This window comes from Quercus lobata, chromosome 6 (genome assembly GCF_001633185.2).
Source record: "Quercus lobata isolate SW786 chromosome 6, ValleyOak3.0 Primary Assembly, whole genome shotgun sequence".
Taxonomy (NCBI): Eukaryota; Viridiplantae; Streptophyta; class Magnoliopsida; order Fagales; family Fagaceae; genus Quercus; species Quercus lobata.
In genome coordinates this window covers 49,770,678-49,842,766 of record NC_044909.1, presented here as the reverse complement: position 1 = coordinate 49,842,766, position 72,089 = coordinate 49,770,678, and the positions used below count along the sequence as shown (strand labels likewise).

Genomic DNA, 72,089 nt, shown 5'->3' with positions numbered 1-72,089 from the left:
ACCCCACCCAATCCTCTGGCTCTCTGGTCCCACTTTATCCCTTTATTTATATAAATAAAACATTGTATTTACATCTAATTACCATAATTATCAAATTTCATATTTAGAAAATAATAATTATAAGACAGCTATATATAATCGTATTTCATTGAGCTTTCTCATGTATTGATTGGGTTACTGACTTACTGGCAAGTAATAATATATATAAAACTCAAATGTTTGAATTTTGATTAATCTCATGATATTGTGCAACATAAACTTTGAAAATCTTACAATTTTACAGGTTATTATTTTAATATATATATATATTTCAATTGAATTTAAATTCTGTATTATATTTAAATCTTCTATTAAAATCTTGACATATCATATTTTATTTAAATTGTAAAATTTACAGTTTCATATAAAACAATCATTATAATTACCTATTAATAACTACTACAATAATCAAATTTCATATTTAGGGTTAGGGAAAGAATTTATATTAGGTTAAATTTTCTAGTGCTTCTACCAACTTTATAGTATAATATAAACTTAATTAAGCATAGTAACTACTCAATATATCATTGTAATAATTTTGTATTACTCTCATTCAAATATATTGAAAATACAATATAACTATTTAAATCATTGTTGAAGGGTTTAAACATTTGAACTTAAAGTCATTTAAAAAAAAAAAAAGTATCTCAAATTCATATCATTATGACCGAATAGAGTAAGAAAAATCTTCAAATCCAACTTATTGACAATCCTATCTAAAAGGAAAAATTGTACAATACTTTGGGAGTATAATGATACTGAAAAACTTCCTCGTCTTATATGAATAATGAGTTTCACTATGAATTTAAATAATATAATTTACTATTATGTGAAATGATGGAATACAACATTATTGTACTCACAAAAGAAGATTATATAATTATTTGTTTATGAGGGTTTAAGGATCAATATATAATATCTTGATAAATTGCAAGTAAGGAAAAGACTAAAATAAATGAAAAATCAACTTAAACTTTACTTAAGTGGGGGGGGGGGTGATTATAGTAACTTTCCTCTTACAAATCTAGCACCATTTACAAAGATAAATTAAAGTTATCATGACTTTTGAGTGTAAATGTGTTTATTGTGTGTTTTAGGGCCAAAATAGGTAACTAGCCATAATTTTTTAACTATGTAGTTAGTAGTTCTGGTTCCTAAACTATATTTTTTACTAGCATCTCGAGTCTAAGAGACTCGATTCAGGGTTTGTAAATCGAGTTTTTGGGACTCGATTTTCATGAGTTGTTCACATCTAATGTGACACTTTTTCCATGTGACATGTACATGGAAATCAAGTCTCTAAGACTCGATTTCTAACCCAAAAATAATATTATTAATGATCCAAAATGCAAAAAAGCAAAAAACGCGGAAAGAAAGAAAAAAAAAAAAGAAAGAAAGAGAAGAAGAAGAAGAAGAAGAAATGGAGAAGAAGAAGAAGAAGAAACAGCTCAAGCTGACCCAGGCCGTGCAAGACCAGGCCGCGCCAGACCCAGGCCGCCGCGCAACCCACGTCGCAGCGCAACCTAGGCCGCGCATGGCCCACCCCTGTTTCTGTTTCTGTTTTTTTTTTTTTTTTTTTTCTTCTCTGATGAACACATATTTCTGTTGTTGTGGTTTTCTTTTCCTGTTTGGTTTTCTTTGTTTTCTTTTTAGATGTAAATCGAGTCTTAGAAACTCGATTTCCATGTAGATGCCATGTGGAAAAAGTGCCACATCAGACGTGAACAACCCATAAAAATCAAGTCCCAAAAACTCGATTTATAGACCCTAAATCAAGTCTCCTAGACTCGAAATGCTAGTAAAAAATATAGTTTGGGAACCAGAATTACTAACTACATAGTTAGAAAATTATGGCTAGTTACCTATTTTGGCCGTGTTTTAGTGTTAGAAGCTCATTCTCTTTCTTGTTTGTGTGTGTATTTGTTTCTTAAAAAAGAAACGAGTAATTGTCCCACGTTGATTAAGAGAGTGTATTGTGTACTACAAGGTAAAACTTATCCCATCTTCCTTTAAGGGTATGTTTGGTTGTGGTGAAAACAAAGAGGATGGAAAATAAGGAGAGGAAAATGGGGTGGAAAATGACATTTTTCACTGTTTGGTTGAGGAAAGAAAACAAGAGAGACAAAAAATAAGGGGGAAATTTTCCCTCCAGACCCACCTTTTTTTATCCTCCCAATTTGGGAGAAAAATGAGAAGGGAAAAGTGCTAAAAGATGCACTTTACACAAATACTTTCAATTTAAGTTACATTTTTTTCTTTTTTCTGGGCAACAACACTGCCAATAACGTTGCCCCTTTTTTTACTTCTTTTTTTCTTTTTTCCTTTTTTGGGCAATCACGTTGCCAATTGTCACTTTTTTTTTTCTTGGGCATTAACATTGCCTCTCTTTTTTTTTTTTTTTTGGGGCTTGGGTGTGATAGTTTATTTTTATTTTTACTAGATGTGATTTTTTTAGGAACATGTTTTTTATTTTTATAAAATTTTTTGGGTGATTTCTCTTTTTTGTATGGTTATTTGTCATTTTTTTTTTTTTAATTGGACATCATTTTTTAATAAGGGTATATGAGTAAATTTATTCAAACTCATTTTTTCCATCCCTCTACTTTTCCACTCCAATCAAACAAAAATGAGAGAAAATAAAATCTTTTCTATCCTCCTACTTTTCCATCATTCCACAATTTTCTATCTTCTCACTTTTCTACCCCTCCAACTAAAAGGATCCTAAAAGTCATTATCACTTTTCAGTAGAGTTTATAGTATATTTTTGTATTAAAACTACATTTCATTTCCTCGTATTTCCTCGTATTTGTTTTTTATTAAAAAAAGAAAAAAAAAAGTAAATAAAGAGTGATGATAACTTACAAAACCTTAAAAAATGATTGTTTCACTTTGGAAAAATGAAAAATATAAACTTTACCCAACCCAAAATCAACACTCTCCATTAATTCCTTTCTAATACAAAGAACATAGAGGGTGATGATAACGAAATCTGAGATGATTATTTATAGGGGCATTGAGTAGGATGTGATTAGATGGAATGGCACCACCTTTCGGTGAGTCAGTTGTCAATAGATTCAATACACACTCAGAGAGAGATGAGATACGAAGTTCATGTCTCCAACCATAGCGCATAGTATAATTAATGATGTCATACACAGTGCTCTATGCCCCTATCTTCATAGAAACCAACCGACCTATGAAATGACAGCGGGACAACCCGCCTAGTTTTTTGCGGCAACAAAACCCTCCCTTAAACCCCATCGCCCCACTTTTAGGTGGGATTTTTTTTTTTTGGACTCCTATTTTCATATCTCTAAAATGAATCCAAATCATTTTTGTAAACCATAAAACATATTTCTAAAAACAAATAAACAAACATAATACACCACAAATCAAGTTTTAGCACTACAACAAACCGGTAGATATAATAATATGATCAAGCAAGTAACAAAACATAAAAACTATGTTATTAAAAATTAAATGTATTATTGAATTTATATTTTCATTGATAAAATTAGATCTCCATTCTCCACAAACCAACTTTTAAAAAAAAAAAATTTTGACCATGTCTTATCTTAGCCGAGGCAAGAAAAAACACTCTCATTTGAGATATCTATTATTTAGTGTAATAATTGCATATAACATCCTTCTAACTGTTTCACATAAAATTATAGCCCATAAATATGGGACTCATTCTCATATAAGAGGAATGCTACATAAAATAGTTGTACATAATAGATAATACCACCTCTGTTTGAGAAGAGATTGAAACATAATGCAACCTGTAGGGATGATAGGCCCAGGAGCCAATATCTATGTTTATATTGAGCCATGGGCCCAATCCAAGGACGTTAAACAATCCGAGGACGGGTAAACACTTTCACAAAGACGGTTAAACAATCCGATTAAACAATCCAAGGATGGTTAAACAATCCGATTAAAATCATCCAGAAGGGTGGTCCGAGGAAGAATTCCTCCTCCGCTGAGTAAGGCGGAGGTTAGAAGATGTGGTCTGACGTCAAGAGTAATGTTTTGGATCATTCTATGGCAGAGGATAAGTATCAAGAAGGAACAGGACAGAGGAAAGTTATGAAATATCTCAAGGGAAAGCTGCTACCACCACATTTAATGCTCTGCAGCTAACTCTCTAACCGCGTTGATGAGGAAGTAATACTTGAACAGTAACTTTCAGTTTTATAGCTACTACCTGAAGACTTTAGTATAAGGCTGATGGGACAAAGATCAACACTAATAATTTGATCTGCACGTGGAAGGTGGAGATGAAAGGTGAAAATAGTATAAAATGGAAGAGATACTTTGAGAAAGGGTATCGTGAAATAGAAAAAGAAAGACTGTAACAATCATAAACTGAACTTGTAATCAAACTTGAGAAAAATATATAAGAACTGATCTACTCAGACTGTACTGAGGACAATTTTTCTTTAGATTAAACCAGACTATCTTTATTTTCTTGTCATCTGAATCCACTTTAGTGATTATTTAATTTATTAAAACCCAGTTTTCCAACCTACTTTCTATAAATTCATTGTATTGGGTTTTTTGGACCTAAATCCGTCCATCCACCCTTTGAGCTAGGGAGTCAAATCTGGTCCTTACACAATCAATATATGCATCCTTTCAAGCATGTATTGGAATGAATACTCAATCCTCTTAGTAGATTTAATAATTTCTCCTACTTGAATGTCCTTTTTACAACATTTATGTAATTATACTGTTTAGATCGACGTTCTTGCCTAGTAGGCTAGTAAGTCAAATAAAGTTGCTTCTGTTGCAAAAAGCTCATAGCATGGTCTTTCAGTTCATGGCATTACAGTGGAATATTGGACCCTATCCGTTGCAATGTACAAGGACAATTATAACAGTTAATGTACCCTTTTGGACCTCTTAGTTAGTGGGCTGCTGAGATGGGGCAAGGAATTGGGACCAGGCTAATCGCTAAGGCCGAGGGCTAATAGTTTACCAAAAGGTCAAAAAAGAATTGTATGGTTATTTGGCAATTTGCTGTAAGTCAATACTGAAAAAAAAAAAAAAGAAAAAAAGAAAAAAAAAAAAAAGCTAGCCATGCCTCGATATTTGGCTGGAGGTAAACAAGAAAAAACAAAGGATTGACTTTTGAGACAAAGTAGGGTTTGTTTTGTCTTTAAATATTTGGTGTTTGATTGCGGTTTAAAATTATTATGAAAGATATTTTCGAGCGTTTGATTTGTACTGAAAATCATAATCTTTTCTTACAAAATATCTAACAAATAATTTTATAACTACCTACAACAAAAAACCCCATAACAAATAGAAATCCCACTGTAGGATTTCTCAATCATAAATCAAAGGAGCATATGCAAGGAAAAAAAAAAAATCAATAACTTTGCATGGCAGATCAAAAGAGGCGGAGCAACAGTGGAATGGGTTGCTTAACATGGGTTGCTGGATTAAGGGTATAAAAGGGTTTATAATAGGTTTTAAGGGACGGACCCAAGATTTTAAGTTAGAGAGCACCGGAATATAAGCAAAAAAAAAAAAACTCCAAATAAGCATTCATATAATATTAACAAATTATAAATACACAAAATTATTATTTCTTAATACATTAAGATGCAATTATTACCAACCAACAAAAAAAAAAAAAAAAAAAAACAACAACAACAACAACAAAATAAAAAACAAAATAATGTTTTTTTTAATACTAGGCTAGCTAGGATTTTTTTTTTAGTTAGAGTATTCACAATAATGATGCTAAAAAATTTAGCTTTTAGCATCTCAAAAAGCTATTTAATCTATTTTTAGAGCACTCCCATAAAAAATTCTAAAAAATTTAACATTTAGGTACTATTTGGGTACCAATTATTGCGTCCACGTTTTTCAGCAAAATGCATTTCAGGCCTTTTTTTTTTTTAAACCAGCGCCTATTGCACTGTTTATGGGACATGAACAATGCAAATAGGCATATCTACAGTAACCCTTTGGTGAACAATAAATTTTTTTTTTTTTATTATTTTCAGTTTTCAGCAAAATAAGCGGTATCCAAACACACCATTACCATCTCAAAAACCAACTTTATAACATATAACACATCACTTTACAATATCTCTTACATCAAAACTTCTATTTTTTTTTTTAACACTTCATTTAAATATTCTTTCTTTATCATTTTTTATTCTTCCTCTCTCTATGTCTCTCTCTTTCTCAACCCAGCACCACCGGCCATCACATCCACCCACCCATACCACAACCACCACATCCACCCACCATCGCCGCCACCAACCAGATCCACCGCAACCACAAACAACAGTAAAGGAAAAAAAAAAAAAAAAAAAAACCCTCCACATCCAAAGCCACTGAATCAACCCAGACCCACAAATCAACTTAGCACCCAAACTTCTCGACCTTCAACCAGTACCTCTCCCTCACGCACCCCGCCGGCAAGATCAATAGCTGCACCACCATCTCGAATGCATCCAATATATCATTGAAATCTCTGTAAATAGTGGAAAAATCCAATCGTCAAATATTCAAATTCCAAATTTACCCTCAATACATATATTAGATTGAGTTAAAATTCGGTGGTAGGGGTATCGATGGGCAAAGAAGACGTCGCGGCAAAGGAAGACGTGGGTGCGGCAGGAGGTGAGACGCTCGATGCCATCGACAAGGGAAGGGTCGAGCCTTTGATAGCCAAACTTATTGATGAGCTTGTCATAGTCGATCTTGCCTCCTTCTTTGGCCAAAACTTCCCATGGATTCACTACCTGTTCATCTCAGACCACCATAGAAGGAGAAAGAGAAAAAGAGAGGAAAGCAAGGGTCTGAGAAGGAGAAAGAGAAAGAGAGAGGGAGAAGAATGGCATGACACACAAGAGAGTGGGAGAGAGAAAAAAAATATTAAAAAACACTAGCATCTTGCTACAGTAAGGTGTCAAAGATGATATTCTACTGTAGTTCAATGCTAAAATTTTTAAGATTTAGCATATTTGATGTAGGTGTGTTTTTATCAGTTGAGGTGCTAAAATGCTAAAAATATGATTTAGCATTTTTAGCACATTTGATGAGAATGTTCTTACTACCTCACTTTACAATACACCCAACATCAAATATTCTATTTTTTTACCACTTATTTTAAAATAATATAAACAACTCATTAAAATAATAAGGAAGAGAGAGAATTTGAGTTTTTCAATTGAAGGAAGAGAGATAATCTTAATAAAATATTGTATTTTATTTTTAACAACTTGCTACAATCAACTGATATCTATACTAGTTTACTGTAGTTACAAAAAAAATAGCTTTAACTTCTTCAATAAGAGCACCAACATTGGTGGAGCCATAATTTTTAGCTTTTAGTAACTTAAAAAACTACTTTATCTATTTTAACACCTCACTTTATAACACTACCATCATGAATGGTTCTATATTTTTTTGCAATTCATTTAAATATTCTTTTTTTTTATTCTTCATCTCTTTCTCTTTATTCTTTGTCTCTCTCTCAAAGATCACAGCCACATAAACCGACAAGAACCCACAAACACATCAACAATCACAGGCCACACAACCAAAACCCACTTCCATAGCCAAAACCCACAGCCAAAATCAGCCACCATCACAACCACAACCCACTGCCACAGCCAAAATCAACCACCACCACCACTACAACCACCAATCCATAAAGACCCACACCCAAAACTAATCACCGCCACCACCACAGCCACCAATCCACAAGACCCACACCCAAAATCAACCACCACCTCTACTACAACCACCAATCCACAAGATCCACACCAAAAACCATCCACCACCACCATAGCCACCAATCCACAAAACCCACACCCAAAATCAACCAACACCACCACCACAACCACTAAACCTGCATAAGAAGAGAGAGAGGAGAATGAACCCAGCCACCAAACCCAAAACCCTGTGGTGAGATGGTATGGGTGAGAGCTCGGGTTGGAAGAAGAAATAAAATTTGAAAAGGAGAAGGATTGAACACACTCACTGTGAAGCTTGGGATGTAGGAAGAAAGAAACAAAATTGAAAGGGAGAAAGACTGACTATGAAGAAAGAGAAAAGAGAAATGGTCAGTAACTTGAGAGAGAGAGAGAGAGAGAGAGAGAGAGAGATGAGCTGAAAAAAAGAAGAAGAAAAAAAAGGAGCAATGGGAAAAAGAACAAAAAAAAATATTAAAAGCAAGTAGCAACTTGCTACAGTAAACTGGTACTAGTACCAGTTTATTGTACCATGTAGCCAAATTTGTTTGCCTATAGCACCACCAATGTAGCACAACATTTTGTAGTTTGTGGTGCTAAAAATAGCATTATAGCAATATGCCTCCACCAATAATGATGCTCTAACACATGGTTTTTTGGTTCTTTGGTGGTAAAACAGTTCTTTTTTTTTTGCTAAAATACAATCACCATTATAAATGCTTTTACTGTTTTTGTTAAGTTTTTGGGTTGGATGGTTGTTAGTTGTACTAAGTTGCCTAGGCTAATTGAGGAAGAAGAGAGCCTAAGGTTTTGGAAGAGGGGGCAACTATACAAAAATGAATAATATCATAAGTAGAAAAAAAAATGGGCTAGGGGGGCTTGGGCCCCCACCTGGGTCCGTCCCTGGTTTTAACCCAACTTTGTGCATCTATATAAATTACTTGTTGCAAGACTTTTAGAGACGATAGAGGTCGTCGTATTAATGTTATGTTGAGAGCAAACCTTCATGAACCTAAGATGTTCTAATTTCCTCTCCCTATGATGTTTATCCACTAATTAGGATAAATCTTTGATTCCTTAAACTTAGAGTTTGTTTTCAACAATGGGTCAATGTTGTTTTTATTTTGAGTTCCAGGTTAGGGATGAGGTTCATTCGTGGAGGAGATTTACGTAGAAGGATTCTAGAAATTCTAGGGCCATCGCAATGAGAAGCTAATGAATGTGCTTGTTAAGGTTACAATAAAAAGTCTTGTTGTGTAAAGATCATCTAAGTAGAATGTTATAATTGTTTATTTTAGTGAATTTTCCACGAGATTTGATTATTGGATTAATTCTTTTGTTTGAAGAGATTTTTATCATGGTTTTCAAACCTGGACTGGACTGGCTGGTTCAACCGAGTTAACCGTGAACCGCTAATGAAACCGGTTTTTTTATATATGAGAATCGAGACCTCTTCCATTGAAGCTCTGTGGCTGATAGCATGACCAATGGACCAGGTAAGCCTCTTGTGTACTAAAAGAAGTATTATTAAATATATATATATATATATATATATATTATATTTACATGATTTATTCTTTCCAAACTTCAATGTCACCTTTCTCTTAATGTATTGAATATTACTAAATTTATTTAAATTGCTAAATTAACTTGTGATTTAAGAATAATACCTTTGCATAGGAATTTGTTATTTATGAATTTATTTTAAAGAGATTTTAATTTAATCAAAATGATTTCTACTTGAGGGATTATTATACAAATTATTTTCATGCTTATTTATGTTGTATTATTTTCTATTAACCTTATAATGAACTATTTTATGTTAAATTTATATCATGAAAATTTATTTGAAAGTTTGTTTTAATTTTTAAGTTATTTTTAGTGAATTTTGCTAATATTTACAAATTTAATACATTTTTTTATATTCTAATTAATTAAAAAATTAATTATAATATCATTACGGTTGGACCTCGATTGAACCTCGATCCAACATTAAAAACCTTAAACCTCTCCCTTTATCGGTTCTTTGAACGGTCTGGGTCTGAAAACCATAATTTTTATGTGTGTGTGTGTCCTATTGCTTTTATTACTATTGCTTTGTTTAATGATATTTATGGCTATTGAAATAATTGTGTTAAATTTTTTATTTGAAATAAATACAACTTAATCCATAAATTCAATTAATCCGCTGCATTGGAGCGTAAATAAAATTTTGTGAACTGTTATCAAAGTTTTAAGAACACATAGCGATCAAATGGAATTTAATTTAAGAGTAATGAAAAGATTCAAACGAGCATATTAGTTGGTCTCCCATTGGTTGCGCCTGGCCTGATTGATATAAAGCCACTAAACCTGTTGGATATTGGATGATTTATGCTGCGTAGAAGTCAATGCCACTTACTTTCTATATTTTTTTGATAATTTTATAGTTACAAACTTACAATGGTGTGTGAGAAATCGAACCGTGGATGTCTCCATGAAAATAACGAGGAATACTAGTTGAGTTATAAGGCTGTTGGTAGTGCCCCTTACTTAATGTCACCTCAAGTCGCTGAGGATATATTTTACTTGTGAAGAATAATATGGAAATATTTTATTTAAATATACTTAAAATAGGAACTAATGAATATTAAGAATATATAAAATAATTGGCAAATTTATTTTTGGTTGAAAGGTGTGCAGTATCAATATTAAGAATATAAATAATCGTTATTTTCTTCTAAAAAAATAAAATAAAATAAGCCTTCATTTGGTGGGAGGATCGAAAATGTAAAAACATGCAAAAGTAGATAGAAAGTACATTACAATTGTTTTCATATATGTATTTGGGGGCAAAATTGTGGTTTTAAAAACTGGAACAAGCAAACAATCGTTTTTGCCCCTAGTTTTTGTTTTTTGTTTTTTTTTTCTCGATTTTGGAGTTTTTAATCGGACCAGATTAATGCCAGTTCTCGATTCAACCGGTTGAATCGGTCAGGCTGGTCTGATTTTTAAAATAATGAGTAGAATGGAGAAGTGATAAGATTTGATGTTAAGTTAATTTATTTAGTTTTTGTAAATAAAAAAAAAGGTTAATTTATTTAGTTGAAAAGAAAGATAAATGGAAATAATAAGTTATGATGGTAACAAATTTTGGTGAAAAAGCAAAAACATCATCTAGGGTTTAACTTAGTTGCAAAAACACCTTATGGGGTTTCAATTTTTCCTTATGACTCCATGGAGTTTCTATATCCACCAAATTGACCCTTGGGACTAACTTTTGTTAACTCTTATGCATGAAAAAATCATACGCCCATCACGTGACTACATTAAAAAGACTTACTAACAAATTCGCTTCAATGGTCAAGTGATGGTCTTGTCAATAAGGGCTAATGGAAGTTAGTCTTAGAGATAAATTTGGTGGATATTTATAAGAAAGAATTGAAACCCTAATTGGTGTTTTTGCGACTAACCCAAATTCCAGGAGTGCTTTTACATTTAAACCAAAATACTTTTTATACTATTTTCATACCACATGAAGTCTTTATTATTATATTATGAATCATATAATTACATATCCTATATATCAGGATTTTTGAATTCGCCAACTCAAAGCATTAGCATTTAGTATGCTAAAACACCCAAAATACTGTAGATCAAATCACTGTAGCAATTCTACTTATTTTTTATTTCCTTTCAACCCTATCTTGTCCGTCTCTCTTTTCAAACCAAACCACTCTCATTTATCTGACTCTTTCAATGTCTCTTTCCCCTTTCAAGCTGTCACATGCGGATCTGAGTTGCGCTGGTTGTGGTAGTGTTTCTAGTGGCAATGATGATGGTGGATTGGCATTGTTGTGGATAGCTTTTAGCTTGGCTACTCAAGTTTGAGGACAACTTTTAGATCACAATTGTTGCGTTTTTTGTGTGTCATTGATTTTAGTTGGGGATTGTTGATTTTGGGTTGGGTTAATTTCAGCTATAGGTTGTTGTGGTGGAGAAATTATAAGATCCACATGGTGGACAAGTGATGTGGTCCACCATTCCACTAAAAAACTTCCACATGTTAAAAATTGTTAGTTAGAAATTTTTTTTTAAACAAAAATTAATTACTAACTCAGCAATTTTAAATAAGTGTAAGTTTTTTAGTGAAATGGTGGATAAATAACGTAGTCCACCAGAGAACTCTATAAATTCTCGTTGTGGTGGGCCATTGATTTTTGGATGGGTTGATGTAGTGGTGGATTGGTTGATTTTGAATTTTAGGTTTTTATTGGATAACGGCAGTTAAAACCAACATTATGAAAAAAAAAAACAAAAAATTAGACACTTTATCTAATCTCCCGTTGTTCCTCAGTAGCTTAGGGTTGTAGTCACAATAACGACAGTGGTGATTAGATTGATTTTGGTTTACGATGGTAGTTGGTTTTGTTTTGTTTATTTTATTTTATTTTATATATGATAAGAGTTCTTTTAAGTTATTTTAATGTATTGTATGGGTGAATAAAACGTGAAATATAAATTGTTATTAAATAATGTGTTAAAATAGTAAAAATAGGTTTTTGGTATGCTCCAACAGCATTTTTTAGCACACCAAATATATATATATATATATATTTATATATATTTTTTCTTTTTTTGAGAGCGGGATCAGCATGTTTTTATTTAAGATGGTGGTAAATCAGCAGCTAATATACAAAACATATCCAATAACATCTCTCGTATATTATTGATTATACCTCAACCATCACCAATAAAAGTTATTTGCAATAATAATAAAAAAAAAATTGCAAAAACTTAAACCGAGTTTTATTTTAATTCCTTCAAACTCAAAAACAAAATCACCAAAAAATTAATCATAACTCATAACTTTCATTAGGCACAATTCACATAATTTTATAATATCAAAAGGTTCTAACATCTAGCTTGAATATTTCTCATTTATATATTAATTATTTTACTGTCTGAGAATTTCTCTCAATTAATTTGAAACATTGTTTGTGAATGAACTATTTCTTTTGTCAATATTGGGGAAAAAAAAAAAACAGGAGGCCCTCTACGTCAGCTTCACCTCAGGCTTAGTACAAGCGTGGCTATTCATTTGGGGCCCTCACAGAGCCAATGAGGAAAGTACACGAGTAAGAATGAGTGGACGTGGGCCCGAGCACAAAGAGGGAGGAAGTTAACGTGTGATGATGATGGTGATGGTGATGGTGATGATGATGATGATGATATGGGTGGTGTCCATGTCCACGTCATAGTGAAGGGCCCCACACGGCCTACCCAAGTGGATTATTTTTTGTACCTGCTCGGCTGCGCCTCTCTTAATTGTACGGATAGCTGATGACCCATCCATCCCCTTGACACTTGACACTGACACAGATTATGATTTTTGATGTTGACCTCTTCTCTAACCTCTCTTTCCCTTTGTTGTATTGCATTCCACTCGAATAACCTTCCTATTATATACACCATTCACATCAAAAAGTTTCACCCAAAAAAAAAAAAAAAAAAAAAAACCCACTACATGTTAAAATTTATTTTTTAACACCTACACTACTGTATCATCTTTGACAATTTGCTATAACTAGATGGTTAAACACAATTTTTTTTTTTTTTTTTTGAATGAAAGTTAGAGAGAAAAAGACTTTCGGTGATAAAAGAAAGAATAAAAGCAGAATATTTTAATAGAGTATTTAATGTTGAATGTATTATAGAGTGAAATGTTAAAGTTAGATAAAGTAGTTTTTTAAGTTGTTAATAACTAAATTTTTTAGCATTTATAATATGAATGCTCTAACATTTTAATATAAATTTAAGTTGTAAATTATGATTGAAAGAGTTTGTTATTTATTATCAAGTTAAGATATTAATGATTTATTTTTGTGCAAATGGCTAATCTAAAAAACGCTTTCAAAACTATAATTAAAAATTGAATTGCTCAAAGGAGGAGGAAAAGGAAGAGAAAAGATGATAAATCTAGAAGGAAAGGGAAATGATGAATTTTCTCTTTTAGGTTTGGATGAAAGAAAGAGAGGAAAAAATAATGAGTTTCTTGTGTTTGATTATTCAAGAGAAGAGAAAGAAAAAAAAATGCATTGTTAGTGATTTGACTCTTTTATACTCTTTTTAATTGTATTTTATGGTAATTTATAGTGAGGGTTCAAAAATAATTTTAGTAGAATTGAAGCTTTATTTTTTTCCTTCCTTTTTGCCCAACTTTGCAAGGAAAAAAATGGTAAAAGGTGAACAATAGTCAATAGTCGTCCTAGGAATGTTCCCTCCACCCAAATCTCCCTTCCCTTTATCTTTCATGCTGACCAAATAATAAAATTCCACCAATCTAATTTCATTCATTCCCTATCTTTCCAATTTCCATTCAACTAAACGTAGTATTAGATCATAGAAATCGAATCTGATGTCCAAACTGTTTCCATTTTTCTTTGTTAGGTATGATTTCATTGAATTTAGTCCATCATAATAACTCAATTAAGTTATAAAACACTAGAGAAAAGAAAGATGGTGACCATCTCTTTTTTCTCGAGCTAGTTTTTTTTTAAATAAAAATTTGTGTACTCAATAACTTAATACGCTAATCACGGTTATTAAAAAGGAAACCTAACCCATATCTATTAGATACAAGGAAAATTATTGTATACTCTTGAAATACTATAAATGCATACAAATAATTTTCCGAGATACAAATAACATGGAAAAAAAAAATAGAAAATATCAACACACATATAAATGCACAAATTTATGCGATTTACCCAAAACTAGGACTACGTGACTACATCTGTGGAATTACTACAATTTTATTAAGGCGGCTTCAATTGTAGTAGCGGGGATTATTAGTGCTTTTATATGTGTGTGTATACATATAACTCTTGTTACTTTGATTACATGTGGAAATTCACAATAAAGGGTCTAGGACATCTATGATATACTCAAATACTAGAAATTAATATTATATTATTTTAATTTTAAATGATATGAAACTATGTATGTCACTATTTTGTTAGATATATAAGAAATAAAATCTAAACCGTGAAATGGAGTATTAAAAAGATCTTATAGGGTTTGTTCACCTTTGAGAATTTTATAACGCTTTTCAGAGTCAATTTACAATGATATTTTGTTTAAGTACCATTGTTCTCTAATCCGATATTAGCATTGGAAAGAAATCTAATGTACGTAGAGCCGTAGAGAGAGGTTTTTCCATCCATCCGTGGTTAAATATCGAGATGCATGGTCTGCTCTGGTGGCTTGTCTAGCCTGAGCCTTGTCTAGCCCAAAGCTGAATAAATCATTGAGATTGTACAGAACTGGATTGTTTTTAACTAAAGCCCATTAGTCTCTTCTACTTTTTTCTTCTTCTTCTTCTTCTTCTTTTTTTATTTTTATTTTTATTATTATTATTTTTTTCCAGAAAATGTTAGCCTTGAAACAAAGGATGGCTTATGGCTATTGCGGCGTACAAACATGCCCTTACATCCCAATTTGAAACATATTACAATACTAAGACGTTTTGGGCCATACAATGTAAATCAAGGAAAAATTAAATCAAAAGCTCCTTATAGGCCTAGCTAGCCGTTTTTGCTTGTCGTGGGCCATATATTTACACCAGAATGTAAGTGTTGGGCCAAGTATTAATTTTGATTATTGGGCTTGTTATGGTTCAAAAAATTCATATTAGACCCTTCCCAAAAGTCAGTCAGTCTCCAAAATTTAGAGTTTACCCAAAATGTACAGTAACCACCTAGCCATTATCTATGCCAGTGGCCCCCTTCTAAAATAATAATAATAATAATTTTACTAACAAAAAAAATCCTTTATTTAAAAAAAAAAATCTCTACTCATTTAAAAAACAAACTTATATATGTTTGTGTTTTGATCTATGAAAATGATTATTATTATTATTATTTTTGTCATCAACAAAATGACTTTACAATTTAGCGTAAATGTTGACTGGATATTTTTTTTTTATACTCAAATAAATTATCAATTATAAGAATTAAATTATCAATATAAGTGTGTTGTGGAATTGGTTATTCTTAGGTTAGCTCTAGATCCTTGAGAGGCATTAGGATTTCTTTATAATTGATTATATTTATTTGCAATTTTTTTTTTAATTTTATCAAAAAGACTTCACAATATTTCACCATTATGAGTATAAAGTATTTCAACGTCTAGACTTTAAAAAATTGTTAAATATTTTGAATTGTGTCAATGGTTATTAAGCACTAGAAGATAAATTGCCAATTAATTAATTTATAGCATGCATATACTTGCACTCACTCTTCTAGTTTTTATATTGCAACTATGGAATCATTATTTCAACTATGAATATTATTCAATTTTTTTAAAAAAAAATATAATCGAAAACAAAATGGTAAATGACATTCTAAAAAACTCTTTAATTTTGTATATTACAAGGGAAATTATTGAAAAATTTAGTATGCAATCAATAATAAATGATTTTAAAGATTTAAGAGAATGTTGAGTTCTTATTTGATAAATACATGTGAGAGTTTAAATGTATTACTGTAATACTCCGCATATCTTTATTTGAGGTTATTTTATATGAATTTATATATATACACACATAATTGATGGGCCATAAGTAATTTTTGTTAGTAATTGCAGCCCACTACCCCACTAAGTCCACATCTTTGATGCATTAAATATAGGGTAGAAGAAGAGATAAATTAGGGTTTTCATAGTAAGAGTTTTATCACTAAGGAGATTAGGAGGTGTATTTTTCCCTCGGAGTTTAGAACACATACAATTAAAGAGGCAGACAATTCTTCCAGGTATGATTTTTAATCTGTTAGAAATAAAGAATTAAAGGATTAGAATTTTATCATAGAAATGTTAATGACGTGTAGATTGTTTAAAAGGGATTTTCCTAGAATATGACTTACACTTTTACGTTAGATTGCCCTCTGCGCACTACTTGTATTCTTGAACAGAGCCATGGAATTACAAGTTATAATCCATGAATATGGCTCATGTTTTCTTTCAGATGGATATATATATATATATATATATATATATATTAAATCCTAGAATTGGCCACCGTGTATATCCATGAACAAGTCATGCATCAAATCATTAGTCATGAGGCTTTCACGTTTTCTTTGGGGTTATATAATTAAATGCTAGGTTTGCCCATAGTGTGTATTCTAGAACAAAGTTATGGTTTTAGAGCCTAATTCATGTTTAAGGTTTTACTTTTTCTTAGGACATATATTAAATCCTAAAGTATTGGCTGCTGCCTCTGAGTTTTGATAAATTCAAGGAAACATATTTTTGGGTAGAGATGCTTTGCATCAGTGTTATCATTTAGTTCAGCAAAATATTTTCCTAGTGAGTCAGTTTGTATAATTCAATAAGTTTTATATTTTGTTGAGAATATTAAGTAATCTCCACAGTTGATTATAGGTCATATTTAAGAGTGCTTTGAGACTTTTTGGAAGTTGTTTTGGCTGGACTTTCAAGGTGATTCAAGTGCTGTAAGTAATTATGCAAAATATGCACAAGTTTTGTTCATTAGATTCTTAGAAGTCAAAGGTTTTCAAAAGTTATGCTTTTAAGCTTACATTTTTAAAAGTTTATCAAAAGCATTTTTTACACATTTGAAAGAGAAATTTCGACTTTTAAATGATGTTTTAAAGAGAAACTTTGAATTTTAAATAATGTTTTGAACATCCGAATCTCATTTAAAAGACGATTTCTAAACCAAACTATTTTTAGAAAAGAATTGAGTTTCAAGATAAATTTTCTAAAAAAGTTCTTGATCTTTAAATTTGTTTAAAACTAAATGATTTCAAATTCATATTCCTATTTTCCATATTGCATTTAAAATGTTTCTTTTAACAAATTGAATTTTCAAACTTACTCAAGAATTGTAAAATATTTATATATACTCCTCAGTTCCTATTCGTTCCCCAAAAGAGTCAAGCATCCTTTGATTTATGTTTCAATTTAATAATGTGATATTTGATTTGCCTCTACATTTGGAATAATTGTTAATATTAAGAAAATTATTCTATTTTATATAAACTTTGCTTTTCTGATATGTGACTCAAAATAAGTGTTTTTAGAACAGATTAGATATATGTGTAAGCCCACTCCTAAGGTTGTATGTGGGAATAAGTATTGATCCCTCACTAGCAGGGGTTAGATGTAGGTATCCGCTCACATTATTGTATGTGAGAATATGTGATATGTGTATATATGACACTATGCTCTGATCAATTATTTGTATGTGTTTTCGAATGGTTTTAAGATTTGACTACATATGTATTAAGTGGTTTATTATATGTTTTGGAAAGAAATTATATTTGATATTATTGAATGAGTTTGTGAAAAATCAAAATACTTGTGCTCTGCTTGACTCTATTCTGTTGTCTATTGTGCATAATTGCTTACTAGAAGTGTGGCTCACCCCATCAATTACAATTTTCAGATTAAAGTTTTATTGGGAAACAAAAACTTTGGATCTTTTTATAAGGTGCAGGGTAGAGCGTGGGAGTTTTTAGGCGACATCAATAATGCTTGAAGCTTTTAAGGATTTTTAGTTATTTTTATTTCACTTAAGATTTTACAGCATTTGGAGATTATTTCTAAATTGTGGATTTTAGTATTGTAAGAGATTTATTAAGAGCATTGTTTATTTGGAGTTTACTGAATTATGTTTAATTTAATTATGCTTATTGAGTTATGTAAGATTAGTAAGTTAGTCATGCATCTAAATTCATGTTCCATGGATTTGGGTCGTGACAATGTTGGTATCAGAGCTGAATTTAAAAAAGACTACAATCAACACTGTCACAACCCAAATCCGTGGAACATGAATTTAGATGCATGAAAAACTTAGTGATCTTGCATAACTCAATAAACATAATTAATTCCATAATAAAATAAAAAACTCAAAATAAACAATGCTCTTAATAAACCTCTTACAATATCTAAAACCCGCAATTTAGAAATAATCTCCAAATACTGTAAAATCTTAAGCTAAATAAAAATAACTAAAAATCCTTTAAGGCTTCAAGCATTATTAACGTTGCCTAGAAACTCCCATGCTCTACCTTGCACCTTATGAAGAGATCCAAAGTTTATGTTTCCCAATTAAACTTTAATCTAAAAATTGTGATTGATGGGGTGAGCCACACATCTAGTAAGCAATTATACACAATACACAATAGAATAGAGTCAAGCAGAGCACGAGTATTTTGATTTTACAAACTCACTCTATGATATCAAATATAGTTTTTTTTTTTTTTTCAAAGCATATAATTAATAACTAACACATATGTGATCAAATCTTAAAATCATTCAAAAACACTTACAAATAATTGATCAAAGCACAGTGTCACATATACATATATCACATATCACATATTCTCACATACAATCATGTCAGTGGATACTAACATCTAACCTCTGTTGGTGAAGGATCAACACTTATTCTCACATACAACCCTGTGAGCGGGTTTACACATATATTTGATCAATTCTAAACACACTTATTTTGAGTCACACATCACAAAAGCAAAGTTATATAAAATAGAATAATTTTCTTAATATTATCAATTATTCCAAATATAGAGACATCGAATATCACAATATTGAATTGAAACATAAATCAAAAGATGCTTGACTCTCTTAAGGAATCAATAAGAACTGAGGAGTTTATGTAAGCATTTTACAATTCTTGAAAAAGTCTGAAAACTCAATTGGTTAAAATAAACGTTTTAAATACCATTTGGGAAAATAGGAATATGACTTTTTTTTTGATAATCGAAAGGGGGGCGGGGGCGACTATATGTGGCTTACCCCTTAGGGCGTGACCTAATAGGGGCACCCCCCGTTAGGGAATGTTGGATTAAACTATAGCTACTGTGACCAGGGTGCTACAGAACTCACCCTAGCACCCCAAGAGAGCCAACGGATGAGGCGCAATGCATGCTAGGAACTCACCCCCCACATGGTACCCACCACGACTCAAATGAGGGACCTTATGCATGCATGCGGGATCTCACCCCACTAGGCCACCCCTCTTGGGGCAGGAATGTGACTTTGAAATCACTTGGTTTTAAACAATTTATAGAACAAGAATCTTTTTAGAAAGCTAACATTGAAACTTAGTTATTTTCTAAAAATAGTTTAGTTTAGAAATCATCTTTTAAATGAGATTCAAATGTTCAAAATGTTATTTATAATTTGAAGTTTCTCTTTAAAACATTATTTAAAAGTTGAAATTTCTCCTTCAATGATGTAAAAATGCTTTTGATAAACTTCAGAAAATGTATGCTTAAAAACATAACTTTTGAAAACTTTTGACTTTTAGAAACCTAATGAACAAAATTGTGCATATTATGCATAATTACTTACAGCACTTGAATCACTCTGAAAATCTAGCCGAAACACCCTCCAAATAGTCTCAAAACTCTCTTAAATCCCCCACAAAATATAAAACTTATCAAATTATACAAACTAACTCACTAGGAAAATACTTTCTTGAACTAAATGATAACACTGATGCAAGGCATCTCTACCCAAAAATATGTTTCTTTGAATTTATCAAAACTCAGAGGCAACAACCAATACTTTAGGATTTAATACATGTCCTAAACAAAAAGTAAAACATTAAACATGAATTAGGCTCTAAAACCATGACTTTGTTCTGGAATACACACTATGGGCAAACTTAGGATTTAATTATATCCCAAAGAAAATGTGAAAGCCTCATGACTAATGATTTGATCCATGACTTGTTCATGGATATACACGGTGGCCAATTCTAGGATTTAATATATATATATATATATATATATATATCCATCCGAAAGAAAACGTGAGCCATATTCATGGATTAGAACTTGTAATTCCATGGCTCTGTTCAAGAATACACGTAGTGAGCAGTGGGCAATCTAACATAAAAGTGTAAGTCATATTTTAGGAAAATCCCTTTTAAACAATCTACACATCATTAACATTTCTACGATAAAATTCTAATCCTTTAATTCTTTGTTTCTAACAGATGGAAAATCATACTTGGAAAAATTGTTTGCCTCTTTAATTGTATTTGTTCTAAACTCTAAGAAAAAAGTACAACTTATAGCATTCTTAGTGATAAGACGTCTCTTACTATGAAAACCCTAATTTATTTCTTCCTCTACTCTATATTTAACGCATCAGAGATGTGGGCTTAGTGGGTTGCAATTACTAACAAAAGGTACTTATGGCCCATCATTTATGTATATATATAAAAAATATATAATAACCTCAAATAAAGATATGCAGGTTATTACAATTACTAATTATTTTGTGCTTTTTATTTATTAATATTGAATAAATACTAATTTTATTTTTCATGTAATAATTTAGTTTTAACCTTTAATTTGTTTTTTTTATTCATAAGGGGTCAAAATTTTTTGCTTGATGTTTTGGCCTCTTAGATAAAATCCTGATTCCTAAGGTCCCTTACTCATTTGTACATACCAAGATTTAATGACTCAAGTGAAGTAAGTATCAAACATTTTTTTTTTTTTTTTGAGATTCAAGTATCAAACATTTTGGTAAATCTTTCTTCATTGTTTTTCATATATATATATATAAAATTTCCTATCACGAGGGGTTCAATCCCTGCCTATACCAAAAACTGATTGGTGTCTTAGTCTGATGATAAAGAGATATTATTAGAAACGGACGCCATAGGTTGAAACTCTCTCAAAATTTCCTATCACGACCTGAGCCCATCCTCCCTATAAAGGTGCCAATGCCCAATGGACCATCTATGCAGTCCGCAAATTAATGTGATATATGGGCAGTAGACATTTGTAATTTTGACTTTTTGAGTTCAATTAATTGTTGAATTTATTTGTTTCTCACAAAACAAAATTTTTTTTGAATTTATTTGGACACAGCCACATGGAGGAGAAATTATAAGGTTTTCATGGTAAACTAGTGACGTGGTCCACCATTCTATTAAAAGACTCCCACCTATTTAAAATTGGTGAGTTAGAAATTTTTTTAAACAAAAACTAATTACTAATTTAATAATTTTAAACAAGTGGGAGTCTTTTAGTGGAATGGTAAACAAGTGACATGATCCACTAGAGGACTGTATAATTTCTCCATATGGAGAATAGGAGACAAAGAGACAGCATTCTACTACAAGATCCACATTTCAAGCCTTTGATTGTATGATAGACATATTAAGCCAAAGTAGAGAAATTACTAAGTTACAATATTTTCACAATACTATCACAAAAAAATAATACCACAGAAATTACTTATTTATTCACAAAAAAACAACACATAACAACCTGACACTTAAGATTTGTTGTAAAAATATTATGGAGATATAATTTCTCTAACTGATAACTAGCAAGTCTTCCACACATGTTGGTCTTCAAGAAGAAAGTTTAGACACAAAAAATTGACACTTGTGAAGATTGTTAGTAGGGTTTTACTAACGTATGCTTTCACCACATGCGTTAATAAATTTTTTTAAAATTTTTTATAAAAAAAAGAAAAATTGATTAACTTTTTGGCTATTTTTTAATTTCTTATATAAAATTTCATAAGTAATAGGTAAAAAAAAAAAATTTGACGTCCTATTTTTTTTTTTTTGGTAAAAGGGAAAATATCATAAAAGCTAGCAAAGAGCTAGAGAGTCAAGGCAATGCCTCTCAGAATACAATCCTTGGCCATCAGCCATTATAAAAGGAACCAGGTCCACAGGGGGTGTGGTATAAGAAACAAAATCTAGCCTTTAAAGGCGACCAACATATGCTAACCAATCTGCACAAGAATTCGCTTCACGGTAAATGTGTTTGATAACAAACCGGGGAAATTGGGAAGCCAGTTGCTTGCGGTCCTCAAAAAGTGGAGAAATAACAGAGTTGTTAAAATCTGGATTGTTCAAGGCATCAACAAGAGATTTTGCATCAAATTCAACAATAACACTTGAAAGATTCAGCTGGTTGCAAAGCATAAGTCCATCTCTGAGAGCCCAAGCTTCAGCTACAAAACTATTGGCTCTGCCCACTTTCCTGGTGTACCCCGCCAACCAATTTCCTTGCTCATCCCTGATCAAACCACCACCTCCAGCAACTCCGGATAAGTCATCAAAGGACCCATCGGTATTTAGCTTCAACCAACCCAAATCTGGTTTTTCCCATCTGATCTGCTTTATGGTCATGCGACGGTTGCCTTTTGGACTATTAATGCAAAGAAAGAATTCAGTAGCCTGCATCTTAATCAGCTTGGTGAGGCACGAGTTGATGCTTTTCTGGTTAAAAACCACTTGATTGCGTTGTTTCCATATCAACCAAAGTGCAAAAGGGAAAACAATACTCCATGGAACTCCATCATCATTGTGGGAATCCTTAGCCTTAGCATTTGATGCAAGCCAATCTCTGATGCTTTGGGAGTAAAAAGTTTGGTTTCCCTGATGTCGCCCTAGCTGCTGCCATATAGGCTTGACAAACCTGCAATCACGAAGAGCATGGCTGATTGTTTCAGGTTCAGCGTGACATAAGGGGTAGTCTTGTGGAATGTGAAGACCCCTCTCAACCAGACAGCCCCTCACCCCAATACTATTATGCATGCACTTCCAAATAAACATTTGGATCTTAGGGAGAGTACTTGATTTCCATATCCACGAGCCCGGGAAGGAATTAGCTTCTAATGGTTGGGTAGCAAGTCTATAAGCACCCTTTGAGCTGAAACCACCTTTGAAGGACCCTTTCCAAGCAAGCTTATCAACACTTCTGGCTGCAATAGGGAACGGAACAGCTTGAATGCTCTCTTTAACCTCAGGGGGTAAAACAAAAGGAATAGTTGACCATAATCATCCATGGGGGGAGATGACATCCTTCACCTTGAAGTTGGAAGAATTTAGGGGAATGGGGCCGTGGAGAATGGACCTTAAAGGACCCAAATCCGACCAACTATCCCTCCAAAAGTCAAGCTGGCTATTATGACCAGGAATCCATTTCATGCCCTCGTTAAACACCACTTCTCCTTTCTTCAAACTTCTCCAAATTGAAGATCTTGGCAGCTTGGACTCATTTCTGGAATTAATGCGTTGTCTGGTCCCATATTTCAACTTAAGCACCTTAGCCCAAAGAGCATTACTCTTCGAGTGGAATCTCCAATTAAGCTTGGCTAAGAGAGCCGTATTTCTACCCTTGGCTGTTTGGAGCCCAAGACCTCCTAGCTCCTTAGGAGTGGTGACTTTCTTCCATTCAACCCAGTGCATTTTCCTAGTACTATCAGTAGACCCCCAAAGGAAATTTCTGTTAACTCTATCAATACCTTTAAGAATCATTTCAGGGAGTTGAGCATTCTGCGTAACATAAGTGGGAATGGTGGATGAAGAAGCTTGAATGAGAACCCTCCTTCCCGCCATGGAAAGTAAACTTACTTTCCAACCAGCCAACTTCTTCTTAACTCTATCCAAAACAAAGCCAAAATCCTGCCCCCTACCCGAATGCTTAAGGGGGAAACCAAGATAATTTCCCAAGTTCGGAGTTGTTCGGAACCCAAGGGTATCAGCTAGACTCACCCTTAGATCAGGGCCGACATTGGGAGAGAAGTACACCCGAGATTTTGCTTCACTCGCCGACTGGCCAGATTTCTTACAAAAGACATCAAGGACCCCCTTAATGGCCTGGCAATTAATCTGATCAGCCTTTGCAAAGAGGATAAGATCATCAGCAAAGAAGATATGAGAGAAGGCAGGGCCACTTCTAGAAACTTTTACCGGAGACCACAACTTGGCAACACACTTTTCCTCAATAAGGTAGCCTAAATACTCCATACAGAGGATAAAAAGGTACGGGGAGAGAGGATCCCCTTGCCTAATACCTTTAGAAGGGAAAAAAGACTCCAAGCAGCCACCATTAAAAAGAAGTGAAGTGGAAACCGACGACACACAACTCATGATGAGATCAATAATGTTTTCCGGAAAATTGAATTGGAGAAGCATTTCTCAAATAAAAGGCCATTCAAGCTTATCATAAGCCTTTTCAAGGTCAATTTTGATGGCCATATAGCCCTTTCCCCCCTTTGCTCTACCCATAGAGTGGATGAGCTCTTGAGCTATAATGATGTTATCCGTGCCCTTTCTACCCGGGATAAAAGTAGCTTGGTAGGGAGAGATAATGCTATCCAAATGAGGTCTGATCCGGCCAACAATCACCTTAGTAATGACCTTGTAGATCGTGTTACAAAGACTAATAGGCCTATAGTTACCTATAGTTTCTGGGCCCTGCACCTTTGGGATGAGAACGATAAGGGTTCTATTGAGATAATCCGGAATTTTTGAAGTAGCAAAAGCCCTTTCAACTTCCCTATTGACAGAGTCACTCGTTATGAGCCAAAATCTTTGAAAGAAACCCGTATGCAGCCCATCAGGCCCCGAAGCTTTGTATGGTTTCATGGACCAAAGGGCATCTTTAATTTCCTCCCTAGACACCATGTTACCGAGGGAGCATTTAACCTCCTCAGAAATTTGGCCATGCCACTGGGCAGAGAGGTGGGGATTGAGGTTGGCTGTATCATGCGAAGTGGAATAAAGAGACAAGAAACTCCTGCAAAAAAACTCAGCAACTTCCCTATCATTGGTTATCCACTCACCCATCTCATCCTTGACCGAGGCTATATGATTCTGTTTTCTTCTGGCTAAGGCAGATAGATGATAAAAGGAAGTATTACGGTCCCCTTGTATCATCCAATTGACCCTAGATTTCAGAAGCCAGAGATCCCTTTCTTGATCCAAGACAGAATCAAGGTCCAGGAGAAGCTTGTTTTCAAGGGTGAGCAAAGAAGCAGTGGGGTAGTTAGACAAAGCCTTTTGAGTCCCATAAAGGCTTGCTAAGATCCGCTTCTCTCTTGTGGTGAATGTTACCAAAGTGATTCTTGTTCCAAAGGGTGGCCTCCTTGGAAAAAGAGTCTATGGATTCAGCTAAACCCCTGTTATTCTGCCAAGCCTTAGAAACAATGTTTGGAAAGGATGTATCAGAAAGCCAAAACTCCTGAAACCTGAAAGGCCTGATAAGAGGAATAGCTCTGCCAGGACTAGATTCCAAAAGAACAGGGCAGTGGTCTGAGTGACATCTCGGTAGGTGCGTGATCTTTGCTTCCGGATACAGGACACACCACTCAAGGTTCATGAAAAATCTATCAATTCTCTCCAAAATTAGATTATTTAAATCCCTCTTATTAGTCCAGGTGTACCTAGGCCCCGAAAAGCCTAAATCCATCATACTACACCTATCTAAATAGTCTTTAAACAAGAGAGACCGGTTTATGCTCACCCCTCTACCACCAAATTTGTCCTCATCAATAAGAGGTTCATTAAAATCTCCAGCCATCACCCAAGGTAAATTATGCAACTCAGCTACTTTGGCAAGGTTTTCCCATAAAACAATTCTTTCTTCACTTCTAGGACTAGCATAGACAGCAGAAAAAATCCAAGAAAGGTTTGAGGAACGTACCTTAACTTCAACATGAATTTCCTGCTCCGTATTTGCAAGACTCTGAATCTCCACTTTATCAGAATTCCATAATAACCATAGCCCACCAGCAAGCCCAATTGTATCAGTGTGGATAGCCCCATCAAACGGAAGACGGTCTGTGATCTCTCTGGCCCGATCACCACCTAATTTTGTTTCCATAATCACAAAAATCGCTGGATCATGATTTTGAGCTAACTCACGAACATACTTCTGAAAATTAGGCTTCAGAGCACCTCTACTATTCCAGATAATAATATTCATAAAAAACTGATAGATGGGGGGGGGGGGGGACAAAACATCAAACAGAGGTGGGGAGACTGCCACCATCCTCTGAATCCATCCGATCTTCCTCCACACCGCCGTTGACAGTCGCTCCTCCTCCGTTGTTAGCAGGATTGCTTGGTACCGCCACCATAGCTTGACCATTTGCCCCCACTTCGGGTTCGTCCAAGGCAAAAACCCCACCAACCGTGCTTCCTCCATTAGCGCCGCTACTATTCTCCAAGCTTCCTCGAGAAACGCACAAGGCACCGTGGAGATGGACCTCGGTATCGCTACCACATCCACTCCCATCCTTATACCCCATATCGACATTCTCTTGAGATGTGAACTCAAAAGCACTGATGGTAGAAATATTGGAAACAAGGCAGGAGCTAGAAGAAGGATTTGGCGCAGACAAGGAAGAGCTGGAGAAGACCTCTACTGTCTGAGGGGCGGCACTATTTTGCATAAGTGGAGAAGATGAATTAACACGCACTAGGGCTCTCTTTCCTTTCACTAAAGCAGAAGTGGGTCTAGCTGGCGGGCTAGGCTTAATTGTTGGGCTTGGGGACTTTAAAATTTTTCTTGGAGACGCGTTTGGCCCAATAGTACCACTTGTGAACTGAACTGGGGCCACGGAACCTTGGTTAAAAACTTGAGGGCTTGTGGGGCTGGGCCCTTGTCTTGCTGGAACATGAGGTTTAGCCCATTTGTTATTTTCTAACTCTATCTGGTGCTTGGCTTTCTCCCCAGCTGGAAAAGGTGACGCTCCCTAGGGAGATTTACTTGACCCCACTGAATTTGGCTCCTTATTCGTACCCTTGAAACCGTACCTTTTTCTGGTCACTACCATCCAAGGGCCGTATTGACCCTCATTCTCCCCTTCTCCACTAGTACAAGGCGTGGAGTTGTCAGAGGGAGGCCGTTGGTCCTCATGCTTGTCGCGTGAATTGCTAGCTACACCATCTCGACCATCTTCCGCCGTAGGAACCTGAACATTTTCACGTCGGATTGTGTATGGGCAAGACTCCACCGTGTGTCCTACTCTACCACAGGTGAAGCAAAGTTTATGAATACCCTCATAAGTCACCGGTTGCTCAAACCGTCCAATAAGAATCGTGTTAGTCAGAGGCTTGTTAATATCAATCTGGATACAAAGCCTGGCGTATTTCCCATGGGCTTCCATGGCCGTATGCGCATCGATCCTCAAAACTTTGCCTAAAGACTCACCTAACTATTTGAGGACTTCAGCCTCATATAGTTCAATAGGTAGCTCATGAAGACGGACCCAAACCGCAATGGAGGACACGTTTGCTGTTGATGGTTTGAAAAACGGTTCCCATGGCCTTAGAGAAAGGAAGAAATCACCGATGAACCATGGCCCTTTTTCCAACACGGACTCTAGGTCGTCCTTAACATAAAAATGAACCAGGAAAAAACCATGGGTGAGGTCAACACAATCCATACGCCCAGACAGTCTCCAAAGAAGCAAGAGTTTGCTTTGCATGTAGTTGAAACTTACAGACCTTCCCACCAGTTTCACGATGATAGTTTTTGACCAAGGTTTCCTGATGCGATTTTTGGTTTCTTTGGTAAGCTCGACTGCCACCATCCCTTTCCTTAGCACCCTAGGTACTTCGGCCACATCGTCATCTGAGTTTTCATCTTCGTCCATCTCATCCGCAAAGTCGAAAGCTTTGGCGAAAGCCCCCGGAATAGTGCCTATAAGTGTGTCTTTGAAAGATGTTCTGCTGCCATTTGCAGGTTCAGAGCAACCCCAGGGTGGAGAAGTCTCACCTGACCGGTCACTGGGCCCATCCTTGAAGCCATCATGGTGCCAATCCTTGACCTTTTTGTTGCTGCGAGCCAGCTCGGCCTCTTCTTCCCTAGAGAGCGCTCTTGGTTTCATATCGTTCATACCAGTGATATTTTTCCTAATTTTATCTAGATTCAAATAATCATGTAATGTATCATCAAAAAAGGAAAGAAAAAAAAAAAAAAAAAACTATAATGATTATTTCAACTTTCATATTGAAGAAAGCTTGAGAATAAATTGACGTCCTATAGTTGGCCCAAATAAGACCAATAAAAATTTGACAATTAAACAAAATGCCAAAAAATTTGTCTTTTTATTTATTTTATTTTTTTTTTCTGAATAAAATATTTGTAAATTTGTCCATTCCACGAATCCACGTTCCCAACTTGCTATTTAAATCTCGGAGCCTCCACCAAAAGTCAAACTATCACAAACTCCTTCCAAAAATATAGCAAAGCCAGAGGACAGTACTTGCTTTGATCGAACAAGAAGATGAAGTCAGAGACTGTGACATTACTCTTGGTAAATCTAGCGAGCATAATGGAGAGAGCTGATGAGAAGTTGCTGCCTGGGGTGTACAAGGAAGTAGGAGCAGCTCTCCACACTGACCCAACTGGTTTGGGCTCACTCACTTTTTTCCGATCCATAGTGCAGTCTTTGTGTTACCCACTTGCTGCTTACTTAGCTAGCAATCACAACCGTGCCCATGTCATTGCTCTTGGTGCTTTCCTCTGGGCCGCAGCTACTTTCCTTGTTGCCATCTCTTCCACCTTTTTCCAGGTATCTACTACATGTCACAGTTTCCGCTTGCTTGTGTTTATCATTGTAGATTTGATCGCATGGGCAGATTTCTGATTGTTTGTTGATATTTTTAGACTTGTATAGTATATAATATGGTGCATTTTGTGTGTTGTGTGTGTGTGTTTTGGGGGGAGTGTTGATCTATACCTATCTAGCATGTTGAGTTCGATGGTCTTGGAAATTGGCAATAGGGGTTCTTGATGTTTAACTTGGTGTTAGTACATATTGTTGCTTATCAACATATAGGCAATTGTGTGTGCTTCAACGTGATAGCATACCGGTATCTTTTGTGGTGTTACGTGTCTGCGTTTTGAATCTCACCTCCGACCTCTCCTACCCCCACTATCTACCTACTTTCCACAAAAAAAGAAAAAAAAAAAAAAAGAAAGAAAAAAGAAAGAAAGAAAGTCGAAGGCAATTGTAAACAACACAAATAACTAGTTAACCAAAAAAAAGAAAGGAATTTGGGCACCAAATAATATTACCTATTTTAAGAAAAAATGAGATTTATGATATTTGAAACCTGATGAGGAAATTGAAAACTATGGCATTTTAACAAAATTTAGTGCATTTGGGTGTATCCAAGTCAAGTTTAATTGAGTTAAGGAAAAACATAAGAAACTTGGAATGTTGAAGTTTTAATGGAGGAGTTGCATGCTTTGATGGTTGAAGCTTCGACAAGTTGAATCTTAAACAACTTAAGATTATGTATGTCGGATAGACTTGTGGGCAAGAATTTTTTTTATGGCATTTATTGCTTTGGTAGGAAAATTAGGCCTTTCTAATTCAGCTGCATAATGTAACATATGGTAGGATTATTTGGCTAATTAGGTTGCAGTCTCAAGAGGTTTAAATGGAATTGGACTTGCCATTGTCATACCTGCCATTCAGTCTCTTGTTGCTGACTCAACTGAAGCTAGCAATCGTGGTTTGGCTTTTGGATTGTTAGAACTAACAGGAAACCTTGGCTCCATCTTTGGTGGGTTCTGTTCAGTACTTATAGCCTCAAAATCAGTAATGGGCGTGGCTGGCTGGAGAATTGCTTTCCATATGGTAGCATTTATAAGTGTCATAGTTGGGATATTGGTCCACCTCTTTGCGAATGATCCACGCTTTTCTAAGAGTGATTGTGGTGCTAGAAATCAAGTTATTCATAAACCTTTTTGGTCAAATGTTAAAGAGCTGATTCAGGAAGCAAAATCGGTAATAAGAATCCCATCTTTCCAGATAATTGTCGCACAAGGTGTCTCTGGTTCAATCCCTGGATCAGCCTTTTCATTTGCCCCTATGTGGTTGGAGCTTATAGGTTTCTCCCATGAAAAAACGGCAGTCCTTTGGACCATACTAATTATTGGTGGTTCATTTGGATGTGTGTTTGGTGGATGGATGGGGGATAACCTTGCAAAATGCTTACCCAATTCAGGAAGAATTATTCTGTCACAAATAAGCTCAGCTTCGCTTGTTCCTACAGCTGCATTTTTGCTGCTAGTATTGCCCGATGATCCATCCACTGCATTTATGCATGGACTGGCCTTGTTCATTCTGGGATTTTTTGCATCCTGGGATGCTGCAGCAACTAACAAGTATGTATACTGGATCAAATATATTTTTCTTTCCTAATTTTGAGAACCAAAAACCTTTGTGCTCAATTTTCACAGCATACAAGTGCACATGAGATAGGGATGGGTTATGTTATGCATGATGCATCCACAGTATAGTAACACCACCCTAGGGAATCTTAATCACCTGATACCCGATATTATTGGTGTTAGTGTTTATTAAGATAAATGGCCTCAAACATAACTGTGGACCAAGTTGCTCTGTGTAGGAACTGTTGATGCATTTGGTTGTTGTATGACCAATTAAGTCAGGTTTTCCATCCATAATTGGACAATACTGAAGCCAGATTTTAGAGCAACAGTGTTTTAGCCTTGAAAAACTTTTGAGGAATATAATTTTTGGATAGGTAGTTTGGTTACCCCCACCTTTTTTGGGGGATCTGATAGTCCCTTGTGTTAAAACCAAATTTGCAAACAATATTTTGGGAGCTTAATCATGCGTCAGCTCTAAGCATATTCTTCACTATCTTCTTTGGCTAGCCAAGTATTTTTGACTAGTTGTGATCAGAATCATCTTGAATTATATTATAACTTCAGAGAAGGCATTTAAAATAGACGTAAATGTTGTAGATATAGGTATATACATGGTTAGATTGTAATAAAGATGTTTGAGTTTGGAGAATATTGTTTCATAAAGTTGATAAAGTAAAAAATTCTAGTTCTGGAATTTTCTAAGTGAAAATTCGAAATTCAATATGTTTGATCGGTCGAAGCTTTTGCTAGATTGACCGAAATAATGGGGAAAATGATCTTGGAGCTTCTACCTTACTGGATTGCTATTTGATTCCTATTCGATCGATCAAAAAGAGCGTTCGATCAATTCTCGATTCCTCTCGATCGGTTGAGATTCGTAAAAACTGAATTTTCTGCAGAATTTTTTGGTAACTGTTTTGAACGCTTGAAAAGGTTTCAAGCCTTGTGAACAGTTTTATGAAACGTTTTAACTTTCCATACGTGCTTTTTGATGAAATATTATAACTTAAGAGAAAGCATTTAAAATAGATGTAAATGTTGTATATATAGGTATATACATGGATAGGTTATAATAATAATGTTTAAGTTTGAAGAATATTGTTTCATAAAGTTGATAAAGTATAAATTCGAGTTTTGAAATTTTCTAAGTGAAAATTCGAAATTCAGTATGTTTGATTAGTTAAACTTTTGCTAGATCGATCGAAGTAATGGGGAAAATGATCCTGGAGCTTCTACCTTACTCAATCGCTATTCGATTCCTATTCGATTGATCGAAAAGAGCCTTCAATCGATTCTTGATTACTCTTGATCGGTCGAGACTCATAAAACTGAATTTTCTATAGAATTTTTTTGGTAATTGTTTTGAACGTTTGAAAATGTTTCAAGTCTTGTGAACGGTTTTATGAAATGTTTTAACTTTCCATACGTCCCTTTTAATGAAATATAACCTTATGGGTATAAATAGTGGTTTATGTTCACTTGATAACTACTACTTCTTTTCTCTCCCACAAACTTAGTTTCTAAGAAATACAAGAAATCCTACGGGTGTTCTCTAGAATTGCTATTTGTAGAACCCAACAACTTGGTTGTATCCTGGAAACAAGTTTGTGATAACCCTATAACAACTCCAGTGTAAGGGAAAATCTTGTTTAAGGATAACAATTTTGTGCCTCAAAGTTATTTATTTTCTATTCATCTTTTGTGTTAAAATTTTTCTTCCTTTATTACTTTGTGTAATATTTCCAATAGTAAATCTTATTGGTCTCCAGCATAAATGAGTACTACTTTTATATCTGAAAGCATTTGGTCATATTAAATATGAAGTAATGCAGGCCAAACTCAGGCAAATTTAACTTGAACAAATTGAATTATATCTCATATTCTCTATTTTTCTAGTTTTCTTTGAACGTAAAATGTGTGGACAGTCCAATATTTGCAGAAATAGTCCCTGAGAAGTCCCGTACGAGCATCTATGCTTTGGATCGATCATTTGAGACCATACTATCGTCATTTGCTCCCACTGTAGTTGGGATTTTGGCTCAGAACGTTTATGGTTATAAACCAATTCCGAAAGGGTCATCAACCTCTGCAGAGATTGAAACAGATAGACAGAATGCTGCATCACTTGCCAAGGCACTCTACACAGCAATTGGCATTCCAGCTGCAATTTGTTGCTTCATCTACTCTTTCCTCTACTGCACATACCCAAGAGACCGTGAACATGCAAGAATGTATGCATTAATAGAATCTGAAATGCAAAATATAGAGGCAGATAATTCTCTTTCAGACTAAATCGACATTGATTATGAAGGGTTGGATGATAATAATGTGAAGTCATCTCTTCTTTAACATTAGCCAGTGTTCTCCAATCTATGAAAAATGAACTTACACAATGAAAAAGCTTCATAGGCACACTTTATCCACAATTGTTAAATGCTTTTTATGTTCCTTTTAAGTTCATATCCAAAACAATGTTTATCCATACTATCTTTTGGTTAATAACTTGTAATATGGTTTTGGACACGAGTAGGTTATAAATTACTTTGGTGCATTTGTTAACTCTTCTTATAGCCTTGTTGTAAAATTAATGTTGTTCATCTTATTGAAATCTAGATGCACTTGAGATACTTGTGCACATGCTGACACACATCTCTAAGTTTTATCTTGTTCTAGCATGTTTTATTGATTATGAAATCAACATAGGAAGATATCAGCAGTTTTCTTTACAATTTTGAAATTTTCATTGTTAGTACACTATTCAAAAACTCACAATAGTTTCAGTGTTTCAAAGTCATTAACTCTGAGTTTTTATCAGCAATCTGGATATATTGTAGGATCTTATTCACCACGGAACTTAGTTAACGCCAAAATATTTTGCTGAAAAGTTTTCACCACGGAATAAACTATTTGTAAATTTTTTTCATGATCACTGGCTATTCTGCATGAACTTCAGTGGCAAATCAAGCCATCCTCATCACACTTCTATATTCTTCTCTGCATCTTTAAGTTGTCAATAAGAAGATTTAGAAATCAAATTGCTCTCCTCAGCAAGGAAAGCCTGTTGGTGAGTAACAAGGTTCTTTCACTTCCATTTTCTCCTCTTTTTTTCTTGACTAATCTCTTACCTATGAAGCACTTGTGATGATGCCGAAAATAATACCACCAGTGAGTCACACGTTCCTCGTACGTCGCAAATGGCACCTGCACAACAAAAAGGAAGAACCTAGCAGAGAGTACCGGTGTGGTACCGGCCAAACACCCTCCGAAGATTAAATCAGAACTATTCTCACTGCTCTAGAGTGCTAGAGAGGGTAAAATTATGCGTACCTTGGTTTGTGAGGGTGCTTGGGTTTTTATAGTAGCGAGGGCTGCCCCTCTTTTCCTTGGAGTAGAAGTCTTTTCCTTATAGGAGTCTTCTTGGGCGTATTTTACGGGATTCTTTCCATATAGGAGTCCTTAGGTTTCATGAAACGTGGGGAGCAAGTTATTTACTTACATATGCAAACGTGGAGATCAAACATTCCATAGACTGACGTCGTTAGTTTATGTTATTCCGTCAGACTAAGACCCGTCAGCTTCAGGATGTCCAGCTTTATGGTACTCAACATGTGCTACGTTTCTTTACTTCAGGTCCCCGTCAGCCTTGAAGAAATGCTGACGGCAAACACATCTCGTCACCCTTGTCAAGGCGTGTACTGTCACTCTTGTCTATTTAATTTTATCCTCATCAACTTGGATAATATTTCAACCCAAAATAAGGTCCAGTAGGGATGTTTGACTTTTGATAGAGTCGACAAGACCATGTTGGAGCAAAACTGCACTGCTACATGTCCAATGTCTACACAAAAACTGAAGCTGCATGTACTAACATAAACAAGCCAGAGCATTCAAGAAACCACAATTGGCAGGGAATTTTTATCAATATGAGTAGCCACAAGAGTTTTCTTCTTGCCTCAAAATGATCAACCACATTGACATAAATTATAGCTAGAAAAACTAGCCCATGGTTATTACACATGGATCCCTCACACTCAAGCAAGAATGTCATTTCTTTGAAGTAAGCAAAGTGAAAGTATGAAATGTTAAAGAAAGGCACTTCCCTATGAAGTCATCACTTCAACTACCAACTCCAATTTCTTGAAGTATGTCACAGTTTTCTTTTTATATATTTATTTATTATTATTTTTTTGATTCATTGGACTCACTTGCCTAGTGATTTTGTGAAAACAGGTGCAGATAGCTCCACCAAACTTCAGGCAGCTTTCAGATCATTGTCATTTCTTTTTCCACTAAAGAGCTTAGCTAGATTAGGCATTACCTTATTTTTCTTCTATATAGTGAAAGAATTAAGATGTCGTGAGCCTGGTGAGGCAGAATTCTGAAACTTGGCTCGCCTGGATGGAGTAAAATTGCCATTACCTTTCATAGATTTTCTATGTAATTCTAGTTGCAAGTTTTCAGCTTCTGCATTCTTCTTGCATTTCTGTCTCCAGTTTTGTAATTCTCCCTCAACTGTACACTTTTGCTGAAAGTGATCTCTTTGTTTTGTAGGCCTCACATTCTTCCTCCACCCTTACCTCTCTGATCTCTCTCTGAGCTAATTCTGTCTTCATCAATATTTCTTTCTCACTGGCCTTTAGAGCTTCAATCCATACATGTGCAGTAGCAACCTTTTTATCAGCAGTTCCTTCAGCCCGAACTGCACGCCCAGTTAGATACTCATTCAAACTTTGAAATGCTAATCTTGGAACTATGCTGTCAATAAGAGTTCTCAGATACTAAAGAGCTAAAGCTTCTGATGATTTAATTACCTCAAGTTCTTGCATGGCTGCCTCTAATCTTTCCTCGGTTAATTTTATCTCAAACTCAGTCTTTTCTATGTTTGCCTTAATGGTTGCAGTTTTTGCTGTATTAAGCTCCTTTTTTTTCTGTAGCCACACACACACACACATGCACGAAAACTACTTTTCTTTCTTTTCAGCCTCTCTTCTGTCTTAAGCTGATCAAGAGTTAGGAATAGATTGACTAAATTGATTTTGCCTTTTCCTTAGCTGCAGATACAGCTTCCAACTTGGACTTGACTCTGAGCAGCTTTGAATTGTGATTTTGAACGGTTAAATCAGGATTCACTTCTATTTTCTTCAACCAAACTGTCTCTTTTGTGACACGCTTTAGTTTATTTCTTATAATGTCCATAGAGGACATGAACTGAAAACCTTTTTCTCTGACCACAGACAACTCTTTTTTTGCTGCTTCCAGTTCTGCTGTAATTGACTGCAATGAAGGTGAAGTAATGAAGTTCCCAATTCTTTACCTTTTCAAAACTACTACGGCTCAAGCTATCATTTCTTTGAACCTTTGCTTCCATTTCTTTCACTAAGCTTTAGCTCATTTTGCAAATTGCAACACATGAACATCAGACATAGTGGCAGTCAATTTCGCTTCAAGCTCTTTGATCGGTGAGTCTCTTCAAATATCCTTCATCTTCTGCTTGGTTTTCTCCCTTGAAGCTGAGAATTTAGTGGTTTCCTTCACTCTTTGAGCTTTATCTTTCCAAACTCTTTTGAAGCCTCAATCCGTGCCAACTCAACAAGCACTTCTTCTTCATTGGCACCCTCAATCTATTTCCTAAGGGCTTTAACAGAGTTCAAATAAGACAACATTTTTGAACTTGAGGCTTTAACTTCCTTCTCCATCCTCGATTTCTCTTCCCAAACATAAGCCTTGTGAAGCTTAAGCTTACTCAATTCATGTTTCACTAATTCCAACTCTCTCATGACTTCTTCATACTGATAACTCTCAACATTTTTGCTCTTGAAGATGACTTATTTAAGAATTCAGAAGAAAAAGTTTCATTAGAAAATGCAAATGGATGTTATTGTATAGAATTAAATGTAAATGGTATGATGAGGTTTTGACGGTTTTTGAAAAATAACTGAGAAATCCATCCGGGGTTTCTTGAGTGAAGGACTACCTTCATGAGCCTATCTCCATACAAATATACGGCTTTTTTAACTGACCAAGTTCTCCTTCTATTATCCAACTTTGCTCTATCCATTTGAGCCTGTTCTAAAACCAAGAAAGTGTATATTATATGTACTTGCTTAATCAATAATTCTTTAGCTCAAAACTGAAGCCAAGTTTGTAAGAACCAAAATCTAAGTACACTTCTGGCTAAAGAAACTATAGTAAAGATTTATATTTTACAATAAAATGCAAGCAGTTTCATGGTCTTCAAATGATTGAAGAATAGTTATTCAAGAATGCTAAGAGACACAGTAGGAGTCTTGACAACATGTGCACAAATAATTACCTGAGAATGTTTTTGAATATATTGAGGTAGTCTTGTTTGTAAGATGGACGTTGTGTTCTGTTAGAGAGGAAATGTTTTAAGTTTCATTAGGCAATCCCAAGAAGGAACAGAAAGATAAAACAGCAAAAGGGATTGAGTCCTGATGATTGGCTGACATAGCACCGACACCAACTGGAGTTCTTCTAAAGATGCTACAAAAACTCAACATTTTACAAAAAGTAAGTGTCAAATCACATCAAAATAAAATTAAAATAAAAATTAATGTTTATTACCAACGTATCAAAAAACAACTAAGACTGTGCATTGAAATCATAATTTCAAAGTAAAAATCGTGACTCTTAGCTCACATTTTTCATCACTTGTAAATGTGTGTAACAGTTTTTATCTAAAAAATAATTATACTAGGACCCACTACAATTCTAAAGACAAAGCATGAACATTTTCACAACACTCTTGTTTTGAATTGTGACTCACATAATTTATAGGGCAAAATTAGGGAGGAAATGACTAAATGCACTTTATTTTTAAAGTATGTAACAAAACACCCCTCTTTCCAAAGTATTTAGCAAAATGGCCATGTTTTGGAATTTGATTTTAATAAATTTGAGTTCTGTGTAAAATTCGATATCCTCAAAATCGAGTTTTATGTATATTTTCAAAAACTTAACATTAATAATACTGAGTTTTACTTAAAATTTTTAAAAAAATTTAGACTCAAAATATGAATAGAACTCGACATTTGTTAAAATTGAGTTTTAAAAAACATGAGCATTTTTCTAGATTCTTTGGAAAAATGGATGTAGTACTCTATACTTTATATTTAGCCATTTTGCCAAAATGTAGACATTAGATGCAAACTGGGAGACCATCAGGGTATCTGGAATGACCCACTGAAAGTCAACGCCATTCCCAACTCCAGTAGTACTAGTACACACTATATGAAGCAGAGGAAAACAGAGTGCAGTGATTGAAACAGTGATATGAAAATGAAATCAGAGGCTTTGACGTTGGTGCTGGTCAATCTGGCTGGCATTATGGAGAGAGCTGATGAGGCGTTGTTGCCAGGCGTGTACAAGGAGGTTGGTGAAGCTCTACACATCGATCCAACTGGGTTGGGCTCACTCACTCTGTTCCGATCCTTAGTGCAGTCTTTATGTTACCCAATAGCTGCTTACTTAGCTCTTCGCCACAACCGTGCCCATGTCATTGCTCTTGGCGCTTTTCTCTGGGCTGCTGCCACTTTCTGTGTTGCCATCTCTTCCACCTTCTTTCAGGTACCTCTATTCCTATACAACTTCCTTATTCTTTCTTCAGTGCTTATGTTTAAAATTTGTATATATAATTTTCATTTTTCAATTCTCTTCTTTTATATATTGATCTCATATGTGCAAGTCCAGACCCATTCAGCATGTTAAGTTGGGTTTTGGTTAAATCAAAAAGGTGTGAAAATGAGTGGAAATACATGTAGGAAACATTTTGGATTAAACTTTTTTCTTTAGCATTTGTAATGGGACAATAATAAGAATGATACCACTCCCCCTTCTAAACATTCTTTTTTTGTTAAGAATCCATATAAAAGTTCTTGAGCTAGCCTAGCACCACTCTTATTGTATTTCACTAACTCTCTAGAATCTTACACTCACCTAAAAAATTCATTGTAAGCAAGTCTTTGATGCTTGCTGCCCTCAAATAGCTAGGCAATACTGACAAAGACATATTTCTTCTAATTAGCATGGTCTCACATTTTGGTATCATTTGGTTAATTTAGGTGGCGGTCTCTCGAGGTTTAAATGGAATTGGACTTGCTGTAGTTATACCTGCTATTCAATCCCTTGTTGCTGATTCAACTGATGATAGCAACCGTGGTTTGGCTTTTGGATGGCTGCAACTGACAGCAAACCTTGGATCCATAATTGGTGGGCTGTGTGCTGTACTTTTTGCTGCAACTTCTATCATGGGTATACCTGGTTGGAGAATTGCTTTTCATCTGGTTGCTATCATAAGTGTCATAGTTGGTATATTAGTCCGCCTTTTTGCAAAAGATCCACGTTTCTATGAGAGCAATAGTTTAACTAGAAATCAAATTCAAAAGCCTTTTTGGTCAGATGTGAAGGACCTAATTCATGAAGCAAAGTCAGTTATTAGAATCCCATCTTTCCAGGTAATTGTGGCTCAGGGTGTTTTTGGATCATTCTCTGGGTCAGCTTGGTCGTTTGCTCCTATGTGGTTGGAACTTGTAGGTTTCTCCCACGAAGAAACAGCGTTCCTTTGGACTATACTAGTAATTGGTGTTTCACTTGGGGGTCTGTTTGGTGGAAGGATGGGGGATATTGTTGCAAAGCGTTTACCTAATACTGGAAGAATAATTTTGTCACAGATAAGCTCAGGTTCGGTCATTCCTTTAATAGCACTTTTCCTGCTTGTATTGCCTTATGATCCATCTACGGCATTCATGCATGGACTGGTATTGTTCATTATAGGATTTTGTGCATCCTGGGAAGCTCCAGCAACTAACAAGTATAAATTGTTCATTGTGAACTCTGCACATTCTCTCTTACTAGTGTTTTGGAATTGTTAGTGATAGTGTTTATTAGACAAGCCATTGTCCATCTGCACTAGTAACTGCCCCAGGTTTTAAGTGCACAAGTATAAATCCTTAGCTGGGTTACTTTGAGCTAAAATATTGAAGGTTAGGACCATATCTAGGGCCCCACCCCCTGACTATGCTTCAACGCAACCATACTGCATAATGACCTTTTATAGTAAAAATCAGATCTTGCTTAGAGAATCAAGATTAGTACAGATGTAAGTGATGGAGGTATAAATAGCTTTAAGAGAGTATCTGGTTCCAATTTTCAACATGATTGTTTTTCTTTACCTTAGCTTTCACAATTTTCCTTGGCATTGCATCCTTCTTCATGGGACAGATCACTTGCATAAATAGAAACCATATACGCATGATCCATCACAGCATATTCTTCATTGAATTTGTATTAATAATGAAATTTTTTATCAGAATCATGGCGATTAAATTTAAGTTATATTAAATTTGAAGCAGGTCATATTTTAAAGTGAGGCCTGCCCAACTATGCTATGTTGGCTTCAACTAATGAAATTACTATTTATTCTAAAAATATTTAGAAAGTTACTATTAACTTACCTCATTACTATTTCATTAACATGTAAATGGTGCACAGTCCAATCTTTGCAGAAATAGTCCCTGAGAAGTCTCGTACAAGCATCTATGCTTTGGATCGATCTTTTGAGACTATGCTAGCATCAGTAGCTCCTGCAATAGTTGGGATTTTGGCTCAGAATGTATATGGTTATAAAGCAAATCGGGAAGGATCTTCTAACTCTTTAGGGATTGATGAAACAAATAGAGAAAATGCTGCATCACTCGCCAAGGCACTCTATGTAGCAATTGGTTTTCCATCGGCAATTAGCTGCTTCATCTACTCATTCCTCTATTGCACATACCCACGAGACCGTGAACGGGCAAGAGTGAATTCATTGATAGTGTCAGAAATGCAACAGCTTGAGGCGAATGATTCTCCTTCAAGTGAAATTGACATTAATGACAAGTCAACTCTGCTTTCCCTATCAGCTAACATTCACAGACATGGAAGGATGATGAACTCAAACAATAAAAAGACTTAATGGGCACACATTTTGTATTGTGTGTTTGCTTCTGAAGTTTCTTAAAATAAACATACCATTAGGTTTTTAGTGTTGTCCAATTCCATGGCATTTGCTTTTAATCCAATTCTAGATTGTTGGTGTAATATAGCATGATGTGTAAATCTATAAATCTGACTAGAAGAGTCTTGAAGTATTGAAATTTATAGCTCGCTTGAACGAGATCAAGACTTGCTCAAGCTAGATGGAAGAGGCGAGCTCAAGCAAACCACTTAAATAGCAAAAGGCTTGTCTAACCCTCACTTGAGGCTTGCTCAAGTGAGGTCGCAAAAACCAAAAACCTTGTTTCCATTTTAACCTCAGTTTCAACTGTCGCCTAAAACCAACATTGAGCATGACTATATAAAGCACCCTATGCACAATTTTCAGTAGATTGACGGACTAAGAACGTAGAGCTATATAGATACTCCATTTTGCACCCTTTGTTTAACCTTACCTCAAGGGTAGCATCATCATTTCACGACGTAAGGGAAAATTCATAATTTCTAATGTTAGATTGTTTAATATCCATTGAAAAAAAAATCTAGAAGTTCTAACAATCAAGACAACATGTTGTGTGCATAAATTGAATCACCTTATCAAAAGTTATAGTCAAATTAAAATTTCAATATTCAATATGCATTCTTGCAATTGAGTTTGATTCCCCATGATTATGATAAATTAATTATGATTAGTTTTTAAAGAATCAATTTTAATTAATGATGTGTCATAATTTAATTGGTTCAATTTTAATGCAAGATTGCATTTTGATGCACCATTAGGTTATTACTTGTTTTAAAGAATTGATTAATTATCTTGAAATTTGAGTTAATTAATTAATATTTAAAATTAATAAATGAACCATGATGATTCCTAACTCTAAAAATGACTAAAATTAGAAAAAATGTCAAAAATCACAAAAGAAACAAAGAAGAATCAAATTAGGACTCTGGATCCAGATGGGTCTTAAGTCATGTTGTGTCAACCTGTTTAATAAGTAGGTCGTATTAGGGTCAAGGAATCCTTACACAATTAAAAAAAGTGTCATGTTCGTGTCGATTTATATAGTCGAATACTCATAAATCAACACTAAACGAATTACAGACTTCTTTTTGCATCTAGGATGGTCAAATAGTGTAAAAATGGAATTATAGGCTATTAGATATGGTTTTAACCTAACTTGAGATTGTAGTTACAGAAAATTACTAATAAAAACAGTTTCTTGATTAACGGCCCATTTCTTAACAAACTCAAAAGAGAAAACCTACAGTAATGGTAAGTCTTGTTTTATCGCTGGAACGGTGGAACCTATAGGAAAAAAGTGACAAGTAACAATAGAGCATGTCTATCTTGAGGCAAATAGGTGTTCTGATCTTTTAGCAACCATGAGAGCTAACCAACAGAAAATTAAGGGAAGTGTTGTATGATAATTGTCCTATGTTTTGGCTACCCGTAACATTTGGGACAATACTGGAATATGTATGTTAAAGACTAGTTAATTTAATTTAATTTTGTTTATAATGTAACTAAACAGTATCTTAGTATACATCCCAATGAGTTCATGTAATAACTCACTGATAATGATATTTTTAATGATCTTCAACATTTGCAATCTTCAATTTAGTTCAAATAAATTTATTAGTTGTTAATCATAATTACTTAGATGTCAATCCCATTTTGCTTTAATTTTTATTATTGTCATTGTGTTCTTAATCTTCCCCATTACTAAAAAAAAGTCATCTTGATTAACAAGTTACCAATAGAAAATTAATATTTCTACAGCTAGACAGAACCCCAGCTCAGTTGTCTCCTCTCTCTCTCTCTCTCTTTTATATGAAGCACCTGAGAGAGAAAAAGATGGTAGTTTGACTAAAAAAGAAGAATGTAAATGAAAATGAAAGTGAAAGCAGAGACTGTGACATTGGTACTGGTGAATCTGGCTGGTATTATGGAAAGTGCTGATGAGGCTTTGTTGCCAGGCGTGTACAAGGAGGTAGGGGAAGCTCTACACACTGACCCAACTGGGTTGGGCTCACTCACTCTCTTCCGATCGATAGTGCAATCTTCTTGTTACCCACTTGCTGCTTACTTAGCTCTTCGTCACAACCGTGCCCATGTCATTGCCCTCGGCGCTTTCCTCTGGGCCGCCGCCACCTTCTGTGTTGCCATCTCCTCCACCTTCTTCCAGGTATAACACACTTCTTTTCTTGATTTTGTTTAGATTTGTAACCTTTTCTTTTTGAATTCAATCTAGTATATGTTGGTTTTCTTTTTTACTTGCCCACTTCTTTGCCACTTATAGAAGGTTTTTGTTTGACCAAGGTTTCTTTTTATGGAAAGTACTATGTTTTTCTAAGTCTTTTTTCTAAAATGAAAAAAAAGAAAAAAAAAAAAAAAGACCTGAGATATTGCAGTTGATGAAGCATATAATGAAAAGTAGGGAGGATTTTCATTCCTTATGTATTGCAACTGAGCTGTGGCTTTAGACTTCTAGTTTTTTTTTTTTTTTTTTTTGCTAATCACTTTAGACTCCTAGTTAACTCAATTGATAAAGTCCTTGAATACCTAAGACATTGCAATCCAATCCTGCAAAAAAAAAATATTGACTTAATAGTAAAAACATTCTCTAAAAAAAAAAAAAAAAAAAAGAAGAAGAGAAGAAGCTATAGCATTATCTCTGGTGCAAGAGTCTTTAACATTTAATTTGGATCATTTGGTTAATCAGGTGGCAGTGTCACGAGGTTTAAATGGAATTGGACTTGCCATAGTTATACCTGCTATCCAGTCCCTAGTTGCTGATTCAACTGATGATAGCAACCGTGGTTTGGCTTTTGGATGGTTACAACTAACAGGAAACCTTGGATCCATCATTGGTGGGCTGTGTGCTGTACTTTTTGCCCCAACTTCTATTCTGGGTGTACCTGGTTGGAGAATAGCTTTCCATCTTATTGCAGTCATAAGTGTCATAGTTGGTATATTAGTTGGCCTATTTGCAAATGATCCACATTTTTCTAAGAGCAATAGTACAGCTAGAAATGGAGTTCAAAATCAAAAGCCTTTTTGGTCGGATGTGAAGGACCTAATTAAGGAAGCAAAGTCAGTGATTAGAATCCCATCTTTCCAGGTAATTGTGGCTCAGGGTGTTTCTGGATCATTTGCTGGGGCAGCTTGGTCATTTGCTCCTATGTGGTTGGAACTTGTTGGTTTCTCACATGAAAAAACAGCATTCCTTTTTACCATACGAGTAATTGGTGTTTCACTTGGGGGTCTGTTTGGTGGATGGATGGGGGATATCCTTGCAAAACGTTTGCCCAATACTGGAAGAACAATTCTGTCACAGATATGCACGGCTTCGGCCATTCCTTTAACCGGAATTTTGCTGGTACTATTGCCTGATGATCCATCTTCAGCATTCATGTATGGATTGGTCTTGTTCACTATTGGATTTTTCACATCCTGGGCAGCTCCAGCAACTAACAAGTACGTATACTTAATCAATTATGTGCTCTACGCATTCTCTGATTCTCCCCTTCTAATTGTTTAGTATTTTGGAATTGATTGTAATTGTGTTGATTACACCGGGGTGATTGTCCATCTGTAATAGTAAAATTTTTCATGTTATGGTGATGCAAAAGTGCACAGATTTAGTTCTTGAGCTAGGTTACTTCATGCTAAAATATTTGATGTTATGACCGCATCTAGTATCTAGATCCCCACCTCCTGACTGCTACAGAAGGACCACGTGTAGATAATGAACTTAGTAATAATAATCAGATCTTGTTGAGGTTTAAGATCAATAGTGTGCAGAAAGTGATTAGGCATATGTTGGTGTACATGGTATTAATGTTAGTCATGGAGATATAAATAGCTTTAAGAGAGCAGCCAAATTCAATTATCAACAATTCAACATGGCTGTTCTGCTTTTTTAGCTTTGTTTTCACAATTTCCCTTGACCTGGCGTTCCTCTTCAAGATAAAGATTGCATAAGCAGCAACTATATACACATGATCAGTCCTTTCTCCCCCCACCCCCCCCCCCCCCCCCCGAATACATGATCAGTCAAGTGAAAACACTCTTCAATGCACTTCTTTCCATGTCTGAGAAACGTTGATAAGTTATTATCAGAACGTCATATTAAAGTTGCAACTGCACATGTTTTGAAGCGAGGCATGCTCAACTATGCTATTTCAACTTTAACTAATGATGTTGCAATTAACATACCTCAACTCTTTCTTTGATATTTAAATGGTGTACAGTCCAATATTTGCAGAGATAGTTCCTGAGAAGTCTCGTACAAGCATCTACGCTTTGGATGAATCATTTGAGTCCATGCTAGCATCATTTTCTCCCACCGTAGTTGGGATCTTGGCTCAGCAAGTTTATGGTTATAAACCAAATCTGAAAGGATCCTCAAATTCTGTAGGGATTGAAACAGATAGAGAAAATGCTGCATCACTTGCCAAAGCACTCTATGTAGTAATTGGCATTCCTTCCGCAATTTGTTGCTTCATCTACTCATTCCTCTATTGCACATATCCAAGAGACCGTGAACGAGCAAGAATGAATGCACTGATAGAATCAGAACTGCACCAGCTGGATGCTGATAATTCTTCTTCAAGTGAAATTGACATTGATTATGAAGGTGACGAGAGCCTTGGTTTGAATGATACAGATGACAAGTTATCTCTGCTTTCCCATCAGCTAACACCTAACATTCAAACACACTCCACAGAAGAATAGTGAACCTGCCAAGTAGAATTTGGAGTACCTAAAACCTCTTACTCTGAACCAACTCAAACGATAGAAAAGATTCATTTACATGCTCAGCCCAAGGTTGATATCTGCTTTTTAAGTGATCACCAAATCGATTTTTGGATATCTTGCCATTTTTAGTTGCGCAAGCTCATAATTTGTTTGGAAGATTTAATGAGTAGGTTTCTACCAGCATGATCGCTTGTTAAATTGCCTTATTTTTTGGATTCTTTTTGTATACTCAAATCTCATTGTTACCTAGTACCTACTAATTTAATATTTTGTCCTTTTTTTTTCTACAGTAAGTAGGGGATAAGCACCCTGCATATTCAAACTTGGACTCTCCTCTGAGATAGTAATTATCTTATGTATTAGATATATGTAGGACTTACACATTGTGAGAGGAATGATACATATATTGGATGTATGAGATACCTTCTCCTTATAAGGGGAGGGTGCTTGGGAGTGATTTAATAATCTACAACTCTATCACAATCTTGATGCAGTTGAAATAAATTGCATGGAAAGTCAATAAGTTTTATGAAGATGTTGAACTGCAAATTTGGGGTAAATTTTGGTGTCTAAGATCGTAATGAAAGTTTGAAATTGCTTCAACAAGTAACTCACACCAAAGTTTAATGCCAGTTTCCCCACATTAATATAGATTTAAAAAGTAACCGTACCAAAAAATTTATGAACAATAGTTTAGGCTAAAGCTCATTTTATATGCAAACATCATAATGTGATGAAGATGGCAGATTGGGGTATCCATGTAAGTAGGTAAACACATTAATCTGAGGCATCACCTCTAGAGTCCTCCCAATAGTTATCGGGTGTGTGAGATGGAGGGATTTCGCACATCTAACTACGACTGATTATATTCTTGAAAAAAACTTTGACTAATTACTCATTCAAAAGTTAAAATCATCCAATACCATTCTAATATCCTTAAAAAGACTTTTATGAGAAATAAAATTGATTTTCTAAAGACTATGGTTTAGTGAAACTGTCTTAAAGTATAAGGTGAGGGATTATCACAAGTTTGTATTGAAGTGATGCTTAAATTCATCTCCCCACCCCAACCCCCCACCCCCTCATAAAAAAAAAAAAAAAAAAAAAAAACGATGCTTAAATTTATTTATTTTTTAAAAGCTAGTAACTTATGATTTGAGATTAAACTGTTGTTTTCATTTAAAGATATGAATATCATGAAAAGTAACTACTATGGGTAAGTGGCAGTAACAATTAAACCCACATTAGAACTGATCCTAGAGCTACACCTTTCATATAGCACCAAGGCACAAATAATTGATATGTAATAAGTATTGAAATATGTCCAGACTATATAAATTTGACTAATTAAATAATGAAATAATCAATCGTGAATGATTTTAAGTCTAACTTTAGAATTATACTAGCAAACGTGAACAAGTATATCAAATTTCCATGTCAATTAGGAGCATTGCTCTATTCTATAGAAGTGTTTTTTGTTTTTTTTTTTGGTGGCGGAATGCTCTAAAGAAGTTGATATAGAAAGAGTTGTTATAGAATCACTTTAGCATTTTTTATATACATTAAATCAAATGCTCCAAAAAATTTTAAATTAGAACATATCTTTAAGCTGAGTCCACTAGGAGTCAAACTTTTTTTTTTAATATTTTTTTTTACAAAAACTAAAACTTAAATAGATGATTTAGAAATCCGATATCGATCAAATTCAATAAATCTATAGAAGATGGGGTCTTCTCCAAAAAAAAAAAAAAAAATCTATAGAAGATGGGAATTTTAGAGAGAGAATTGAAGCTTGAATCACATGGCTAATTTTTCATCCTACCCCTAATAAAAAAAACTTTAAAAGATAATTAATTTGAAAAAAGTGAATGTAAATATGTATAATACAATTAAAGATAAACCTAATTGACTAATTAGGTACCACTTAACTCAACTCGTTGAATAATGAAATCGGATTCAAGTCTTGTTTACTTCAAAAATAAATCACTTTGTATCTTTAGTTTATAATAAAGATCATCCATAAAGTTCAAACCATGTCATATCTATTTAAAATATACTCATTAATTTAAATATTTTAATTAAACCTGAGATAAATCACCAGTAATCTTGTAGTTCAAGAAATAATCATGTAATGCTTTTGCTCCTTTTTAAGGGAAATACGGGATCAAAAGAATTCTTTGTTCCTAATCTTTAAAAGGAAATATTCCTTTCTTCTCAAAAAAAAAAAAAAAAAAAATCCTTCCACTTAGAAGAAGAAAAGGGAAAAAATAGTAAAATAATAAAATAAAATCCCTTAACACATCTGGATGCTTGGAGGCCCGCTGGATCATTTCGCACACTTGTTGCCGCCACCTCTGGCCTCACTTAGAGCATTCACATCAGCTCTTGCATAATTGTGTATAAATGTGTAAAATACACATTTTGACCGTTTTTACACATTTTGAAGCAGAAAACACACTACATCAGTCCAGTTAAAATCATGCATAATCGTCTAAAATTTTCAACGAGATACAGTACCCGTGTAAATTTACACGGGCACTGTAGCATGTGTATTTAGTTTTTTATTAATTTCCGTTCGCACCAATTTTTCTCTCTCTTCTCCATGCACAACGACCTCAACGGAAAAACAAACAAGCCCAATCGAAAAAAAAAAAAAAAAAGAGACAGATCGGTGCTTAAACCAACACAGATATATACTTGCTAAAAAAAAAAAAAACCCAAACGGAAAAACAAACAAACCTAAACGGAAAAACAAAAAAGAGACAGATCGGTGCTTATCAGAACGATTGGAGCTCGTGGGTCTCGCTTGGTCGGAGCTTGTGGGTCTCGCTTGGTCGAAGCTCGTGGGTATGGGTCTTGATCGGAGCTCGGAGCTATGGATCGGTGCTGCTGTGGATCGATGCTTGTGATCGGAGCTGTGGATCGGTGATCGGTGCTGTGGATCGGTGATCGGAGCTGTGGATCGATGCTTGTGATCGGAGCTGTGATCAAAGCTGTGTGGTGATCGGAGCTGTGGATCGATGCTTGTGATCGGAGCTGTGATCAAAGCTGTGGATCGGTGATCGGAGTTGTGATGATGTGGATTGGTTTGTGATCGAGAGGGAGAGAGATGAGACAGAGAGATAGACCGAAGGGAGAGACCGGGTATGGAGAGATAGAAGAGAGAGAGAGAGATATCAGAACATATGAGGGAGAGGGAGAGACCAGGTATGGAGAGATAGAAGAGAGAGAGAGAAATCAGAAAATATGAGGGAGAGGAGAGAGAGCGCGTATTAAAACGGGTGAGGTGAGAGAAATAATAAAATAATTAAGTAAATTGATTATTTAAATAAGAGGAGTGATAGAATAGATGAACTGATGTGAGTGTTTTGTAAAAGTGATAGTGTAAAATAGAAAAAGTAGGTTTTTTGTGTAAAATAGATGGAATCTTTTAAACGAGCTGATGTGAATGCTCTTACACAGGACAAAAACGGCATCGCATCTCCTTTTCACTTTCCTTCCCAAAAAAGCAATAATTTCAACGATTAATAAAGACAAAAGAATTTAGCCACTTAAATGTAAATCTTGCTGTCCCTAATTTATATCTTTCTCTTCTCCTACATTCCTCCACTTGAATCCAATAAGTCTAGTTCCACATTTTTCATATACACATTGTCACAACTGTTTTACGTGGGTAGATTATGAGTGGTAGAGAAAAAATAATGAATTCATATTATAGTGACATATAGTTAATCACTAGCTGTCACATAAAATAGTTCTAGCAAAATATGGGTCAAAGTGGACATATATCCCTTTCACCCAAAACAAGTAGCAAAATACATTTATTTTAAACTCGATTTTTAGAAAATCGAGTTATAGGCAAAAAACTTTAAAAAAAAAAAAAAATTTACATGGAACTCGAGTTCCATGTAACATTTTGCAAGTAACTCGATTTTCATTAAATCGAGTTTTTCATTGAAACTCAATTTTTTAAAAATCAAGTTTCAAAATAGGGGCATTTTGCTAGATAGTTTCAGAACAAGAGCATTTTGCTACTTGTTTTGGTTGAAAGGGGCAAATGCCCATTTTGGCCCAAAATATGTGTATGAAAGTGTATAGTACTAGATGTATTCACTTGAATCTCATACATCCCAACCCTACACGATTACACTACATGTGGTAACCCTCCATTTAATAACAATAGTAATCACAAGTAAAGTGCACACAAGCGTCCCATATAGGGTTGTAAATAAGTTCAGCCGATCAAATATTAAAAATTTAAACTTGTTTGTTTAATTTTATTTCAAACACAAGTCCAGTTAGAGCTCATCATCAAATAAAATATAAAATTATATGTTCAAGTTTTGCTCATTTTCTTTTTAAATAAGTTCGAGCTTGTTCACAATCTACTTGATTAACTTATTTTTTTTCCCTTATATAGTACAATCATAACTATAAATTTTTTTGCTCATTCGAAAATCTATATTAATAATTAGTAACTAAATTACACTTGAAATTATATTATTTGAGTTACTTATATAGAATTATTTTCATTTTATGAATTTATAAAAATTGGATTCAACAACCTTGTTTGGTTAAAACTTATATATAGTTTTTACTACGAATTGATTGTTTATATTATCAATAATAATTTGATATTATAGGAGTCTATCTACAAACTAACACAATCTAATATCAAGTCTATACAAGAATGTTCTTAAACAAGTATACAAATAAATATATAATATTATATACATTTAAATCGAGCCTCATGTTTACAACTTTTTTTTACAAACATATTATTATGTTTGAACTTGGCTCATTTAATAGTTTAGCTTAAACTTGGGTTTGAATTTGAGTTATTTACTAAACAAACGAATATAATCAAGTCTTTTCTTTAGTCGAGCTCGAGTTGTTCATAAACAAATACAATCAGGCTTTTCCTAACCATCGCCTGTCTAAAGGCCAGGGCGGCATCACCTTGCTTGAAAAGAATCTCTTCTATAGGCTACTACCTTTGTCTTCAAAGAGCTGAAGAAGACAGGTTACCAAGTTTGTTGCATGAATAAAGGCAGTGTGTTCCGAGCGTGATTAACAACTTCCATGGTTTGGACCATTGATGTAGTAGATGATCGTCCTCAACCATTGTTAAAAATGGCTAGGATGGTTGCAAAGAACCGCCATTAATTTGAAGTTCTTGAATGTTTCTTTTTCACAAAAATGCCATTAATTGAATCTTTTGCAACTTTTTTTTTTTGGAGATATAATTACAATATGCTGCTAACTAGAATTTGACAAAATCACCATTAATCTAACGTTGCCTCATGACAGGTAAAGATGCTTATCATAACTTGATAGTTGATACGCCAAAGCAAAATGTTGTTTATTACATACTTGATCTAGGTAGTAGCGTGAGTTTTGATTAATTTTTTAGTTTAATTATTTATGTACAACTTTTTAAAGGTTATTTTTTTTAGGGATATTTACATTTTTATTAATTTTTAGAAAAGAAATAAATCAATTGTAGGAAAAGGCTAATCCAAAGGCACAAAAATTTACTACTATTATCATATGTGCTCTGCTCTGCAAATTTAACATACTCTACTAATTGTTCTATTAATTTAAATATGATAAATTTTTTAAACCCTATCTACTAAAGAGGCATCTTGATCTGAGTAGTAATAATTTACCACTATTATTGTTTTTTATTTTTTATAAGAAACTTGTAACTTTTATTAAAACAAAGATAACATCCTATTATTGTTAAGTGCTAAACTATTCTATTCTATTCATATGGTATCGCTAAACAAATCAATAGTAATTGTTATTTCTTTACATGTTTCTTTATTCCTATTAAAACTTATTTCTATTTCTGTATAAATGTACCAACTAATTGTTTTCTGGATTTGGATGATTTTATTTTCATGATTTTATTTTATTTATCGTATAAAATAAATACATCTTGAAAAAAAAAATGATATCTTAAAGAAACTGTATATTCCTTTAATGAAAAAAAAGAATAAAGAAAAAAAAAGTCCTAGTGAATGTTAACATAAACATGGATAGTTCATACACCATAGAGAGGTACTCTGGTACAAATAACGTGGAATCAATTTTTACAGGATCAATGGAATTAAAAATTCTTTCCTCCTACTCTTTAAAAGGAAATATTCCTTTCAAGGCAGAAAAAGAAGGAAAAAAGAGAGAGTAAAACTGTAAAATAGCCAGTTTTGACAATGGAGCGCATGCCTGACTTCTTGCAGCCACTTCTCTAACCAAAAAAAAAAAAGGATCGGATCTTAATTTTTGAAGTATTAGTTTAGAAAATATTTTTTAAAATTTTTTATTAAAAAGCTTTTAATTTTTTAAAGTTTTTTTTATTATATATTTTACATAAAAATAAAACAATAATACTGTTAACTCATTTCCACTGTGTTTGTTTCTTAAAAAAAAAAAAATATATATATATATATATATATATTAAAACACATGTTGACCAGGCCCGCAAAATCTTCGTCTTAATAAAGACAAAACAATTAAGCCACATAATCCTGTCCCTAATTTATCTCCTACAACCCCTCCACTAAATCCCATGCATCCCAGCCCTACACGTGGAATTTCTCCAAACTTTTAGCTAGATGTAGACCCCACAGCATACCATGGTAAACTCAAGTCCTTTTCTCAGTTCCCATCTCTCTAAAGCTATTGACAATTTTGTGTATGTCCAAGTCAGTCAACCCCCCCCAACTTCTTTCTGAGTTCTCTGTCCAAAAGCAGAGACAATCCACATTTTATGAATTTCTGATTGGTGTCCTCTGTTTCTCATTCTCAGACAGAAACAGAGACTCTCTGTTTTGAAACAGAGGAAGAGAAGCAAAAAAAAATGAAAACAGAGACATTGACTTTGGTGCTGGTGAATCTGGCTGGTATAATGGAGAGGGCAGACGAGTCATTGTTGCCAGGGGTGTACAAGGAGGTTGGTGAAGCTTTACACACAGACCCAACTGGGTTAGGCTCACTCACTCTGTTCCGATCCATAGTTCAGTCTTCTTGTTATCCACTTGCCGCTTACTTGGCTGTGCGTCACAACCGTGCCCATGTCATTGCTCTCGGCGCTTTTCTCTGGGCCGCCGCCACCTTTCTCGTTGCCATCTCCTCCACCTTCTTCCAGGTCCATCTCTCTCTCTCTCTCCCTTGGTTAAAATTGGATGATATGGTTAGAAATGGGTGACATTTGTGTATGTTTAAGGTTATAAATTTTGTGTTGTGTTCGTGTTATTATGTACAGATCTATTTAGTCAGTAGTAACACATGTTAAAAGAGTGAGTTGATTCAAGTTGAGGTAAAGAAATAAAGATTAACATTTTTAGAAGTAGTAAAATAATACATATTAATTAAGAGGGTGACAGATATTATAGCTTTGAATAGAATAGAATGGAAGAAAAGAATACATTGGCCGATCCTAATGAGTCTATTGAAGATCCATAGCCGACCCCAAGCTTTTGGGGGCTAAGGCTTGGTATTGGTTGTTGTTGTATGGGGTATTTAGTGTTTTCATTTTGCTTTGGGAAATAGGGTCTTTATTTTTTTATTTCTAGTGTAGAATTTTCTAGAATGGGCAATATGAAAATGGGTTGTTACTCAAAACATGTAATTCTTATGATTTCAGCTCAGCCAAAAGGAAAGAATGAAAGAAATCTTTTGGTGCTATGAATTCTAGTATGGGTGTATTGATATTTTTCATTGTACTTCTATACATGCTCTATGTATTTACTATTTACCAGTCAATGTGATTTCTGGTCACTTTTCTGTGTTTCCCTTTGACCCTTTCATCAAACTTTTGAAGGATTTAGTTTAAACTTTAAAGTAGGTAAGAGGTTTAATTCATGACTGCTGCTAAAATGTTATTTCACAATGACTTTAAAGATTAACATTTTGATGGATGAAAGATTGATAATATAGCTTGTATAGTAGCTAATAATGACTACCAAAAAACTTAACAAAGAACGAGATAATTTGGTGTTGTTTTCTTAGCATTTGGGTGCAAAAGCCTTGGTGTAAAGTTATTTGTGTCCGCCAAAATCTCCCAAATGGTAACAAGAATGCAAAGACGTTTACGATGAGTCCTTAAATATAGCGTTACATGTTCAGAAAAGGCTATTGTCCTTTCCAGGGCTAAAAGTTAGTATTGCCACAGCAATGAGATTCTCCTCATATGAATTAGGTCTGGCCATAACAATATCTGATCTGTATTAGACATCGCTGTCATGAAATAAATATGCATTTAACTATGAATGAAATAATAGTCATTCCAAGTGCTTTTCAATATTTTCAGAAAAAGCCTTGTAGTTGGTTATAGTTTTGAATTAAATGGTGTGTGAAAGAAAAAATATGTACATGACGTAAGAGCTAAACCATATTGCATAATGAACAGTTAGAATTTAGGACAAGACAAAAGAAAAACTATGACATATAGGTTATATATATATATATATATACACACACAGTCAAGGAATTTGATTCTTTAATGAATGAGCTCCAAACTAAACCTTGGTGGAGGAAATGAAAGTCTTCCTGTTTATTCTGTTTGATGCATTTTCTGTTAATTCTGTTCCCAAAAAGAATATGCTGACACTAGAACCTCAGTTTCCTTTTACTTGCATGATAAATATGAACATTTAGTTACCTGGTTTAATAAAACAGGTGGCAGTTTCAAGAGGTTTAAACGGGATTGGACTTGCAATAGTGACACCCGCCATTCAGTCCCTCGTAGCTGACTCAACTGATGATAGCAACCGTGGTATGGCTTTTGGATGGCTACAACTAACAGGAAACCTTGGTTCTATAATTGGTGGGCTATCTTCTGTATTAATAGCCTCAACATCATTCATGGGCATCCCTGGTTGGAGAATTGCCTTCGTTTTGGTTGGACTAGTAAGTGTCATAGTAGGAACTTTGGTCTACCTATTTGCAAATGATCCAAACTTTTCTGAGACTGATAGAGCTAAAGGTGGAATTCACCGTAAACCCTTTTGGTTGGAAGTTAAAGACGTAATTAAAGAAGCAAAGTCTGTTATGAGAATCCCATCTTTCCAGATAATTGTGGCACAGGGTGTCTCTGGATCATTCCCCTGGTCAGCATTGTCATTCACCACTATGTGGTTAGAACTTATTGGGTTCTCCCATAAAACAACAGCATTACTTTGGACGCTCTTTATAATTGCTGCTTCACTTGGGGGTCTGTTTGGAGGGAAAATGGGGGATTCGCTTGCAAAACGCTTACCCAATTCTGGGAGAATACTCCTTTCGCAGATAAGCTCAGGTTCTGCCATTCCTTTAGCTGCGATTTTACTGCTGGTATTGCCTGATGATCCATCCACAGGATTCATGCATGGGCTGGTTTTGTTTGTAATGGGATTGAGCATATCCTGGAATGCTCCAGCAACTAACAAGTACGTATTCTTGATCCATTAAATCCTCTGTCCATATGTTTGAGAACTAACAGGGTATTTGGCTTTTCTGTTTTAGGGTTGGGTGGGGAAGAAATGGAAAAGCAAGAAAACCGTTGCTTCATCAGTTATCACAAGCACTGTAGTGCACATGACACATGCATTGTGTGCATCCACAATTTAATTAAACACCCTAGAAAGTTTTTTAAGCTAACATAAATACTATGGGTCTAAATGTCCATTAAGATGGATGGTTGGTACAATTGAGTTGAGAATGGATGAGGTTGCTTGGTTGGACTTGTTAGTGCAGGTGGCTGCTGTAGTGCAGCCTCAGCACTACAGGTTAATTTAGAGTGACCCTTGTTGTTAAGAGTGTGATGTAATCAGTCTTGCTCATATGGTCATGGGAAATAGGAATGTTTCCAACATTTAGGTTAGGAAGGCCCTGATGTTGAAACAAACATTGCAGTCAATCCACTTGGTGATATCAATTTTTAAAAATCCCATTATACATTTTCCTGTGTTTTAATGGAGAATATTTGATGGTGAAGAGTTAGTATTGTCTAATACTGAAAATTGTTGTAGGAAAGTGTAATGTACACGAGGGGTCAAAGAATGATATGCAGAAGCATGCTAACTTAAGGAGGTGACTTTAGGAAAACCTGAATGGTGCTTCCACTTCTGGATTCCTAGCCGTACTAGGTAGCATGTTAGATCTCAAAATATTTAGGGCAGTGCACTGCATCAGTGTTAGTCTTTTGGTGGTAGTAGTATAATCAAACCAGTGAGTTTAGCAGTACATGAAGTAGAAAAGGCAGTTGCAGTTGAGTTATTATCACAGATTTTTATTTCTTAAAAACAAGTCATGGAGAGGTTCAAGATCTGCGCAATGTGCAAAAAAATGGACTTATTTGCTAATTTATTCATATATGCATCTATATTTTCATTGTATTGTACTCATTTTGTGAAGAGTGGGGGGTGGGGGGTGGGAAGGGAGTTCATGTTAGTCATGAAATATAGCAACCAATCCAATCCTCAACTCTATTGCTCTACTTCTTTTTCCTATACAGACATTTTTTTTTTTTTTTTTTTATACCAAAACAGCCACTCTTGTATACATGAAAAAATTGTAGGCATGATGTGTCAAGCTAAAACTTACTCTTGACTGCACTTCTTTGCATGGCCAAGAAGTCCCCAAGTTATGGTTGGAGTCATCCTGGAAGAACTTTGAACTCTCTAGGAAAGACCTGATAGAGATAGAGATTCATTCCTCCACATATGTGCTGCTACTATGTCAAAGTCCACAATGTCATATTAGAGTGACAGGCCAAGACTATTGAAGTTTTAATATGAGCTGATGAAATTAAATATGCATACCTCTAGATTTCTAGTATTCTTTGATATATAAACAATGTACACAGTCCCATATTTGCAGAGATAGTCCCTGAGAAGTCACGCACGAGCATCTATGCATTGGATCGATCTTTTGAGTCCATACTATCGTCATTTGCTCCCCCTGTAGTTGGAATTTTGGCTCAGCACGTTTACAGTTATAAACCTGTTCCAAAGGGATCATCAGACGCTGTAGAGATAGAAACTGATAGAGAGAATGCTGCATCATTGGCCAAGGCACTCTATACAGCAATTGGCCTTCCAATGGCAATTTGTTGCTCCATCTACTCCTTCCTCTATTGCACATATCCAAGAGACAGGGAGCGGGCAAGAATGCAGGAATTAATAGAATCAGAAATGCAACAACTAGAGGATGATAATTCTCCTTCAAGAGAAGAGTTCGCTGAAGTTCATGTTTCAGAAACAAAAGAGTCGAATGACAAGGAAAGAAGTGAAGTCAGCATTAAATTTGGAGAGGAGGAGAATCTTGATTTGGATGACAACGATGAGAAGTCATTGCTTTCCCATCAGCAAATGTTCTTAAATCCAGGACAATAATGAACCTGCCAAGCAGAAGCTAAATTATGAGGTCCTGTCTAGTTCATAATCAACTCAAAATGATGAAAATGCTTCATCAATACACTTTGTCCAGAACGGTTAGCACCTTATGAGATCCCTTCAAGTTCTTAACCAACAGTTTGCATTCCAAGTCACTCAGAATTATAGTCTTGTTTCAGAAATCAACTGGTTGGTTTATTCCGTGATATGAGAAAAAATTAAAAAGGTTAATTCTTGTTAGAAAACACTTGTTAAATCTTTTATGATCTCAATCTTTTGATTAACAGGTATTATAATAATTATCCATGTTATTAGAAGTAATAACATGGAAATTATTTTTATTCATATTCATGAATACATTGAAATTGCAAGGTTTGACAGGGATTTTAGTCAACTGTGATATAAGATGTGGGGTTTAGCTCTGGTATGGCTTTATGTCAGAATTTTTGTCAATTATTTAGCTTTATGTCAGTATTTTGTCAACTTTATAGGCTTTAGGATCAGTTGTATACAATTTCTCCCATTTATTCAATTCTTTATTAAATGGGGCTCACATTATTTTAACCTTAACAAACACCACCCGGTGCTTGTTAACATTTGCCTAAGTAAAATGATATCGCCATCTTTATGCGGTCAAATGGCCAAACACAAAATTAACTAGTGATTACTGACTACTTACTCTATCATCTACTGAAAAAGCTCTATCAATTACTAGTGCACCAAACTCAAAATGTGTTTATTTTCAAAGATTTTTTCAGTTGTAAATTCAACTTGTTCATTTCTACTTTGGCATACACGTATAATTTACAGCTTTAGATTCACCTTAGGCCTTAGCCTTCATGTGTTCGGAATCCAAACTAATCTTAATTTGTAAATTAAATTGAAATAGAATTCGTCTTCTTCTTCTTTTTATTTAAATAAAATTAGAATGCATTTATATTCCCAACAAAGAACACCAGCACATCAAATAAGCTCTTATTAATCTGTTCTTTTTCAATTTTCTGAAGACCCTTTTAATCAAATCCTAAGAATTTCCCTATGTTGTTCACAAACGTCAAAGACATTCCATTTCAAATTAGTATATTCGAAATAAAAGAACTGAATTGTAAATCCAATTAAATTCATTGCATTTGAGAATTGAATTTCGAACTTGAATATTAATCCATTTCATCACAGTGAACTTAACTGAATTCCAAATCAATTTCTCTTTAAAAAAATAAATAAATAAATCAATTCCACCACGAATTGATTTTGTAAGGACTAGGATTAGACCCTTAACCTACTAAAATGGATAATGGCCCAACAAGTCCAAAATAATATATTTGTTAGAGAGTGAATTTTACAGGTGAAAGACTTAACAAATCAAGTGTGAGCCACAATATGTTAGATTCATGCCAGGAAGATAAGAAAACACAATTTGAAAAGAATAACACTCCTCGGTCAAGTTCGAGGATGAAGTGCTCTTATATTCACTCAAGTTTATCTAAGTACAAGGTGTTCTTTCTTTTCTTTTTTCCTTCTCAGATTACATGCCCGTTTTTTATGGGAGCCTTTCCCTTATATAATCCTTCCATCCTTCATCCCAACCTTCCACTTGTTGACCTTATAGATGATCTCTTTGATGTTTGTCCCATCCAAAACCTCTTGGAAGCTTTATGAATAGTTGTAAACTAAGATATCACTGTTTATGTGTCATTTCCACATAAATGCGATTAGAGCATTTAATGTAGTGATAGCAGCCTTCTTTCCAGATATTTCTTCCTTTATTGCTAGCTCCCTTCTTTGAAGCTTTTTCTCAAAGGAGTGATTACCTTATGTATAGCATTCCTGAGGTGGCTAGGTTCCAACCTTCTCCAATGCTTTCCCAAGGAAGCTCGGCTCCTCAGGACCTACCATTAGTTCGTTATTATCTTTCCTTGTCCTTAGCTCATTGATCCCAAAACTTAATAGACCTTAAGACCATCCTCGAGTTTCTATGTGTCCTCGGGCATGGCCCACGACCCACAACCCACGACCCAACTCATTTACTCGGCCTACTTATCCTCACAAGTTCCAATTGTATTGTTCATCTCCTTAGCCTTATATCCTGACATAACTTCACAAACCAATACTATATTTTGACATGCTTATATATCATATTAGTTGTTGTTCGCATGGAACATAGTTGTTGACTTCTTGTTTTAATGCTTCACAAAGAAGCTTACACTTAGGAAAAAATAAATATTATGTTTGTTAGGTCGTTGGTAAATGTTAGAGTGTGTGGTGTGCGTATGGTGCTGCATGGTGCTGATGATGGGTGCGTGTGGTGCTGCATGGGTATGGTGCTGATGGTGGGTGTGTGTGGTCCTGATGAGGTGTGCGTGTGTTCCTAATGAGGTGTGCTGTGTCAATGCTGCTAGGAGTGTATAATGTAGCTATGTCATAGATGGTGTTGTAATTGCCTAGCTGGCATTGTATACCTATACTATAGTCTATATATACTAGTATTGGAAGTGTATCTACATTAGCATTGTATTGTCTCAAAGTTAGTTAGGATGAGTGGTATTGGATTGGCTAGCAAGCAAGGTAGTTGTACAGCTGGCTTGAGAAGGCAGTTAGGAAGTTAGTTACTGATGTGCCATGTAGTATTCAGGGGATTAAACTGGGAGAGTGGTTGTACAAAGGATATGAAAAGATTGTTGTTTTCTTTACCAATATTTCCCTCTCTGTTCTCTCTATCTCTCAATTCCTTCTTTCTCTGTTCTAGGAGGTCTGGCTGTCCTCGAATTCAGCTACCCAAAACTCCTTAATTCCTAGCAGTAAATCTACAAGTCTACGTCATCAATTGGCCCCATGTTTGCTGTAATGAAATGCCAGTCATATGGAGCTGTATATAATAATTAAATAAATGCTTCAGCAACAACGTAAACATCGGGGTGGTGGCGCAGTTGGCTAGCGCGTAGGTCTCATAGCTTCTGAGTTATCCTGAGGTCGAGAGTTCGAGCCTCTCTCACCCCAATCCTCTTTTTCTGTCTTTTTTATTTTCTTTTTTTTTTCCTTGAAATCATTTTATTTTAGCATAGACTGAAAAGGTCCTAGGATCAAACTTCCATGGAAAACAGTATTTAAAAGAATCCAGAGGATTTGAATAGTAGGAGCAAATCAGCATCCATCATTAACATTTTTTCTATTTGAGATGAGATAGCAATTTAATATTAGTCTCACAAGTGGCAGGAACTTTCTTCATTTATCATTGATGCTTTGGAGTCTGGAGTGAGTCTGGTCGGTGCTGCTCTGGATGCTCATTATATTCTGCTTAAAATATGTGCTAATTGTGCCTCTGGCATTTTAAATAATAATAATAATAATAATAAATTCCTCTAAGAAATTAAGACTATGGTGTGTTTCAAAATAATTTAGACCACTGTCATATTTCTTATTGTAGGGGATTGTTTGGTTCGTCAATATATGGAAACTGCACCTTGTAATTTTTAAAGCTGTGGCCAAAATTAGTTGATCTAGTAGTAAATATAGGAAATATGCGAGGGGGTGAAGAGTGGCGTCATAATCTTTCTAAAAGGAGAAAGAGATTCATCAATTTAGTTACAATCTTTCTAAAAGGAGAAAGAGATTCATCAACAGTTCAAGTTAGTCCCTTGTAATCTAGTTCAATTAGCACTACTTGAAATCTTTAACTTTGATATCCAATGTTCAAATCTCATCTTCCTCAACTATCAATTTATAATAAAAAAAATATAGCTACAACCAAACACCCACCACCCTCCCCCCCCCCAAAACCAAAAAAAATACACAAAAAAAAAATAGTTGGCCAAATTAAATTATTTACATAGCATTATATAGGGAATGAAGCAACCGTTTTCAGAAAGTAATATATAATATGATCAAGTTTATAGGGTTTACATGTGATGAGAGATAAGATTCAGACGTTCGATGCATAAGATAATTAGTGGTAAAAAAGATTTCATCTTTTTTTTTTTTTTTGGTAAACAGATTCCATCTCTTTTTCCATATATATTCACCTCTTGCTCCATACATACACATAATAAATATGACCCATTTTAGCAAATGAAAAGGGGGCCATGTCCTCATCAAAGATACAGAATATTTGCTTTTAAGCAAAGAGATGAAGAAATGTGATCTTTTCCTTCGTGGCCTTTGCTCCTTTTTATTTTGCTTTATGTGCTTTCCAGACGGGTCACTTGCAAAGCAAAAATGTTCATACTTTCAGTTGCAAAGATCGACTTAGGAGTGGACGCGCAATAGAAAAGAATTAAACTCGTTGTTACCAAAGAAATGTGACCAAATATCAATACATTGTGGCCAGGGATATTGGTCCATAATGTGAGGTGAGTCCATTTCTGCATATTAAGAAGTCCTATGTATCTTCTCAAAAAAAAGAAGTCCTATGTAAAAATGAACAATTAAAAAAGAAAAAGATTGGTGATTGATTGTTCCTTTTAAAAATCAGTAGCAATCGTAGAATTGGAATGCACACATGATTGTGTGTTTGGTTTGGATTTTGGAACCATGCTGGACCTCAACCCATGTTTGATCACAAAATAAAATAAAATCCAACCCTATAATGGAACACAGACTACCTTTTTTTTTTTTATCTTTAATAAAGGTTTGTGTTCGTAGTTGTTTCCTATCACTTTCATTCAATCAGATAAGCCATTTGCCATTTTGTAGATCCTCTAATTTTTTTTTTCTTTTTGAGATTCTTCTTTTTCCTTTACTTTTTATAATTGCTTTTAAATTTTCTGTCAAAGACTCGAAAATGTGAACTAGACTCACATGATATCCTATGAAAGAGTAATAATATGCATAAAGTTAGAATGCTCAAAATATGCTTGCTTTGCTTCAAGTAAGTCATCACATATCAGGGTTAGACAGACAAGCATGAAAGTTGGTTTCACGGTATACATGTGAGATCTCAGCTCACCAATCTTTGTGAAAGTCCTGCAATATTAAACATAAGAGAAACATATATACCGAGGAAAAAAATAATGTGTCAACCTCTAGTTAAACAATTAAAGAATATTATAAGATTAAAATAAGGTTAAGGGTGGTTTTTTTTTTTTTTTTTAACTTTCAATCTTAACTAATAATTTACTATTACAGTGTAACAGCCTTGGATTTATAAACCAATCAGTTTCTTTATGCACGTGAAGATTATACCTTAAATCTCTTATTCAATAATCAAAGATTTTATAAATTAAACCACGCGTTTACAAATAAAAAATAGTGAGAACATTCTACAACGAAAATAAACAAATATTACATAAAGGAAGCTTTATACTATTAGATAGAAATTACACAGCTTAACTCTACTACTTTTAACTCCAGTGCACTGAACCGACAGACGAGGTCCAAAATTACAAGACGATGTATTAAAGTCGTAGGACAAAAAAAGACAAAAAACTTTAGGTACAGACTCGCTTAAAAGCCATGTGGTCTCCATTAAAATACGAATTACCGACGCTTGGCACTGGCGATCGAGTTGCTTTCATTTGGGTTATGGGAACCTTCAGCCACACAAATCTTTGGCCCCACAACTAATAAGAACATCACATTCCCAGAAATTAGAATTTTACAAAGTGGGCCCCCCCACAGTACTCACGGTGGTGGATGTTATTGTAAAAAATCCATCAGAATCAGAACTACTCTATGATGTAATTATGTGAATTTCTTTTGGTTTTTCGGGTCGGTCATGGATCATCATCATTGATGTGAATGAATTGTTGAACTCCATGTTGATCCTCACAAAGTCTTCCAAAGAGTGCAACGTGGAACCCTGACCGAATTAACGTGTCTTGGGCCCAACGAAAAATTGAGAGCTTTTACTATTATTTTTTCCTCTGATGATGAGAGAAATCGAATGGATCGGTTCACCCAAATCAACTAATTCAACTATAAAATAAATATAAAAAAAATTTGCTAAGTTCCCCAAAAAGTCCACTTTTTTTCTATTAATTCAAGAGGTAAAATAGTAGATACGTTTTTACCATTCATAATTTATTATATTACAAGTTATGGTAAAAATTGTAAACTTTTTGTGATTATTATTCATCTATTCTTACCTATTACATGTTTGCCAATAGGTTATGAAACCGACGGCAATTACTTAGGTGGAAATCCAATACATGCTAATACTTCAGTGAGTCATACTCTTTTGAGTCAAATTGGTCTATAGTCTATACTAACCAAACCAATTTGGCACTTATTATTATATTATGTCCATAGGTTGGAAAACTAGCGAACAAACCAAGTTGTTAAAGTCAAACAGTATCATTTTAAAATGTAAAACGACCCGTGAGTTGCAAATATGAATGCTGGTTTCCACCATTCTTTTTTCCAAATACATTCCTTATTTGTTTGACTATCTCTTATTTGGTTTGAATTTCATTTGCTTATGGACCTAACTGATTTGACCCTTTTTTATTTTATATATATATATATATATATATATAAAATTACGTCTACAATATTTTTACAACAAATCAAAGGTGGTTAGCTGTTATTGGTCTAAATTTGAAACTAACACTAAGATTATTTTTTTGCCATAACAATAACAACCAATAACAACCTGCCACTTAGAATTTGTTAGAAAAATGTTGTAAAAATATTATGACATATCATTTCTTATATAAAAAAAAAAAAAAAGGTATATCCATCTTCCTTTATCAATTGCTAAATAGCCCTTCACCCTAAGCTCCAACTGATTGGATGAATGCAGAATTTGATCCCAAAATCCATCAAAAGTGTTTATAAGCAATAAGCATGCCCACTCCCACTTAAATCCTTTAGTCTTAACAAATAAGTCTATGTTTTTTTTTTTTCAAATGATTAAATAAATTCCTTATTAATTGATGTTCCCTAACGTATGAAATTTTTTTGAAGCTTTTAATAATTCGAGGAAGGGGACAAGCAAAACTTAAATTGGAATCAGGGCCTATATCACATTCTACAAAACAAAAAATAATGAATGGCCCTTTTTGTTTTTGGGGAACCAATTTGATTATAATTATTGACCTCTTAAGCCATCGTCTTAAATGAATTTTAATAGTCCTCCTACTATACAGTAAACCCAAATTAATGAATTAATTTTAGACTAAAATATCCATTTCCACTAAGCAAAATCTAGATAGCTTAATTAATAAGTATTAAGCAGTATTATTACACTATTGCTTAGAGGCTAGAGCTCAGAGAGAGAGAGCCAATGAGTGAGCAGCAACAGCTGGGCCAGCAAACCCGCGTAGATTGGAAACTCTACAGTCTACACTGCCTACTTGCACCATGTGACCCATCTCATCTCCAAAACACAGTCCTACTTCTGCATTTAAGTCCTTTCCTACCGACCCATTCCTCTGCTTTTTCCTCCTTTAAAAATGTGCTACTTATAAATCCTTCTTTTGCTCCTTTTCTCTGTCCCGCTCTCTCTCTGTCTCTCTGTCTCTCTCTCTCATTATCACTCTAGATCCAATCCAAAGCCTGTTACCACTTTGAAAAGCCTCTCAATAGAGATCATCCCTTCAAAGCAATATCTACCTAAGTTTCAAAAAATGGCTCCACTAGTGTACTTCAGTCTCAGAAAGGTACAATTACTTTATCTTGTTCTATTACTCTTTACTTCTGTTTTCCTTTGTGCCTGCTCAGATTCTCAACTTCCCAACAAACAGTTTTCTGGTAGAAGAAAATTGTTAGAACTAGAAACAGATGAGCCACCCAAAAAGAAAACCAACAGCCTATCCACCAAGGACCAGATCAAGCTTAGCAAGCCTAGTTTATCCTCAAAAAACCAAACCAAACTCATCAAGTCTAGTCTGTCCAGCAAAAACCAAACCAAGCTCACCAAAGCCACCAATTCTACCAAACTAGCATCCAATGTTTTATCCAAGTTAGGATTCAAGAAGCTCAATTCCACCTCCAAGATCAAGAAGCTCAATTCCACATCCAAAGCCACAAATTTTAACAAACCCAATTCATTTTCCATGAAGAAAACCTCAGATCTAGGCAAATCAAGCACACCCAAGAACAAAACAACCAAAATCACTACCAAGAAAGACACACAAAGTTCACAACCCCTTGTAGAGAAGAAGTTAACAAAGCTTGAATCTGAAAAACCAATCAAAAACCAGCAACCAAATAAAAAACCCAACCAGACCAAAAAACCAACACAACCCAGCTGGTTAGACGAAGAGGATGATTTGGTTTCAGATTTCAGAGACTTAACAGGTTTGCCCACAAAGTTCCAACGAACTCTGATTCCAGACCTTGAGAAATTCTCAATCACCTCAAAAGCATACATTTTCAAAGCCAACAAAGAAATCACAAAAGGGTTCAAACCCATTGTTGGAAACAAATATGCATCCACCATTGCCACCGTAGTTTCTTGTGCTTTCATGTTAATCCCATTGCTTCTAGTCTCTCTCATTTTCACTAAAATCAAAGCCTATTTCTCACTCCAAAAGCTCTTGATTTTCATCCAAATATACCTCTCCATCTACTTCTCAATTCTTTGCCTCTCCTCGCTGGTCACGGGGCTCGAGCCACTCAGGTTTTTCTACGCTACTTCGATGTCCACCTACGTTTGTTTACAGTTGCTACAGACACTTGGATACGTGTTATACTTGCTGCTGCTTTTGATGTACCTGATTCTTGTCTTCTCAACTGAATGTGGGCTGGGCTCAAAGTTTCTGGGCCTGGCCCAAACCTTCGTGGGCTTCGCCGTTGGGCTGCATTATTACATGGCGGTGTTTCACAGAATGGTGATGCACCAACCGCCCAAGACCAATTGGATAGTTCACGGGATCTATGCCACGTGTTTTTTTGTCATTTGTCTGTTTGCTAACGCGGAGAGAAGAAAGAAGGCCTACTTGGAAGAAGGCGGCGAAGAGGGCAAGAAAAGCTAGTTATTTTTGGGTAAAGCTTGTGTCCAGTATTATTTTGTACACACGTTCAGATTCAGACACATGTTCACATCGTAACAAGTTAAGTGCAAAAAAACACTGGACACAAGCCGATTCCAATTTTTTTCTCATTTAGTATTTTATTTATTTTTTATTCTGTTTAGTTTTTACTAGACAGGTTTTTTCCACAACCATAGATTTCAAGTGGTACAAAATAATACCATTGGTCAAGCTCAAGCAAGAAGCAACCATGGTGTTATTAGTTATTACTTTATGTACAAGAAAGTGGACAATTTTTAGCTACTTGATTTATTTTTTTTTATATGTATAATTGTATGTTATTATTATTATTATGATTATCACAATAAAAATGAAGCCCACAATTTATTTATATTTTCTTTGTCAATGTGCATGTGCATGTTAATATGGCACAATTCTCTAGGGGTTCCTTAAAAAGGTGAAGCATTTAAGAAAGAATATTGGGATTTTACATTCAGTGAATGGCACTTTTAGTTCTAGACGGTTCTTTCATCGCAGAAAATGAGGAATGCTCCTTATAAAGAGAGGGCACTCGCCTGGGACTATTACTTCAAAAGACAGCTCGTCAGTCCCACTTGCCACTAAGATATTCTGGCTCCTCTGTAATTGGACCGTGTTTTATGCCCCAAGTGTAAATTATTTTTCATAAAAAAAAAAAGTGTAAATTATTTAGGAATTCTCTTCCCTAGCACAACGTGGATCACCAATTAATTTAATTAGTAAATTTTATTATTACATAAGAGAATATGAAATTATGAATTTTAATTAACTCAATCGACAAAGTGTTTTTTTGCTAAAAAAAAATCAACAGAGTATTTTATCATCGAATAATAGATATAAGGTTTTAAATTTTCAATTAGTTCAACTGATAAAATCATTTATTTTCAAATAAAAAATCTGACTTTTTTCTCCTACATCAAAAATTAATTGATATTTTAGTCTAATGATGAAAAACAATTATTAGGACTTATGAGCAGATGTCATAGATTAAAACTTTCTCTCTAAAAAAAATAGATATGAAATTCAAATCTTGCTTACATAAAAAATTAATTAGTGTCATAATCTAATGATAAAAAACAATTATCATGTTCATCATTAAAAAAAAAAAAATGCAATTATCATTGAACGACTTCATATATCAAAATTCTTTTTTATCTATAAAAAAAAATAGATAAAATGGTATAATTCGTGTGCATTTCAAAATTTATTTTAATAATTTGATTAAGGCTACAATTAATTATATGTTGTGTTAAATTATTAGTTAAATTCATTTATATGGTTATTATATCGATCAATGTAATATAAATTTTTTAATTTAATTTAGTTATGTGAATGTATTGACTAATATAATACAAATCATGTTATTTTTCTTCTTAAGATTTAATTTTATCCTTCATTGATCAATAATCAATGAAGTCCTATAGTTGATTTTAATTAAAGATAAGGCAGAGTAAGTGTAACTTTTTTCTCGAGTTTTGTCTTTGATCAAAATGCCGACGGGATTTGATGTTTGTGTCGGTGGCTCATGGTCTCATGGATGTTACAACCTTTGTATGTACAAATCGACAATACAAAATTACAAATGCTTACATGAATTCAAAGACTTTTTTATCTTGAAAACGAGGTGTCTGCTACTCTGCTTTTGGATTGTACTAGAACCACTAGTAGTTTTCAATTCGAGTGAAACGTTTACTATATGATTGGGCCACCTAAATTATTTTCTAAATTATTGCTGTTGAGACCACAATCCAAAGTGTCAATTAGATAAATGTGATATAAATTTTTTTAATCTGAATATAAGATATCTATATCTATACTCTTACTAAAAAAATGAGAGTTGAGGTGATTGTTTGACAAAACAACTTCTCTAGTGTTAAAACGGCAAACCCAGCAAAATGAAGATTGAAGCTTAGCGTATTCTTTGGAACTCTAAAAACATCAACATTTGATTGAAATTACTTAATTGCCCCTACCTTCATTTGTGAGCTAAATAAAAAAGGGCCATTTTTAGTCTTTTTTTTGTCATGTTTATAGTGCTGGCTGCCAAACATGTACAGGTATTTTGACGTTTTTATCCTTTAAAACTTTAAATTAGAAGAGTTAAAAAGCGTGGATAGTTTTGTCATTTTCGCTCCACCTTTCTTGTCTTATCTCTTTACTTGAGGTGTTTGACACCCAACTATAGATAAGAACAAAGAAAGAAAAAGGGGGTCAGCCATGACCCATGAGTCAACTGCTTCCATCATAAGAGAGAGAAAGAGAAGAAACAAGGAAAAGAAGAAGGTTGGCGAGAAAGAAAGTTGAAGATTTTGTTTTGGTTTAGCTCATTAATTTTTTTTTTTTTTTTTTTAATTTGATGGAAGTATATTTATCTCATTTAGATGTAGCTTCTGTACATGGGTTCATCTTGCATGTAAATTATTACTTTCTTGCTTGCTGGTTTTCTTTTCTTTTTTTTTTTTTCTTTTTTTGAGAAAGTCTTGGTGGTTTGTTTTAACAAAGATGGAGATTTTGTTTTTGGTTTAGCTTATTCATTTCATTTCTTTTTTTTATTTGATGAAATTATATTTATTTCATTTAGATATTGCTTCTCCAGATGGGTTCAGCTTGCATGTGGGTTATTATTTTCTTTCTTGCTTTTTTTTTTTTTTTAGAAAGTTTTGCTGTTTTGTTTTGGTCAGTAACCTTTCTTTTGGTCAGTAATTCCATAAATAACTCTTACTATTGGAATGCTTATTAATTACATTTATCATTTTCGGTGTCGAATTGAAGTTGATTTAATGTGATGAAACTAGATCATTGCTAGTTATCATATTTGGAAACAATGCTGAAAATTTCTTGAATTGCACATCGAAAAATTTGATGCTAGCAACTACTGAGGTATAATACGGGCACACTCATAAAATTCTATTTATTTGTTTGTTAAACTTATAAAGATATTGCTCAATAATTCATAAATCTCTTGTTATGATTATGTTTGAAAATATATGAAATTCTCATATTATTTCTTTAATGGTAGGATGTAATACAAAATTTAGAAAACATTGCAAGGCTTTCTTCCGAACAAGAGTTCATTATTCATCTCAAATCTGCAAGCTATGACGTTCATGGAGAAACGCACAATAGATTTAATATTGTTTCCATCTTTGATTTGCCAAATGAAAGTGAATAAATACAAGTTATTGTGACAAGTAAATTATATGTATATGTGTTTGAGAACTTCACTAGAGGTTAGAAAGAACGAAATTTTGAAAATCATGGAAAACAGATAGAGACATAATTATTACTCAATTATGTATCAATTTGTCTTCCCTTTTGTGGCTCAAAGGTGTAGATATAGATATCAAATGTGTAAATATGGATAAATTCGTTCGTTTGGATCTCTTTTTGTACACAATATATACTCATCTTTATCAACTAGGCTTGTGATATTGAAGCTCTTTTTTGTATAAAGTCTAATATGATCTATGTTATTATTATATTTAATTTTTTTTTATTTTAAAAAGAGGGTCCAGTACTGGTGTCTATGTCGAAGGTAATCATAGATTTGATAATATATATGAATATTTTGAAACATTTAATAGTATAATTTCTAAATAATCCAATAATTAAATAATTATAAATAAATTATATTTCTAACCTTAATTGTAACTTTTTTACTGGCTAACACGTGCAAGAGCACGTACTTCAAAACTAGTGCTATTAAAACAATAAGAACTTTCTTATCAACCAGCCAAAAACACAATACTCCATTTTGGGAACAGTTTATTCTTTTTTTTTTTTTTTTTGTTGCTAAAAACTAAATAAATTGTTCAATCATATATTATACATGTGCTAAAGTATATTTGTACTTTTGAAAATCGCATCATTATATATTACTATATAATATAAATTAGGTTTAGAAGTCGTGGTTCTGCCAAGTGGCTACTCTCACTGATTAGTAAAATAATTTTATATTATTTGTTAAGATATATTTCCACAAATTAAGGGATAATATTTAACAATTGTTTAATTTAGGTAAAACTTTATTATTTAAATTTCAACAAATTTAAATTTTATTCAAAATAAAATTCTATTATAAAAAAACTCTAAATTTAAATCCAAAACAACAACCCATGTTTTCTTTCTTAAAAAAAAAAACTATGTTTCGGCTTCTACACTAACTAAAAATCTATTATCAATATTTTAAGAAGAACTAATTAGTAATCCATGACTTTTCGATATAATCTCTCTTAATCAATTAAATCCCACACAATACACCTCACGTTATTGTAATTTTTTTTTTCATTTTTTTTCTCAATATGCAACATACACTTATGTTTTAATCTAATAAATTCATCTTGCTTATTGTTATTTGCTTCTAAATTTGCGTGCAGGATATTATGCCAAAAGAAGTTTACTATAAAGAAGTAAAACAATGGACACCCATTTAAGTTCTTGGTTTTCTTATCTAATTTTAAAATTTTTTATTCTCACTAATTAGTAAATTAATTTTATATTATTTGTTAGGATATATTTCATCAAATTGAGGGATAATATTTAACAATCATTTAATTTATGTAAAATTTTATCATTTAAATTTCTAAAAGTCTATTATAAAAATTCCTAAACTTAAATCCCAAACAACAACCCACTTTTTCTTTGTGTATGTTTTGATTTTGGGTTTGGTTATTATATTTAATTTGTCAGTGTGTTGATTTTTTTTAAGTAGACTATCACTAGGAAAATTTTTGTATTGAGGAACTATTTTGTTTATTAATGTTTGTGCTAGCTAGAGCATAGGTTAAACATAACCCAAATAGGAATGATCAAACTCATTCCATATCTCATATGAAGAAATTAACACAAAGCACAAAGTGAAATTTCAAATAAAGTCCAAACTCTAAACAATTAGAACTTAAAGCAATTTTTTCAATTAAAATTATTTACTTATATATTTTATAATTCATTGTTACTATTTATTTAGTAATTTTGTTTTAATAATTAAAAAAATAGCTTACATATGAATTTTCATCAAGCCATGCATCACATGGGAATAATATTAGTGTGAGAAAAGTAAGAAAATTTGAGATTTAAAAATGTACACATAAAAGGTAAAAACCAAATACTAAACTTATAATTTATAAACTCAATCCAAATAGACACGTACAGACGGGGAAATGGAGGCAATGTAAACAATTACCTCCACCTTTTACAACCCAAAACAGAAAGCTTAATTAGCGGACTAAATTAAAAACATGGGAACAAAATGCCAATACACAAGACAAAAATAACATGAAAGTAGTTGTTTTTTAGCCTTCTTTAGTGTCAGCAATGATGGCCTTCAGTACAGAGATGTCAGAAGCTTCAATTGTAGACCAAGCTCGAGTGAGTTGTCCTTTGTGGTTCTTAGCTATGGATGCCAAACATATATGATTGGAGACAAGATTCATGCACAAAACTCATATAAACATCATTTCCCTAGCTAGTGTCATTGAAGAAATGTAACTTATGGGTTCTAAAAATAGGCATTTTTCTTATCAAACTGACTTTGTGAAAATTGGTTTTTTTTTTTTTTTTTTTAGCTGAAAGACAGAGAGAGAAAATCCTATATATGAATGTGTATGTACATATATTGCATGACTTAGAATGAATTCATTGTTTTTTTTTTTTTTTTTTTTTTTGTGATTTATACTAACTTGTGTACATATAAACTTTGGCCTGATTTAGTTGTGTGATAGCTCTGTTTAGTTTTTATTTTTTTTATTATTTTTATGGGAAACACATAAATTTTATTAAGTACTTTCAAAAGAAAATACATAATGGAGAAGAGCTTATTCTAAGAAACAAGGATTCTCTTCCATCCAAGTAGAAAAATCAACTATGCCCTTAGCATGTTTAGTTAAAAGATGAGCCGGTCTATTGCCTTGACAGCATACATGGGAGAACGAAACTTGATGAAACTCTCCACAGAAGGCCTGCATACCCACGGTCAATGAATCCATAGAAGTAGGGGCTAGAGACAGACCATATAGTACCTTGTGGATGATGAGGGAGTCTCCTTCCAAAATAAAATCTTGAATACCTATATCCTTTGTAAACAGCAACCCTTCTTCAAAAGCCTTCGCTTCAACTTCCACCACCCCAAATGGTTCATTAATTCTATTGCTTATATCTACTGCAACACATCCCTGATCATCTCGGACCATTACTCCAATTCCCATAGCCCTGTTTAGTTTGATTGATTAGAAAACAATTTTCGTCATTGCTTGTAGTGAAACTTG

The 72,089-nt window shown here is 34.2% G+C and overlaps 5 protein-coding genes, 1 non-coding gene and 1 pseudogene across 8 annotated transcripts; 6 read left to right on the top strand and 1 right to left on the bottom strand.

Moving 5' to 3' along the window:
* The first annotated feature begins 28,801 nt into the window (after window positions 1-28,801).
* Window positions 28,802-33,272, top strand: LOC115993602. Its single transcript, XM_031117541.1, has 3 exons — window positions 28,802-29,132; window positions 29,985-30,736; window positions 32,671-33,272. Exons 1-3 carry the CDS (start codon window positions 28,845-28,847, stop codon window positions 33,035-33,037), a joined length of 1,407 nt encoding a protein of 468 aa, XP_030973401.1. The 5' UTR covers window positions 28,802-28,844; the 3' UTR covers window positions 33,038-33,272.
* Window positions 33,273-34,997: 1,725 nt separating this feature from the next.
* LOC115950432 lies at window positions 34,998-36,803 on the bottom strand (annotated as a pseudogene).
* A 1,241-nt stretch (window positions 36,804-38,044) lies between these two features.
* Window positions 38,045-40,759, top strand: LOC115993737 (uncharacterized MFS-type transporter YdeR-like). Its single transcript, XM_031117706.1, has 3 exons — window positions 38,045-38,332; window positions 38,827-39,575; window positions 40,256-40,759. The coding sequence occupies exons 1-3, from the start codon at window positions 38,045-38,047 to the stop codon at window positions 40,716-40,718; spliced, it is 1,500 nt and encodes a 499-aa protein (XP_030973566.1). The 3' UTR covers window positions 40,719-40,759.
* A 1,871-nt stretch (window positions 40,760-42,630) lies between these two features.
* Window positions 42,631-45,693, top strand: LOC115950431. Its single transcript, XM_031067628.1, has 3 exons — window positions 42,631-42,924; window positions 43,462-44,216; window positions 44,993-45,693. Exons 1-3 carry the CDS (start codon window positions 42,631-42,633, stop codon window positions 45,474-45,476), a joined length of 1,533 nt encoding a protein of 510 aa, XP_030923488.1. The 3' UTR covers window positions 45,477-45,693.
* A 6,484-nt stretch (window positions 45,694-52,177) lies between these two features.
* On the top strand, window positions 52,178-57,135 carry LOC115950875. Of its 3 annotated transcripts, none has more exons than XM_031068148.1 (3): window positions 52,178-52,650; window positions 54,183-54,931; window positions 56,350-57,135. In XM_031068148.1, the coding sequence occupies exons 1-3, from the start codon at window positions 52,363-52,365 to the stop codon at window positions 56,876-56,878; spliced, it is 1,566 nt and encodes a 521-aa protein (XP_030924008.1). In that variant the 5' UTR covers window positions 52,178-52,362; the 3' UTR covers window positions 56,879-57,135. The 3 variants fall into 3 exon arrangements, with proteins under 3 accessions (XP_030924008.1, XP_030924010.1, XP_030924009.1); XM_031068150.1 differs by having other exon boundaries at window positions 56,364-56,466; XM_031068149.1 differs by having other exon boundaries at window positions 55,008-56,441.
* Window positions 57,136-59,790: 2,655 nt separating this feature from the next.
* Window positions 59,791-59,875, top strand: TRNAM-CAU. Its single transcript is given in 2 exon segments — window positions 59,791-59,828; window positions 59,840-59,875. It is a non-coding gene; the product is annotated as a tRNA-Met (tRNA).
* Window positions 59,876-64,194: 4,319 nt separating this feature from the next.
* Window positions 64,195-66,137, top strand: LOC115950895. The gene has a single exon (XM_031068173.1). It carries the CDS (start codon window positions 64,441-64,443, stop codon window positions 65,788-65,790), a length of 1,350 nt encoding a protein of 449 aa, XP_030924033.1. The 5' UTR covers window positions 64,195-64,440; the 3' UTR covers window positions 65,791-66,137.
* Window positions 66,138-72,089: the final 5,952 nt, after the last annotated feature.

What these genes read in the sequence shown, in the direction of transcription:
- LOC115993602 (XM_031117541.1), top strand. Translation starts at nt 28,845, where the DNA reads ATGAAGTCAGAGACTGTGACATTACTCTTGGTAAATCTAGCGAGCATA. An exon ending in TCTCTTCCACCTTTTTCCAG is followed by an intron (nt 29,133 to 29,984) that starts GTATCTACTACA and finishes TTGGCTAATTAG; the next exon opens with GTTGCAGTCTCAAGAGGTTT. An exon ending in GATGCTGCAGCAACTAACAA is followed by an intron (nt 30,737 to 32,670) that starts GTATGTATACTG and finishes ATGTGTGGACAG; the next exon opens with TCCAATATTTGCAGAAATAG.
- LOC115993737 (XM_031117706.1), top strand. Translation starts at nt 38,045, where the DNA reads ATGAAATCAGAGGCTTTGACGTTGGTGCTGGTCAATCTGGCTGGCATT. An exon ending in TCTCTTCCACCTTCTTTCAG is followed by an intron (nt 38,333 to 38,826) that starts GTACCTCTATTC and finishes TGGTTAATTTAG; the next exon opens with GTGGCGGTCTCTCGAGGTTT. An exon ending in GAAGCTCCAGCAACTAACAA is followed by an intron (nt 39,576 to 40,255) that starts GTATAAATTGTT and finishes AATGGTGCACAG; the next exon opens with TCCAATCTTTGCAGAAATAG.
- LOC115950431 (XM_031067628.1), top strand. Translation starts at nt 42,631, where the DNA reads ATGAAAGTGAAAGCAGAGACTGTGACATTGGTACTGGTGAATCTGGCT. An exon ending in TCTCCTCCACCTTCTTCCAG is followed by an intron (nt 42,925 to 43,461) that starts GTATAACACACT and finishes TTGGTTAATCAG; the next exon opens with GTGGCAGTGTCACGAGGTTT. An exon ending in GCAGCTCCAGCAACTAACAA is followed by an intron (nt 44,217 to 44,992) that starts GTACGTATACTT and finishes AATGGTGTACAG; the next exon opens with TCCAATATTTGCAGAGATAG.
- LOC115950875 (XM_031068148.1), top strand. Translation starts at nt 52,363, where the DNA reads ATGAAAACAGAGACATTGACTTTGGTGCTGGTGAATCTGGCTGGTATA. An exon ending in TCTCCTCCACCTTCTTCCAG is followed by an intron (nt 52,651 to 54,182) that starts GTCCATCTCTCT and finishes TTAATAAAACAG; the next exon opens with GTGGCAGTTTCAAGAGGTTT. An exon ending in AATGCTCCAGCAACTAACAA is followed by an intron (nt 54,932 to 56,349) that starts GTACGTATTCTT and finishes CAATGTACACAG; the next exon opens with TCCCATATTTGCAGAGATAG.
- LOC115950895 (XM_031068173.1), top strand. Translation starts at nt 64,441, where the DNA reads ATGGCTCCACTAGTGTACTTCAGTCTCAGAAAGGTACAATTACTTTAT.